Source organism: Gadus chalcogrammus, chromosome 17 (genome assembly GCF_026213295.1).
Source record: "Gadus chalcogrammus isolate NIFS_2021 chromosome 17, NIFS_Gcha_1.0, whole genome shotgun sequence".
NCBI classification, from domain to species: domain Eukaryota; kingdom Metazoa; phylum Chordata; class Actinopteri; order Gadiformes; family Gadidae; genus Gadus; species Gadus chalcogrammus.
The window spans coordinates 6,655,214-6,726,844 of NC_079428.1; the positions used below are offsets into that span (position 1 = coordinate 6,655,214).

Below are 71,631 nucleotides of genomic sequence, written 5' to 3' on the forward strand. Positions count from 1 at the left end.
AGCGAACGATCTCAACACTGCACTGAGGACGTATTTGAATCTGCGCTTATCTTAACGCGCCATAATATTTGGGTCATAAATAAATGGAAATGCAATCATCCAATTTGCGTTTGCATTTTCAAAATATGCCCCGCCTTAAAATGTTAAAAATTATAATGCATATGAGTGGGCGGGACAAATTCGACCCATAATAAACCAACTTATTATGACAGATAAAAAGTAGGCCTAATTGTGCTATTGCATTTAATTCGTCAACTTTAATTTGCAGAGGATTATTGTCGTAAAAAGCTTCCATACTCGACGGCAAGTTCCTGAAAATAAATAAATATATAAGCGCAAATGGCAATACCGCCACCTGCTGGGCGAACACTTGGACCACCTATTCCGGTGATCCGATGCCATGATGTGTGAACTGGCGCAAAAAGGAAATGTTGCTGAACGTAGCTGCAGGTGTGAATAGTGAAAATCACTAGCGGTGCATGCAATGTTATTGAAGTCATTTACCAGGAACTATGTTTGAAAGATGTGTGTCTCTCTCTCTCTCTCTCTCTCTCTCTCTCTCTCTCTCTCTCTCTCTCTCTCTCTCTCTCTCTCTCTCTCTCCAGGTTTGCGGCGGCCCTGCAGGAGGCCTCTCAGGTGGATAAGCTGATCGAGGAGGAGACCGGGGGGGAGGAGGTCCTGGCTGACCGCCTGCCCCTCCTGGGGATCCCCCTCTCCGTCAAGGAGTCCTTCGCCCTGCAGGGTACGGGGCTTTGAGTGCATCTGCGGCCAGCCACCACATGAGAGAAGCCAATGCTATTGTTTATTAGCCACTGGCTAAAGGGCTGATTATGGTTCCACTAAGACGCGACGCAACGACCACCCAGACGCTTCGACCCAGTCGTGAACCTATTTTGGTTCTGCGTCGGGTTTTAGTGAGCGGACCAATCACAGCCCAGAGCTGCGTCGCCTCAACAGAAGGTTAACATTTTGTGAGACGCACATCAGGCCCTTGCGGTGGCCGCAAGGAGGGTCCGCAATTAAGTATAGGGTCCGTAAACCCCCTTGCGTTGCGTCGACGTGGAGCCATAATGAGCCCTTAACAGAGTGGGTCCCCCCCCCCAGGCATGCCCCAGACCACGGGGCTGGTGTCCCGGCGCGGGGTGGTGGCGGTCGTGGACGCCCCCCCCGTGGCCCTGCTGAAGCGGGCGGGGGCCATCCCCCTGGGGGTGACCAACACCAGCGAGCTCTGCATGTGGTCTGAGTCGCACAACCACCTGTACGGCATCACCAGGAACCCCTACGACCTGGAGAGGGTCCCGGGGGGCAGCTCAGGTCTGTGCACACGCACGCTTCAACATGTTTGCACACACACACACACACACACACACACACACACACACACACACACACACACACACACACACACACACACACACACACACACACACACACACACACACACACACACACACACACAAAACCTTACTCTTCACACAAACACACACTTACCCACACACACACACACACACACACTAAAGCCTACTCTTGACACACTTACCCTCAAACATACATGCATGCTGAAATAAACACACCTAAACGAATCCTGCACATCCTTGATCCGGGGATCGAGACGGCGCAGGCACCACTCTACCGATGTTACATGCAACAGAGATGAGGTCTCCAATAAGAACCACCCCTCTCTTGCTGTGTGCGACCCGTCAGGAGGTGAGGGCAGTCTGCTGGCATCGGCCGGGGCCGTGATCGGGGTGGGCTCGGACATCGGAGGCAGTATTCGTATGCCCTGCTTCTTCAACGGCATATTCGGCCATAAAACCACTTCAGGTAACGGTGCACCACACACACTTGCATGCTGTGTGTGTTCATGTAGAAGCTGATTTCACACATTTCTACCCGCTAATGGGATGATAAAGTAGCCTTGATCTGACCCGGAAACTTGGGCCCGTCTTTAAATGTCTTGCACGCACACATTCATGAATACATGCAAAAACGTACATGCATGCACGCACACACAACCACACACATTTGTTGGATTATTTACAATGCAGTTACTCTTCCTAGGTTTTGAAAGGATTACATCGTCATAGCATAATCAATGCTGAATGTTTACAATGTCAGTGTGCCTCATGAGCTCAGCTACTACTTCAGAAAGCAGATCCTAATCCCCTTTTTAAATGTATATATATAAGGTATGGCATCAAACTAAAACATCTATCCACCTAACTTTTGACTTAACACCAAAATGTCCAACATCGTCGTCAATAGTCGACGATGGTGTATATATATATATATAATATATATATATATATATATATATATATATATGTAACATGCTTGGCTCTGGCATGAACATAAACTGGGGAGGCCACACGCAGGGTAAAGGAATAACAATTATTTATTAAATAAGATTGAACAGAAACTAAGGTAAAGTTAATGGGATGTGGTGTAAGTCAGTAATATGTGATGTAACCAAAAGTGTGGTGTGAGGTCAGTCATGAGAACAACCAAACAAAAGCCTAAAGCCAGCGGAGGAGAGGAGAGAGCCCCTGGGTGTTGGCACGGCAGGCCTTTTCTACCCTCGCCCATCAGCAGGTTCATTGCACACACCTGAGACCTGCACACAAGAAAGGGCGGGGACAGAACAGGCAAGCAGCACAAATGGGCGGAGCCTCGAGAGACCCGCCTGGGTCGTTACATATCCCCCCCCTTAAGACAGAAGCCCACCCATGTGGGATTCTGCTACTATTCCAGCTACAAAACACAGCATTAATAAACTGTATTTTTAACCCCACGTGCTTAAACTACAAATCCCGAAGTACTGGCCCACACATACAACCCTCCAGAGCCATGGGCAACCTTGAAAGAACCACATAGGCCTACAATACACACCGTTCACCCCTCCTTACACCCAGATTCCCGACCTCCAACAATTTCCGGCCCCTGGAAAAGTCTAAGAAGGACAGGCGCACGAGTCGTTGATTTGGATTTTGCAGTGAATGCAAAAACGTTAACGGATTATGATCTGAGAATATGACGACAGGGTGAACTCCCCCACCGACATATACATTGAAGTGTTGCAGAGCCCAAACAAGAGCCAAGGCTTCTTTCTCAATAGTGGAAGAATTGGCTTGGTACTCATTAACATTTTTCGAATAATAACAAACGGGTCTTGGGGAACTCTAACCTCCCCCCCTAGGGGGAACTATAACTATATATTATATATATAATATATATACAAGCACATAGAATCCCACAATTCAGGGCCTTCTCTCCGCGGACTCTACACCGGGGTCGTGACCTCTACCGGGGTCGTGACCTCTGCTCCTCTGCCCCCCTCCTCCTCGTCCAGGACTGGTGTCCAGCGACAACCAGCACCCGCCCGTCTCGGGCCGCTTCGAGGAGTACCTGAGCCTGGGGCCCATGTGCCGCTACGCCGAAGACCTTCTGCCCATGCTCCAGATCATGGCCGGACCCAACGCCCACAGGTAAGATCCGCCCGGCGACGACACCCCATTGGACGGCTCCGCTCAAACCTTTGGCCTCTAAAGGCAGAGCTTCGATTTTGATAATGGACGCCGCAAAGGTTGTGAGTAGTGCCAGAGTGGTTATAGCGCGACTTAATGGCGGCGCCGGTGTGAGTGCTTCGATTGGAAGCATGACCCGCTTTTTCGGGTTATGACGAACACCACAACAAAAAACGTTGTGGTGGTCTGTATTTTGTGCAAAGTTTCAATGGAAGTTCACCGCAGTGCTAGCACTACTCAACAGCATCATGTGACTGCGTGGCGAGAGTCGGTGGGGGGGAATTAGGTAGGGTCAAATAGTGATCATGCATAATCTGCGTCTTCTCTAGAGCCGTTTGTCCATCCTGGGCTACTGTAGAAACGTAGTGGTGGAAACCCTGCGGACTCTGCTGAAGCGGACATGCTACTTGCTACGTTATATGCATGCGACTTGCATTTATTTAAAGTGTTTTTGTGTGTGTGTGTGTGTGTGTGTGTGTGTGTGTGTGCCCCCCCCCCCCCCAATGCAGGCTGTCCCTCTCTGAAAAGGTGGACCTGAAGAAGTTGCGCTTCTTCACCGTCCCTCACGACGGCGGCTCGGTCATGACCTCGCCCGTGGACAGTCAGCTCCTCCAAGTCCAGAGACAGGTGTGTGTGTGTGTGTGTGTGTGTGTGTGTGTGTGTGTGTGTGTGTGTGTGTGTGTGTGTGGGGGCGTCAGGCGGCCCCTGCCTGGGAAACAACATTTAAGAGGCCATAGGATGTACTTTATTGATCCCAGAAGGAAAATGGAGGAAAAAGGGACGCATGCAATGACCGGGGAATCGTCAACTCACGGTGCAAGCTGATTTCCAGTATATTTTCGAGGTTGTGTTTGTGTAACGTCCTGGTCAAACAGCCGTGTGTGTGTGATGACGACCCTGTGTGTTTTGAGTTCAGGCCTTGTGTTGTGGCACGGATGGAGGATGGGGGGGGGGGGGGTTGAACCATTCTCTCGCTCTCGCTCTCTCTCTCTCGCTCTCGCTCTCTCTCTCTCGCTCTCTCTCGCTCTCTCTCGCTCTCTCTCTCTCGCTCTCGCTCTCGCTCTCTCTCTCTCTCGCTCTCCATTTTCCTTCCTTTTTTGCTTCCTCTCCATTGTTCATCACGCTTCCGACTATTTGTCGCTCCCTACCCCACGGTGGGAGATGGGACACAAACACAAACACACACACACACACACACACACACACACACACACACACACACACACACACACACACACACACAGGGTAATAAGTTGGGGTGGTGGTCTCCCCCATCAGGTGGTGGAGCAGCTGGAGGCGGACCTAGGGGTCAAGGTGGAGGAAGTGATGTTCCACGAGCTGCGCTACGCCTTCCAGATCTGGGACACCTACATGGGCCTGCCGGACGACGAGGGGGCGGTAGGTCTGTCAGAGTGAGGTCGATGTATAAAGAACTATGGGACTCCTGCTCAGGAGACATGCTTATGAACCATGTCATAAGCATGTCTTATGACATGCTTATGAACCATGTCGGAGCGCTGTTGCTTTTGGCTCAATTACGGTTGGCCATTTTATGACCTCATGACCTCTGGTAGTTTTTCTCGCTGCTGAACTCAACTGCCTCAGAACGATCCTAACTCTCGGCGTGGCCCATGACAATATTTAGAGCATCATCTCAGCTTGTTTCGACCTGGGGTCGGTTCATGAGAGATCCCCCCCCTCACACACAGGTCTAAGGTTTTCACAATAGCGGAGAAGTACCAGTTAACATTGCAGTGCATAATGTCGCAAATCTTGTTTACTAATGACATTGCAAGGAACGTTGAAAGTAGGAATCTGTGCTGGTGGGGTGGTTGTTTGGGCAGTTTGCAAGCATCTTCAGTAGCTCAGTAACCCCCCCCCCCGCCTCCCCCCCGCCTACAAATCAGATTAGTCTTATGAATGGAATACAAAGGGAGTCATTCACCCTAGCCTGGCCAGCATTCCACTTATCGGAGATTTTGTTTCACAACTTGTGTGCAGCAGTGTTAAACTAATGAAATGGCAAACTGTGTGTGTGTGTGTGTGTGTGTGTGTGTGTGTGTGTGTGTGTGTGTGTGTGTGTGTGTGTGTGTGTGTGTGTGTGTGTGTGTGTGTGTGTGTGTGTGTGTGTGTGTGTGTGTGTGTGTGTGTGTGCAGCCTCCTCAACGGTTCGGTGATTTGCTGGGCACTCCTGGGCATCCCGTGCGGCCGGTGTGGGAGCTGGTGAAATGGATGGTGGGAAAATCGGATCACACCATGGCCGCCATCGGTACGGGATGAGCACGTTGATTATTTAGGATTTTAAGGACTTATTTTGTTAATTGTTCTTAGTCTATAAACTTAAACATGTTATGTGCATGACAGAAACGCTCCAGGCAGAAACAGAAAATGACCTCATCATAAAACATGTATTGATTGAAGACTAACCAGAGACTTTACTGCTTCACACTTCGATTCTCTACTATATTTTTAATGCAGACTGTCGCCACCTTGACATCACTTGTATCTACGGAACCCGTAGTTAAGCACATACACAAGTCCCATTACCGGACATGCCGATAGCGGATCACATTGCTTTATGTGCAGACTTCCAAGGTCCTGAACAACCAGGCGTCTGTTTTTCCTGCCGCAGCGGCGTTTCATACCACATTAACGTGCCCTGGGAGGTCAAGTGAACGCCATGTATATATAATTGTATTACTACCAGACTGTTATTATCAGCAATCATAAGAGTTACACGTGGCTCTGACATTGTTTAAGGACAGTATTTTAACAAAGAGGGGAACATCCTGTCTTGTGTGTTGTTTTTGTCTTATTATTTTGCCATAGTGAATCATTATTGAATAATGTATTATATGTTGAGATTTTTGATGGAGAAACAAAAATAATGACTTTTTCGTGTGTGTGTGTGTGTGTGTGTGTGTGTGTGTGTGTGTGTGTGTGTGCATGTGTGCATGTGTGCATGCGCGCGTGTCACCCAAGGCCTGGCCATGATTGAGAAGGCCCAGCCGGCGGTCGCCCCCGCCTCCATCCTGCGCCACAAGGAGAAGCTGCAGCGGGAGGTGGAGGAGCTGCTGGGGACGGACGGGGTCCTGCTGTACCCCACCCACCCCAACGTGGCCCCCAAGCACCACCACCCGCTCTTCAGGCCCTTCGACTTCGCCTACACCGGCGAGTGCTTCTCAGACGTTGTTTACGCCCGATGAACACAACCGTGTCTGGACAGACAGTGTATAAACGTGCTCCTATTGTTTATACTTTTTAAAGATGTTTTATTTCATTTGAGAGTGAGATAGAGTGGAAGGTACGGGAGATAGAGAGGAGGACATGCAGCATAGGCCCCCGGGCAGGATTCAAACCCGGGTGGCTGAGTTCAGACTATATGGTGCCCGCTCTACAGTGGTACCGGTCCTCTTTGTGTTGCTTTTCGTTGCCCATAAATCAGTGTTGGACAGTGAAGACAATGGGTTGAAAAAGAGCCCGGGAATCCAGTGTAGGTTGGCATGGATCGGGGGGGGGGGGGCACTATGTAATTCTTGAATGGATCAACATGCACTCCTACGGAAACCGCGGTTCCTCGCACATAACGAGTTCTAAAACTCTTTATTTTATTTGGATGATTCGTTTGTTCTGCGTAAAAGAAGTCCACTGATTGTAGTTTTTGCGTCTGGGTTCTGCTCCGCAGGCATCATCAACATCCTGGGGCTGCCAGTGACCCAGGTCCCCCTGGGGCTGAGCCGGGAGGGCCTCCCCATGGGGGTACAGCTGATCGCGGGGAAGCTGCAGGACCGCCTCCCCCTGGCCCTGGCTCTCCACCTGGAGAAGGCTTTCGGTGGTTGGAGGGACCCGGGGGCCAAATGAAGACCGCACCGCTACCAGCAACACACAAATGTCTGGACGCACACAGTTGGAACTAGGTGTGTGTGTGTGTGTGTGTGTGTGTGTGTGTGTGTGTGTGTGTGTGTGTGTGTGTGTGTGTGTGTGTGTGTGTGTGTGTGTGTGTGTGTGTGTGTGTGTGTGTGTGTGTGTGTGTGTGTGTGTGTGTGGTTCCCTGCGATGCTCTCTCAGGGTCGCACAGTTGGATTTTAGATGGGAATGTAACTCACACGCCGTAGTGTAAACGTTGTACACTGAATAAATCAATCAGCACTATGAATGTCAACACGGATATAAGTCTGATTTGCACTCAGATGCAAGCACGTGTTGGGTGAGAAAAGAGAGCAACCCAAATTAGAAAAAGAAATCCAATGCTCTCAGAAATGAAGGGTTGAATAAATGCATTCTTTGGAAGTGTCTCCGGGATCACATATTGTGGTAATGTAGACTTTGTGACTGAGTAGAAGTGATTTTAGAAGTGATTTTTATTGTGTTCATCAATGTGGTTTAATTTACTTTGTATTTTTCCTACTTTGATTCATGTTTATTTTAGAATTGGTCTGGTTAAGTTATGTTGGAGTTTGAAGTTGGTGTTTTTTAGGCAGACGTCGTTTCAAAAAGTTAATTCTAATGACGTGCTGATATACAAAATCATTTAACGTGGAAAATGTATTAATAATGAAAGACTTTTTATAAAGTTGTGCGTCTTCGGGGCTGGCCTGTCAATCAGTCTCTACAAGCCATCGATTGGCCCGAACAGCAATTAAATATGCAAAACGGAGCAGTCCATTCAGTCCTTCCGTCTATTTCCTCTGAGCGCTGGGCTTCATTCCAAACCTACATCCTATTCCTATTGGAAATCATGCCATGCGTGGTGTTGATATTAAATTGTTATCAACTATAACTTTGGCTTTTGCGGTGGTTGATTGGTCCGATTCAACATGGATCTTCTACACTGCCGGTCACCCTGGGCTAGCCCAAGGTAGGCTTCTCTTCCTTGACTGAATAGGAGAGGTGTGATGGAGTCTGATTGGCAAAGGAAGAAACCGCATATATACGTCCTCTGATCTTCTGAAACTCTGATGTTCTGAACCTCTGAACATCTGAACTCACTGTCTGGTGCCACAGGGAGAGCTTGTGATTGAAAATCACAAGCTCTCCCTGTGGCACCAGACAGTGAGTTCAGATGTTCAGAGGTTGTGATTGTCAATGGCATTGTGTTCAATTAAGTCTATTATTTCTAAGTCTGCTGAATTGTCGAGTTGACAATTGTCATTGTCAATTGAAGTAGATCTTCCGAGAAAATTGTAGTCGGCGTCTGGGTGGTGCAGCGGTAAGAGTTTTGGCAAACACTCTGTACACTCAGGTTTGAGGGATTAAGAATTTGCTCATCCTTTCTTGCTGAGCCTAGGTTCTGTTCACCGCTTAGACCCAGGGTTTAAGTCCCCTGATGGAGTAAGTACCTTAATTGATACCTCTTATTTCTGGACTGTGTAAATGGTAAAGTCAAGTATAACCTCCAAGCATGCTCTTATTAGTGTCTTGGTGGTGCAGCGGTCAGGGCTGTTGGTTAACGCTCTGTAGACCAAGGTTCGAGTCCCAGCTCACACGCACAGGTAATAAGAATGATGAGTCCCCGCTCACACGGCCACCAGAGGTACGTTAATGGATGCATCTTATTTCTCTATCATGTGAATGGTAAAGTCAAGTATAACCTCCAAACATGATCTGGTAAGTGTCTTGGTGGTGCAGCGGTCAGGGCTGTCGGTTAAAGCTCTGTAGACTCTGGTTTGAGTCCCCGCATGCACGCATGGCTAATAAGAATGTTGAGCATTCAGACACTATGAGACACGGCCACCAGAGGTACGTTAATGGATACATCTTATTTCTCAATCATGTGAATGGTAAAGTCAAGTATAACCTCCAAACATGTTCTGGTAAGCGTCTTGGTGGTGCAGCGGTCAGGGCTGGTGGTTAACGGTTAGTTAATGCTCTGTAGACTAAGGTTCGAGTCCCCGCTCACACAGCCACCAGGGTGACCTTGGTGGCTGTAAAGTCAAGTATGACCTTTGGAAAAGGTAAGCCACCAAGGTACCTTGGTGGCTGTAAAGTCAACTATGACCACCACCAAGGCATCTCGGTGGTGAAGCGGTCAGGGCTGTCGGTTAACGCTCTGTAGACTCAGGTTTGAGTCCCCGCATGCACGCATGGCTATTAAGAATGTTGAGCATTCAGACACTATGAGACACACACACGGCCACCAGAGGTACGTTAATGGATACATCTTATTTCTCTATCTTGTGAATGGTAAAGTCAAGTATAACCTCCAAACACGTACTAGTAAGCGTCTTGGTGGTGCAGCGGTCAGGGCTGATGGTTAACGGTTAGTTAACGCTCTGTAGACTCCGGTTTGAGTCCCCGCTCACCCGGCCACCAAGAAGGGAGTACCCCCAAACGGTCCCCAACGTGGCAGAACCCCACCCCCTCCTCTGGGGGGGTGGGGTTCTGCCATGGGTAAGGACTAAAGGGGGTCTTGCTACTTGCGGGAAGGAGGGGGTCTTGCTACTGGTCTTAAGGGGTCCTTCAGAGGGGCTGGGGGGTTAGGACTAAAAGGGTCTTGCTACTTTTTTGAACATCCCTTGGCCCCAATCACCTTTCTTGAAAAAAAAACACAAACAATACATAAAAACACAAAAAACACATTTTTTAAAAAAATAAAACTTTTTTAAAAAAAACACCTTTTTTAAAAAACAACTTTCTTTCAAAAAAAAAACACAAAAAAAAGCATTTCCAAAAAAAACACTGTAAAAAAAACTTTTTTCTTCAAAAAAAACACTTTTTTTTCAAAAAAACACCCTTGTTGTAAAAAAAAACCACCCTTGTTGTAAAAAAAAAACTAATTTTTTAAAAAAAAACACCCTTGTAAAAAAAAAACATTTTACTTAAAAAAAAAACACCTTTTTTTAAAAAAAAACATTTTTCCAAAAAAAAAACATTTTTCCAAAAAAAAAACACTTTTTTTTTAAAAAAGTGTTTTAAAAAAAAATAACACAAAAAAAAGATTTTTTCCAAAAAAAAACACATTTTTTTAAAAAAATTGTTTTAAAAAAAAATAACACAAAAAAAAGATTTTTTCCAAAAAAAAACACATTTTTTTCCCAAAAAAAGATAAACGGGTTTCAAAAAAACCACAAAACAACACAAAAAAAAAACATTTAAAAAAAGAAAAAAATAATATATAACTTTTTAAAAGTTTCATCAAAAAAGGGAAACTTTTAAAAAGTTTCATCAAAAAAGGGAAACTTTTAAAAACACCTTTTTTAAAAAATCACAAAAAAAACAACATTTTTTAAAGAAAAACCACAAAACACCAAAAAAAAAAATAAAAAAAAAAAACACCAAAAAAAAAAAAAATATATATATAACTTTTAAAAAGTTTCATCAAAAAAGGGAAACTTTTAAAAACACCTTTTTTAAAAAATCACAAAAAAAAAAACATTTTTTAAAGAAAAACCACATAACAACACAAAAAAAATAATTAAAAAAAAATATATATATAACTTTTTAAAAGTTTCATCAAAAAAGGGTAACTTTTAAAAAAAACACTTTTTTTTAAAAAGTGTTTTTTTTCAAAAAAAAATTCAAATAAAAAAACCAACAAAAAAAAGATTTTTTCCAAAAAAACCACAAAACAACACAAAAAAAACAACATTTAAAAAAAAAAAATAAACAAAAAGAAAAAATATATAACTTTTAAAAAGTATCATCAAAAAAGGGAAACTTTTAAAAACCTTTTTTAAAAAATAAACAGAAAACACCAAAAAAAACATTTAAAAAAAAATAATAAAAAAAAGCACACAAAAACAACCTTTTAAAAAAAAAAAAACCTTATTTAAAAAAAGAACATAAAACACCAAAAAAATATATATATATAATTTTTAAAAAGTTTCATCAAAAATGATGAAACTTTTTAAAAGTCTCCCTTTGAAAAAAGGGGCTTATAATGGGAAAAGTAAAATAGTAGTCCTTCCCACAAGTAGCAAGACCCCTTTAGTCCTTACCACAAGTAGCAAGACCCCTTTAGTCCTTACCCCCCCCCCCACCCCCCCCGGAGAAGGGGAGGTGGGGTTCTGGGATACGCGCCAACGTGGAGGAGCCGACCTTGGTGTATTCTCATCTCGGTGGCCGTGTGAGCGGGGACTCGAACCTTAGTCTACAGGGCGTTAACTAACCGTTAACCATCAGCCCTGACCGCTGCACCACCAAGACTCTGCCTCCAATACATGTTTGGAGGATATACTTGACTTTACAATTCACATGATAGAGAAATAAGATGCATCCATTATGGTACCACCGGTGGCCGTTTGAGCAGGGACTCGAACCTGAGTCTACCGAGCTTTACCCAAGAGCCCTGACCGCTTCACCACCAAGACACTTTCCAGGTTGTGTTCGGAGGTTATACTTGACTTTACCATTCACATGATTGAGAAATAAGATGCATCCAATATGGTACCACCGGTGGCCGTTTGAGCAGGGACTCGAACCTGAGTCTACCGAGCTTTACCCGAGAGCCCTGACCGCTTCACCACCAAGACGCTTTCCAGATTGTGTTCGGAGGTTATACTTGACTTTACCATTCACATGATTGAGAAATAAGCTGTATCAATATACGTACCTCTGGTGGCCGTGTGAGCGTAGACTCGAACCTTCGTCTACAGAGCTTTAAACCACTGCCTCTGACCGCTTCACCACCAAGACGCTATCCAGACCGTGCTTGGAGGTTATACTTGACTTTACCATTCACATGATAGAGAAATAAGACATATCCATTAAGGTACCTCTGGTTGCCGTGTGAGCAGGGACTCGAACCAGAGTCTCCAGAGCATTAACCAACAGCCCTGACCGCTGCACCACCAAGACACTTACCAGATCATTTTTGGAGGTCATACTTGACTTTACCATTCACATGATAGAGAAATAAGATGTATCCATTACTGTACCTCCTGAACCCCGGTTCAGAGCAGGGAACCTGAACCATAGTGTCTGAATGCTCATCATTCTTATTAGCCGTGCGTGCGGGGACTCAAACCTCAGTCTACAGAGCGTTAACCGACGGCCCTGACCACTTCACCACCAAGACGCCATGGTGGTGGTCATAGTTGACTATACAGCCACCAAGGTACCTTGGTGGCTTGGTGGCTTACCTTTTCCAAAGGTCATACTTGACATCACAGCCACCAAGGTAACTCTGGTGGCTGCGTGAGCGGGGACTCGAACCTTAGTCTACAGAGCTTTAACTAACCGTTAACCATCAGCCCTGACCGCTGCACCACCAAGACGCTTACCAGAGAATGTTTGGAGGTTATACTTGACTTTACCATTCACATGATAGAGAAATAAGATGTATCCATTAAGGTACCTCGGGTGGCTGTGTGAGCGGGGACTCGAACCTTAGTCTAGAGCGTTAACCGACAGCCCTGACTGCTGCACCACCAAGACACTTACCTGATCATTTTTGGAGGTTATACTTGACTTTACCATTCACATGATAGAGAAATAAGATGTAACCATTAAGGTACCTCCAGTAGCCGTATCAGCAGGGACTCAAACCTGAGTCTACAGAGCTTTAACCAACAGCCCTGACCGCTGCACCACCGAGACACTTACCAGATCATTTTTGGAGGTTATACTTGACTTTACCATTCACATGATAGAGAGATAAGATGTGTCCATTAAGGTACCTCTGGAACCCTGGTTCGAAGCAGGGCACCTGAACATACATAGTGTCTGAAAACTCATCATTCTTAATAGCCGTGCGTGCGGGTACTCGAACCTGCACCTGCAGAGTGTTAACCCACAGCCTTACCACCATACCACCAAGACACAGATCTTGATGTTTTGGAGGTTATACTTGACTTTACAATTCACACAGTCCAGAAATAAGTGCTACTTTGCAAAGTAGCAGTTGAAACTCTCGTGCACACCGGCTTGTGGACTACCCATTCCACTTTGTTTCTTCCGGTGAATACAATATGGGATAAATAAAAGAAATCAATTATCATACAATCATGCAAACTCAAATAGACCCCCCTCCTGATTCTCAATTCATACCGTTCTTCAGGGGATTGAGTCAGCACACACAAGCAGACAGGCGGTTCCGCCTGTTGTGACTGCTGGATGTGGAAGCGGAGGTTGTTGTTCACCTAGAGGGGGTGGTGGAGACCAGTGTTGCCAGATTGGGCAACACTATTTCCCCACCATTTCGTCACACAGTAGAATCCACGCCAGGCTGGTTCTCGGTGCTTCGTTCTTGAAAGATCTGTGTTGTTTTTTTACACACTCCCCAGATCTCCTAGCCTGGCTCCGCCCGCCAAAGTACTTCGACTCAATTTCAATTTCCCTCGAGTAGCCTACGTCTGGTTACATATAACATTAAATACTTGTGGTAGTAAGCTTAATCTTCAGACTTCACTCTGTCACTCACTCAATCTTGGTCTGAATGATGTTTGTCACTCAGACCACATGACATCGCTCAGGCCGAATGATCTAGTGTGCCAGGACTCGAACCCCGGTCTCGAGCGCTACCAATCCAACAGCACTCACCGCTGCACCGTCGAGACACTACCAAGTGGCCGGCGGTTATAGTTGACTTATAGTTGACTTATAGTTGACTTTTCCACTGCAGGGTGCGGAACGAATCGGATCGCAAAGGTGCGGGTCGGGTCGCGTTTCCACCGCCAAAAGTGGGCGTGACCCGGACTTTGCCGTACCCGTTCCGGCCCCTTTCTCGGGACTTCTCAGTTGGGGTACCGAAAACGAGACCGGACGCCTGAAAGGGTCCCGGGAAATTCTAGCTACACACCCCCTCCGTTGATTGGTCGACAGAATCATCACTTCCGGGTGGTGCGGGGATAAAAACAAACAAACAGTAGCCTCGGGGTATTATTCTTTACAATTAACATGTCGCGTAAAACGCTTGCTTGGGCGAACAAGGAGGTGGAGACGTTCGTCTGCATTCTTGGGGAGGAAGACGTTGTTTATGATGTTTACCTAGCTGCCGCGGCGATCCACATCCGGCCTACCACAAAGGGTACTGTCGGCGGTGGAAACGCGACCTCGGAACTGAGCTGGGCTATACCGCCCCCTCCCTACCGCACCTTTGCGATCCGATCCGTTCCGCACCCTGCAGTGGAAACGCGGCATTAAAACTCACATGACATTGTTCGGCTTCCAACTCTACAGCCGTTTCTCAATTCGCGTACTTTTGCGTGCTCGTGTGCTCGTGGACTCGTGAAACGTCATCAGTTGTTGCCCGAGCACTGTTCCAATTCGAAGCACGCATCAAGCGAGTACTGTCGTAAAACCCGGAAGTGTTCTGGATGCGTGCTCGATATCGCCGTTTCACCGAGCATGCATCGGAGGTGGCTCGTGTGTGCTTGCTCCCGCTATAAATCCCAGGATGCATTTCGCACTCGCAGCAGTACGAGGGCGGACAATATGGAGAAGACGCACAAGTTACAACTGTAGCTTAAGTTACTCTTAACTTATATATATATTTATATAATATATAGGCCTAATATAATAATAATAATAATATATAAATATATATATGTAAGGTCGTGTGTGTATAGCTTATACACATGACAGGACACTCATATCTTTTCAATTGTTATTCATTCAGAATATTTAAATACTATTTGAAAATGAAAGAGGCTGAGATTTTGTTTTATATAATTTGTTTAGATTGTTCAGTAGTATATGCCTAAATGAGGCCGTAGCACAGTTAACGGACGAGCAGAGGTGGTGACGTCATCGAGTCCGCTGCTGTTCCAATTGCAGGTACGTACTCGCGTGCTCGCAAGTATGTGCTTGAAGTACAGACTTGCCAAGTACGTGCTAGCAAGTCATCGAGTCCGTAGTACGCGTGCTACGAATTGAGAAACGGCCTACGTCAAGCTCCAGTGAAGACCTATCGTGACAGGACTCCAGGGGTCGCTATAAACAGCTCTATCAGCTGCACCCTTGTGACGTCATGATTTGAAATAACATCATGTTGTTAGATTTACAAAAAACGTTCGACTTTTTTTCTAAAAACAAACAAAAATACAAAGCATTTTCAAAGCTGCGCCCGAGCTTAACAGGGCTAAAAGTTTTAGTAAGGCCCAAAACGAACCATAGCCCAGGGGCCTATGAGCCCTTCATAATGGGTTCTGATTAGGTATAGGGTTAGGGTTATACATAGTTATCGGTAGAACTGTTAAACAAGAGATAGACTGTGTTCTCTTCGTCAACTTAATATGAGAGCTGGGATGGAGTCTGATGGGCACAGGAATAAACAGCAACACTCAAGTCACTACCCATATAGTCGATCAAAATATAGCTTTTTATTTGAATTTACTGAATGACGATAACAGGGAATGGAACTGACAAAGATTGAAAATACATGCTTTTTTTTATGGATTCAGTGCAGTCATATGCTGTTATTGTTGGTCGGGATAATGCCCACGTATGAACAATTGCATGATAATTAGATGTTTGACGAGTAAAAAAAATGTAACGTTTAAAATCCTAACAAAAAAAAAGTATGCATCAACTTTAAAGGCACCCAGTGCAACTTTATGTAAACATTCAATGAAAAATAAACATTCAATTTCTAGTCTTTTTTACACGTAGTAAGTTTCAATAACTCCATACCATTACATATCGACATTCAAGGAGCAAAGATGAGACGTCGTTGTGTGGTGAGAACTGATAGAAAATCGTAAACAACAACAATCGCCGGTGGGGAGAAGCCATTTTTCCATTGACTGGAAGCCTGCTTTATTTATTGTAGGTTACAAAAAAATAAAGAAAATGGCGGCATTGTTGTTGTTATCGATTTTCTATCAGTTCTCACCACACAACGACGTCTCATCTTTGCTGCTTGAATGTCGGTATGTAATGGTATGGAGTTATTGAAACTTACTACGTGTAAAAAAGACTAGAACTTGAATGTTTATTTTTAAGCCTCGAAAGTTGCACTGGGTGCCTTTAAAACAAGTTGCTCGACTTCCACTTGCCATGTGCATCATTTATATAGGCCTACTTGAAAACCAAAAAAATCGAGCTAAACGCCTGTTTTTACTCTTAAACACGGAAGAAATCCATCTTTCACTTTCAACAACCAATGATTACAAACCAAGTGTTTCATTGATGTTTTTGGGGTACCATTTTGGACCTTTGGATGACAGCAAAATCAGTGGACGACATGGAGCTAAGAGAAGGATGGAGCAGTGCTTAGCTGTCCGCCCCTAGCGGCTCCGGTCTACTAGCGCGGCGGTGGCTGGCAGCAGTCGGCGCGAGGTCCACCAAGACCTGCACCTTGTGGGCCAGCCGAGCCAAGCCCTCGTCCTCGGTGATCAACTGGCACAGATGGATTCCAGGGGGAGGAAAGGAAAAGGGTGAGGGACAGTCTGCATATCGGTGTCTTTTAATTTGTCACTTTTCGTTAAAGCCGTGCAACATGCAGTCATGGGGACACAAGACGTAGGCCTACGCTACTAACAAATGGAAAGATGTGCAAGGAAAGTGCGCAACTTACATCGGAAAGCAAAATAACATTCTAAGTAAGGTAGAGGAAGCATGGATGAGCTTGCAACAAAATGCTCCGTTTTGTTTTCCCTCTAGATACGTTAGCCCTTATCAAGCAGTTCTAGATGGTTAGTGTCAAGTCAGTGTGCCGAAGCGAACCATAGCAGCCTCAGACCCAGCCAGATGGATATAGATAAGTGGAATCTAATAGAGGGGTGTTAACCTGCATTATGTAGGCTGATTATTATCAGCAGCCTCTCTAGCTGTGGCGGGCCGTGACTTTTACCATAAGGCCTTCAATGCAATCATCCTGAAGTAAACCGCTTTTCAAATGACTTAATAATGACGTCAGGGTTATTGCCATGTTGATGTAACCACCCAATATAACCCTGACAACTGAACGGGCTTTAAGAATAATGTTTTGTTTTTTTTAAGCCAAAACAACCACAACAAAACGCACAAGTCATAAGCTGAAAAGTCCGTAATATGTCAGATTCTATAATTTCCGACTGTCCATGAATGCAGCCAAAAATCTTCCGTCATTTAGTAAAAACGCTGTAAAGTAGGCCTACGTGCTTCTTTCCAAATCAACCAAAGTGCGATTTCGTTGTGGAGCTCTGTTTCCCTTCTTACTTGCTCATTGAGTTGAAATCCACTCGGGTGTCTCCGAACGTCTTCGACAAGACTGTTGCATGCAAGTGGCCCGCCGTACTTTGGTGTCTCAATGCCGACTTTGTAATTAGACAACTCAGGTTAGAAAAACCAAGTGGCTCCAAAAATGGCTGTTTTTGCAACAAACAAATTTCTCCTACGGGGGATTAATAAAGTTGTATCTTATCTTATCTTAAACACCACATCGATCCGTTGCAAATAGCAAGCATTCCCAGCAATACAGATTACAATGACCACTTGACGCTGTCAGCCAACTATACCTCTCGTAGTTGCTGGATTGAAAGTGCCGCACAAACCCTTTGCCCGGCTGGGACAGAGCAGCTAGCTGCGGTGTTGGTGGTCACTGTTGCACAATTTCTAGTTTTTCTGAGACAATCCTTCTCGGAAAAAGACTTTTTCAACAAGTCGGCCGCCATATCCAGTCCTTCTCCTCCGTCATCCATTGTAATTAAACTAGATCAGATATTACACCACTCATTTATCTCACCAATAGCTGACGGGTCCAACAGCCTTTGTAAGAAATTACACTCAAATAATAGCTCTTTAGAGTGTTAATCACCAGCCTTTACCACTGGACCATCAAGTCACTGTTTAAAATCATCTCAAAGGTTATATTTGACTTTATAATTCACATGATGTAGAACTAAGTCTTCCATCAGAGTAGGCTACATCAACAGGACTTGAACCTTGGTCTCCAGGGGTTTAGCTCACAGCTGTCTCCACCTCCCCATCGAGATTGCTAAATTATTAGTGTCAGGTTATATATGACAGGACAATAGACATGATAGCATTACTTTTAAAACTACCATGGTTATTATCAGCAGGAATTGAACCCTTGTCTCCAGTGGGTTATGCAGAGCGCACTCCACTGCACCGCTGAGACCGTGACCGTGACCATGATCAATCAACAATCAAGGTACCCCTTCGGATGTCGCTGGTGTTATACCCTGGTGCAACTTAACCTTTGAAATAACTTTTGGCCGGGCGAAAGCGACCTGAGCCAGCAGAGCTGACCGCTTTTTGTTGATCCTGGTTACCCATGACGACAGCTGTGGGTGAGGTGGATGTCACACACATCCAGAACACACATCATTTGTGTGGACATTTTTGCATGTTTGATAACTTTCACTTTTTATTGTTTTGTTAAGTAAATGAACTTCAATAAAGTTCCTAAGTTAACGTTAAAAGTTGACATTAGTTTTTTTTTTACATTTTCCACATTCAATTATCTTGTGTATCGGCACTTAAATATGGGTCATCTGAACTGGCTAAAAATAAAACATTTTTAACTTGGGCGAACGGGAACCAGTTAAAGCCTCTGCAGGATTAACACAGATATAATTACAATGCATTAAATCTACATCCCCCTCCCCCCTAAATCTGCCACCATGTTGGTATAAACCCCCCACCGAACCCTACAAAAACACAAGGTAAGGTGGCTATCGGCAATTGTCAGAGTGAAACATAACCAACATTACCCTCAAATAAAGACGTAGAACAGCGCCCCCTGGAGTCGGTTTTGTTTTATTTCCATCCTTTCTTTGAAAAAATAGGATGAAACCCAAAGGACTTTGAGAAAGTTCCCAAACGGATCTCCACGGCATCAGTCTCTTCTGGGGCTGTCAACGCTTGCTTCGGCCATCTTTGTATATATATTTCATTCATCTGATTCGTCGTTTGTGTGAACAGGAAGAGAACGAAGGTCTCCGGTTGATACAGAAACTGCAGCTCGTGTCATACAGTTATGGGGAAGGGACACAAGCAGATATTAAAGAGTAACTTCCTTTAGAGGAGAACTCACCTTTAACTCACCCCCGACCCACAAATGACCCTCCAAATACACTCTCCGTCTCTCGCCCCACCACCCAACCCACCCCCTGCATTCATTCTCTCCCATGAGAACATTCAGGAATCTTCAGAGACTTTAAACATAAAAACCCAACAATAAAAACAGGGACGGGGGACGGGACGGGGGGAGAGAAAGAAATCAAAACATAAACCCCCCCACAAACAGAAGAACAACAAACAGAGGGGATTCCTCCGTCGTCTGCGTCTTTGGCTCTGCAGGGACTTCCGGGAGCTTGGATTTTGGCCCAAAGAAAAGTGTAGGCATGTCACCACGCTGCGTCTCCTGTACAGTTTGTGTATTTATACAGCCACGCGTGTGTATGTGTGTTTGGATGCGTGTGTGTGTGTGTGTGTGTGTGTGTGTGTGTGTGTGAGAAGGTCCTCTGGGCGGCCGGGCCGGGCCTCAGGAGGTGGTGGCGATGGGCTTGTACTTCTTGAGGCGCGTCCACTGGCCGGTGGAATAGTTCATTTCGAAGACGGTGTCCACCAACATGGTGGTGCTGCCCGTCCCGTCCGCCTTGGGCAGCACCTCTGTGTGCTCGCTCAGCTTGATCTGGATGATGTCGCCCTGCTCCGGGCACGGGTTCTCTGGGGGGGGGGGGGGAGAGAGGGGTCAGTACAGCCTCGTCGCCCCCTCAGCACTTTGTATGAGGAGCTTGTTTCACGGCGCATGCCGTGTAAATGGAGGACTTTGGGAATTTCAACTCGAGTCCTTTGAGTGAAAGGGACGAGCAGTTGTGAAATTGGTTCAGTGTGGGGCGAGCATGCTGCAGCCGTAATCTGCAAAGACGGGCTGTAATGTAATCCTTTGGGGGCAATCGCACCCCGTCAATGTGTTTCCTCTAGAAGCGAACGGTTTCTGCCTTCGACGGGCTCAGAATATATTCTAACATTATGTAGAAGATCCCTACAGAGAGAAATAAAAGGAGAAGCCTCGCTCTGAAGTCTGGTCGTTGCAGGAATTCTTCCTATTGTCAACCCAATCTCCTTCACCCAAATATTTTAGATAACACCGAGCTGCGCTTTCTGTGGTTCAACAGAACAAACTCTCTTCTCTCCAGCGATCCCTCACGTTCCCACCGTTCTCTTCCTGCAACAACTCAACTCATAAATGTCATGGATACCCAATTCATGTTGGAAGGATTCCATTAGTTTGGCTCCAGCCTTAAGGGATGTCTGCAGTCTAGCCTGTAGTCGTCCTTGAGCTGTAGATGCCCGAGGTACCCCCCCAACCCCTAACGGCTCATCAAAATAAACAACATTTATAAATGCAACGATCAGCAAGGGGCTTTCCCCGGGTGGTGTTTTCACACGGGCAGCTCGGTGGACGGCCGTGCGAGGGCCCTACCTCTGGAGCCGGCCATGAAGCCCAGGATCAGAGCCTTCTCTGGCCGGGTGACCTTGTTGGCCGTCTTGAACATCTCCTGGGCGGCGTACATCTGGTCTCTCTGAGGGCGGAGGAGACACAACGGCACAGAGGTTAGCCCGCTACAGGGAGAGCTACTCCTACGTGCAAGGATGCAGCTGTGCTGTCATATTATTATCCATGTGGATATTATATTTGATTTGTTTATGTTGCGTGTGTATGTTGTGTGTGACGTCTTCAAGCTACTGTGACTTTGATATCAATAAAATATACATCTATCTCTATAATTATCTAGCGCTAAAATGAAACGTATGGAACAACGCTGAGGATTAATCAAATGAATTATGTTACGTTAAAGAAGTAGTAATTTCTCCCAAAGTACAAAGAACCAAGGCAGCCTGTCTTGTGAGGGGGGGGGCGTCTCACCGTGAGCGAGAGGTTCTTCTTGGGCGGGGGCGGGGCCGGCGTGGGCGCGGGCGTGGGGGTCTGTAGCGGCGTGCTGGGCGGCTGGCTCGGGGCCTCCGGCTGGCCGTTACCCGCGGCGGCGGCGGGCGTGGCGGCGGCGGGGGGGCCGTTGCTGGCGGGCGTGGCGGCGGCGGGCGTGCTGGGGGAGGCGGGCGTGGCGGGGCTGGGCGTGGCCGTGGCGGCGGCCGTGGTGGCGGCGTTGTACATGGCCGTGCGCTGCTTGTACTGGCCCGGCAGGCTGGCCCCGCCCACACCGCCCGGGGTGCCCGGCTCCTCCCCCGGTTGCCGCGACGTCTGCAAGGTGTCGCGGCCTGAACCACCGGCATTGGCTAACAGAAATAAACAAACCATGTTTTGGTCCAAACTGCTGAGATTCTTAAGCGTTCCAATAAAGAAACTTTATGGGATAAAGTTATACGACTGCAAAATGCCAAGATTATAATATAATTGGCTGCTGGGTTTTATAATAGAAGTTTATCGTAAAATAGATAAATAGTAAACGCTACACTGATCTAGAACATAAGTTCCAGCTATGACACAGATGGTGTGCATGTCTATTCTGCGCGTGTGTTGCGTGTGTGTTGCGTGTGTGCGTGCGTGCGTGCGTGCGTGCGTGCGTGCGTGCGTGCGTGCGTGCGTGCGTGCGTGCGTGCGTGCGTCTGACCTGGCTGTGCCTCTGAGCTGGGAATGTAGGAGGAGGAAGGCACCATGCTGGGAGTGGCTGGCAGGTAGCTGGTGGAGGGGAGGGCGCTCTCGCTGTTCAGCGCCCCCAGTTTCTGAAACAACACACACACACACACACACACACACACAGGGAGGCGGTCCGTCAGCACAGCATAGTGGGGGAGGGAGGAAAGGGATTTAGAACCAGATAAAGGGGAACGACAAGCTAATTCCGAAGAGGGCCTTGCAGGTGAGAAAAGTTAAGGAACAACAGAAGGGAAAAATCACAACGAGAAAACTGAATAAAGAAAGCAAGTTTCAGGAATAGGGGGCTCGATAAAATGTGGCCGAGAGTAGGGAGTAATTGTGACTAAGGGCTATAAAAAAATTACATTAACTTGATTAGAGAGATTAAAAACAGAAATGAAAAAGAAAAGACGGACAGCCGAAACTAATGAAAAGTTAAGAAGTGCTCAGATTAACACTGAACCAGAGCAGCAGTACAGTATTCATTCCCACAACAGAGGAGAGGAGGAGAGGAGGGTCACCTGGGCGGAGACCAGACCAGCTGCGTAGTCTGGGGTGGCGTTCTCCACCACCGCGTCTTCCTTGGCCGCCTTCTCGCCCGCCTCCAATTCTGACACACAAAATTCACAAGAGAGGCTCAATACACAAACCAGGAACTCACGGGCCAGGTACTGACCCAAACACAAACGTTTGGTCGCCCTGGAAGACAATACCTGCAGATTCACATGTAAACACGTTTAATAAAAGGTGCTATAAGTGAAAGATTTATACGACATGAAATGTATTATTATTACTAGGGGGACATTTGGTGGATAATTTACCCAGTGTCTTCCTTCTCCTCTTGGCCTCCCTGCCGGCACCCACCATGTCCAGCTCTGAGATGTCCAGCAACTGGGAAATAAAACAACGACATTACTTAAAGATGAGACCAGACGAGATCCAGAACAACCTTGTACACACCAAATACTCTCTCCCCCCTAGTCCCTCCACCTATGCACTCCACTGCGTTCACAGCACAGGTATACAGGTGCAGGCTGAAGGCCGTATTTAAACACTCTGTGGAGCGAGCGTATAAAACATTGAATCATGTAATTAGGTTTTGCGCAGGCCCTTGTGCATCAGACTCTATGAAACAAACACCAAATAACCCGTTATTTTAAAAGGATACTTTTTAGAGAAATGTACAACTATAAGCTCAGTAATGTGATGAAAGAATACAAAAAGGTATGAATAAACATGGTAAATTATGAGTTATAACATACAGATAAAATATGATATGCATGTATTGTTATATGTAATGCAGAGTCGAATTTGAAATGCAATGCACAATTGGTACTCGCAATGTGTAACGTACATTACTGATACACTATTATTTGGTAATGTAATAATAATTTGCTAATGTGTAATTCAATGTGTCGTTCTTGTTATTTTAGGAAATCCCTTGAGATTACAATCTCTTATCCGAGGCAGACCTGGCAAAGATAACACACCAGCACAAGTACACGATTACACAATTATAGAACCGAGCATGTCAAAACCGACAAGGAACAATTAAGGAAAACAGAGCACCATAAAAGACATTCAAGGAACCACCGAGAACAACAGAGAGCAATAAAAACAGACAAGGAACCACTGGGGAAAAGCAAGCACCACAAAAACAGACCAGGAACAATTAAGGAAAACCAAGGACCATAAAAAACAGACAATGTACGATTACCACAAGAACAAGGGACAAAGATACATGCTGCAGCGTCGATCATATGAAGAGCCCCTGCCCTTTTGGTGTTGCGTGTGTAGGCTGACCTTGACTCCTCTCTCCTTGCGCAGCGGCGTGCGGGGCGGGGCGATGGGGGTCCGGTTGCTGGGCGGGCTGAACATACTGGGGGTGGTGGGGTTGCGGAACGGAGCCTTGGGTATCCCCTTGAGAGGAGCTGGGGGAACAAACCACCGGGGTTACAACCCTGCTGTTGAGGTGCGTCACCTTTCATCAACCAATGCAGTAGAAGGTCTGTCATCCAGAACGCCTGGCCACCCTCGATGGGCTTTGATCCTGCGGTATTAAAGGAGAGACACGGATATGAAGCCCATAGGACCGTTTCCAACACCAGGTTGCTGGCGTGAGATATTATGGACGCAGATAGTTCATTTATGATCAATTACATTTATTATTTTATTATTTCCGCAGACTTCGTACTAAAGACTTCGGAGTAGGTTTTGGAATAAATCTAATTTACGTTTGGGAACCAAAGCTTCATTTCCGGTTGGTTTCGGACGGAGTAGGTTTGACTGCGTTAACATTGTTCAAAGGGGGAAAACTTAAATCAAAAGCAACCAACAAAAGATCTCTCGACAGACGGTAGGATTTCGGTTGCCTTTTCTGCTCTGCAATGCAGGAGGGAACCTTAACATCACAGTATGAGGGAAAAAAACGTTCAGTACACACGCATGAGGACAGCGGATCTTACTTGTGGTGTCGATCTTCTTGACCAGCCCTCTGCCTTTGGCGTGGAAGGGCACTCCGGCTGTCTTCTTCAGCTGCTGTGCAGTCTCTGTGGCTGGAACACAAGAGGGGGGGACGGCGGTATGTTAGCATCCTCTTTACATGCATCACCAGCGATCCCAATTGACCATCTTAGCAAAACAATAGGGAAACAAAGAAGCAGATCTGAGCTATCTGGAGGCAAAGACCAAAGAAGCCAGTCTGGGACCAAGCTTTAAACCTATGGCTGTGCATCGGCATTCAGTACAAGATTATAACACACATTCATCTCCTGACAAAAGACGTGTGAGAGAGGGTGTGAGGGTAGGCAAGTGTGTGTTCATTGAGAAGGGACGACCGTACATTTCTGTAGCAGCTCGGCCCTGAGGGTGGCGCTCTTGGGCTTTCGTTTGAGCTGGAAGTGTTTGACTGGCGGCGTGAGGGGTCCCACCAGGGTGGTCAGCGCACTCTTGTTCAGGTACTGGCACTCCAGGGGCAGCATGGCCGACGCTTCACACTCGCCAACTGGTTGAACAGGAAGTCAACATCGGACACAGGAAGTGGAAGTGGGGTACAAAGGAAGTGAAAGCGGGGAACAAAGTTAGTGGAAGTGGGGAATAAAGTTAGTGGAAGTGGAGGAAGTGGACATGGGGGACATAGAAAGCAAATGTGGGATGCAGGAAATAGTATATAATTTAAACACAGTACAACCTTCTATAAAACAATACGATTTTAAGTAGAAATATGTAATTGTATAAGTCATTTTTTCTGTAGTATTGACTAGTATTAAACATTATTCATGTTGAATTGTAATAATATTAGCTTCCCTGTTAACAACATTATACGTTCCCCATCATTCAACCTCGCCAAAAATGTGATTATAAACAGAATATATAAATGTCAGTTAGTGAGCCAATCAAAAAAATTCTCCAGGGAGTATATTGAAACTTTGCAAAACAACAGGTGTTCTTGTTTATTGGAGCGATAACACAGCACTGGGTTTCCGGTTTATAGGCGCTTGCCAATGTTTTCTATGTGGGAGCATTACTGCTGAATAATCATTATTTTTCAACTTTTTTTGTTGAAATCTTGTTCACCTAAAGTCGATATTAATCATAACAATTTGTAATGCTCAAAACATTTGTAAGCACAATCTCGAACATATTTGATTAAACAAAGCCCCCCCTACTGTACTTTTGTCAACTTCCTGTTTTCTGAAAATACATTAATTTCTATTCACAATGCAAAACAGAGTACACGAGTTTGTTCAAAACACATCAGTTTCAATTGTTGTTTTTGTGTGAATCAAAAATAAGCGTACCTTTCTCGCGAAGCTCCCCCAAGATGTCCTGTACGTTGGGGTTCTGCTCTTCCAGGTCCAGATTGAGAGAGCCCGTCTCTGGGAATGACTTGAGAATATCAGCCACCATCAACACCCAGGGCTCTGAATCCACCGTGGCTAGCTGGATGATCTCCGAGAGGGCTTCTTTCATCTGCCAGCACGGAGAATACATTAGGGGACTGATGCACTGTTTTGATTATGGTCTGTTTTGATTATAACATCTCTGCAAATGCTCTCTGCTCTCATGTAAGGGAGAGCAAAACCATGCATTTCTTTTTACGTGCATTTGTGATTGTGAGAAGATAACTCAATAAAAGTTCACACGGTTCAGTTATCGCGGGTTATCCTGGCGGTCGAGTTGCTACGTTACGGCGGCTGTTGTCCGTACATGCTGTCCGCGCAAAGCGAAACCAAAACATGAAACGTTTTGAAATGAAACCTCTCGAAAACGACAACGTCTGTGGAATCGGATCGTAACATTAACACGAATTTACTTTTCCTCCCGATTCGCCTGTTGCTCAGATAAGTTGCCCAAAGACGTTAACTACAGCCACTACCAAATGCAAAATACCACAGCTAACGTAGCCCTTTTAACTAGCTTGTTTATTATAACCGTCTAATAATTGGGATATGCAAGCAAATAACGGCGTGATTAATTCACCAGGAACAGAGCAACTTTGCAGCGATGCGTTATTTTCATGTTCTGCTTCACAGTGGCGCAACGCAGCACTGTGTGACGAGACGTTAGCGGACAGCTTCCTGCCAGTGTGTGTGTGTGAGCGGGCAGCATAGCACCATTACCTTAGCTAGCGCTCGCCCTCCACCCCAAGCCATAGCAACACGACCCTAGCTAGGGCCCGCGCTGCACCAACGGTCATAGTAGCACTACCTAAACTCGCACTCGCTTTTTACAGCCAGTCATAGCAACACCGGGTTAGCAAAGCGCTCGCTCTGCACCGCCAGTCATAGCAACCCACCTCATCAACTGTCCTCCTGGGAAGATGCAGCATACCAAGCAGGAGTTTCAGCTTCACCGGAGGCGACAAACTGGAAAAACACAGCCTTATGTTGTCGATAACTGAAACGGTTAGGAGAGAAGCAATGCTAGAAGGTGCCCAAAGTTCGTCTGTTGAGCCTAATTTATTATGAAGCCACAGGCCAGTGTCGCTATCCTTCATCGACGCCATCTTGGAAAAAGAAGCGCTTTGAGGTCGGGCATTTTAACAGGCCACCTAAGAAAACATTAGTTAGGACCCCACCCACACGAGCGTACAGCCACCAGCCACACGCGCTCTCTGCTCCCATTTAGGATATTAATTTTAAATAAACAGGACTTTTCAGAAGAAGCTTTTAGATGATTATCTATTTGTGTGTCTCCGATTCAATAAAAAAATATACAAATATTTTGATTTTTTGTTTAACACAACCAAGAAAGTATCAAACAAGTATCATTGCAATGACCAAAAATATGTATGATATGTATTGTAATTCTGTGACACGGACTTTTGTTTGAAGGCAGTACATATTGCTGATGCTTGCCGTCAAAGGGATGCTTGCCGTTTTAATAAAAGATGACTCCAATGCTTTCAATAAAATAAGGTGCGACGAATGTTATCTTTCGTATACGCATGCGCGCTTTTCGACCTGTACAATACAATTCGACGTTGCCATTTAGTACAGGCCCCGTTTTCCATAAAATCCCAATCGTGAGTAGAATTTCGAATATATATTTCTCAATATATTTCATCCTTTATTCGTGGCACACGTTAAACAGTAGTAGGCCTACCTTGTTATTTTGTACTAAAGCATGATAGGCCTGCTCGCTATTGAGATACGAGCGCGTTATTTCAATTGCCGTTCATTCTTCTTTCTTTTTTAATAGGCTACATATATGGGCAATACTAATCATCTTGAGTCTGCATATTTAAGGTTATTCTCGCTATGGCATCAACCGGGTATTATCAGACGGTGGTGATTCTACTGGCGGCCCAGCTGCTTCTCTGTTATGGGGCAACTGATGCTGACCAGGATACGGGGACCGTTATCCCGGCCGAAAGTACGTGGATGTATAGCTTGCAACGTATACACATTACGAGTGTTTAACATTTCTATAAATAGTAATTCTATTCCTTCCATTTTTATATTGTCTAAATAAAATTGTGATATGGGATAGGGCTAGGTTGCTCATTAGGTGATATTGTTCGATGCCTATCCCTATTTAGCAGGTGTACGACTATAAGGGGGTGCTCACTAATAAGCAATTTTATAGCAGGCCCACTATGTTCTTCGTTCAGCGCGTCTATTTGATTATTCTTTTAAGGTCGCCCATGCGTGGATTGCCATGCATTTGAGTTTATGCAGAGAGCACTGCAAGACCTAAAAAAGACTGCTTTCAACCTCGATGCAAGGGTAAGAATTATGCATCAACAGTATAATCCTATTCCACTATTACATTAGTATGTGTAAAACAGTTTTCTCATTTGTTCGTGCTATTGTGAATATTTATCTAAAAAGCCAGGCCATCCGATAGACATGATACATGTATCTCTCTGGATTGTTCTTTCAAACACTGGTCAATGACCCTGTTGTCATTTGATTTATTATTAATTTGTTATTCATATTTTCTCCCCCCTCCCAGACGGAGACGTTGGTTCTGAGGGCAGAGAGGAGGGCACTGTGTGACTGCATGCCCACCAACTCTCTCCGCTGAACCCCATTATTCACCTGTTTTTATTTGTTTATTCATGAATTTATTGGTTCGGCCTTATTCTTTGTGTGTGTGTGTGTGTGTGTGTGCATGTGTGTGCCTGAGCATTACATTCCAAGGCTGCTACTTTACCCCACCAGCCATTTTTTTCGTTTCAACGTTTACATTTATGTTGAGTTATCCGACTTCTGATGATTGAGGGTATTCTTATTTTTTTACTCCACCGTTGCCATTGTTGCGAGCCTTGATATGATAGGAGCTTTTGATTTCTGTATCGTCCTTCACTCGTTTATCTGTTGTCCTACCAGAGATCTCGCTTTGAGAATCCATTCTGGACTTTTGGTCGTGCATAGTTTGTCCATAAAGGTTTATGACATTTGTACACTTAAAAAAAAAGTAGCACCAACTGTCAAAAAGTCTGTGTCATTTCTTAACCCACTTTAGCTTTGTTGATTAAATTATAAATTATAGTTACATGATTATTGAATAAGATGGATTGAAATAAAAGGTTTTTTTTCAATACTCACCAAGTTATTCTTTAGTCGCTCAGGGTCTTCTTGAGGACAATGTTATTGTTAAGGTGAATAGAAATAGTAGCTTTTTAGCTTTCACTTGGAGCCATAGTATTTCTTTACCAAGGCTTCTTGGCTGACCCAGCGAGTCCCCCCCCCCCCCTCAGACTACTTTTAACGCAACGCTAAATGAATGTGTTCACTTTACAAAGAATGTAGATCTTTGCATTAAGAAAAAAACATCCCCAAGTATAGGCTTTGTTCACAAAACGTTGTTTATCTACAAAGAAAGAAACCTGTTGATCTCTGTTCAGCATGAAACTGTAGCATGTATTTTAGAGCACTTTTCTTCCTCATCTACTGAATGTAAATATAGACTTTATGCATATAAACGTTGTTACTATTTGGAAAATGAACTTAAATAAAATGTTTTATGTCATGTCTTTTTATGTATTCAGGAGTAACTATCAATATTTTAATCATTAAGCCAGCGGTTTTACCAAAGGTGATTTACAGGGAATTCAAACAGTTAAGAGACAAACTACCACAGAATATAGGGTGAGTATTATGGGATCATAGTTATTCTCTGTACATAAATCCTGCCACGTAAACTGTCCTTAACAGGTAGTGTTGTAGGCTTTTGTTCTATATAATCTATATAATGTATAGAACATAGCACCACTATCTCCTTTTTTAGATTATCAGATTTCTGTGCTGTATGTTTTTTGATAAAGTAATATACATTGAACTGTGTATTGTGCACTATGTTGTTCATATGTATACAGCATGTTCACATCATAGTTACTAGTCTATTAATCTATTAATCAACAGGTTTTCTGATTTCTCCTGTTTTGCCCTATTTGAAGGCGGTTCAGTAGCCTGTTTGTGCCAACAGGGGGCGCTGTTAGCCTCTAGAAAAGACTTAAAATAAAATAACAAATATATCGAATATCGGAAGTCCCTCGGTCTTGATATAGAAAATAGGGAAGGGGGGTGGAGAAAGTTGATGATCAATGTATAAAGGTAGGCTGTAAAGGTCAGAGGATAAAAGCCAATTCCCCGTATCCAATTCAATTGCCAGCAAAAAGGGCCATTAACATTTCCAAATAACATCGACCTTGAACGAATGAATGTGTCCATTGCACGAGGCTTATGGATTACATTTTACTCAATAGAAGGCTAGTCCTCTTCTTTTCTCCGCGGACCGAATAGCAAATAAATATGTGAGTTTACTGAGCAGTGGATAGATTAATACAAAATGGTAGCAGTGGAAAAAGTTACAAATAAGTTTGAGTAAGGTTGGGCTGAAACGGTGGATTTTATGCTGTAGTACTCATCTTCACCGACAGGTGGCGACCCTGACCAAAACTTTCTGCTGGCCATGTCGCAATAATGCAGTATCCTCCTCCATCCCATTCCCATACGGGCTGTAAAAGTAGGTTCAATGCAGAGCAAGCAGATATAATCAAACACATAGACGCAGCCATTAAAGATAACACGCTTGCTGCTTCAGATAGTTACTGGCCACTGATCTTACCTGCAGTGGCCTCAAAAACAAAAACGAAAACCGAAAGGCTATAGATAGCATTATCTGCCCCCATCCCACCCAAATCCGCACTGCAATACATAAACAAGAGCCAGTCCTTCCACAGACAGTCACACAAAGGGACTGATCGTGATGGGTGAATTCAACTAGAATTTCTGTGCCCTTACTCATCTCTGGAAAAACTATATTTACATAATAATTACCCGCACACACACAGAACAATAACATCAATCCCTCTCCCGAACATTCCTTCCCTCAACTTCAATCTATGCACACACAAACACACACGCACGCGCACACACACACACACACACACACACACACACACACACACACACACACACACACACACACACACACACACACACACACACACACACACACACACACACACAAGCAGACACCCACAGTGGGGGGAAAGAGAGATGACGGGGAGGAGAGTAGGAAAAAGAGAATGAGATAGAGGCAGTGAGGGAGACGAGAGAGACACAGACGTTAAGGGAACCATGAGATAGCTAGGGAACGAGAGCGAGAGAGTGAGGTAGAATGGGGTAAAGGGAGGGAGACAGAGAGAAAGGGAGAGAATAAGGAGGGAGTGGGTAAGAGAGAGAAAGATACAAGGTGCGGGTTATTTAAATGTCACCTTGGGGAAAGGAGGGGGGGGGGGGGGGGGATAAAGGTGTGTCCACTGCACTGAAAGCCTGGAGAAACCACGCCATGTGTGACATCATCAGCCTCCACATCAATACTGGATGGGGCTCCTCCTCCATGTTATGGGAAAATAAAGATGCAAAGCTTGAAACAAGATCAGGACATGTCCGACAAATGAAGACACATTATATAGTACATAATGCAAAGTATAGATATAGGCTATATTCTACACATTAATAGAGACACACAATGTAGCTGTTTGATGCAGTGTTTGCGTGGGGGGGGGGGGAGACAACTCTCAATGAGTGTGTGAGAACCGACATGCCTACTGTGCATTTATAGGGGGCGGAATCTCTCAGCCAATAGTCAAAGAGCATGGTTGAATGTGGGCTATTTTTTTCCCAGTCTTATTCTGAGTAGCTTTGACTTTATAGTTGTATAGCAAGTCAAATACAAACCTAAAATCAACTCTGAGCTGACACTGGCATGAGGGCTGTTTTGAACTGTGGTGTGACGTTTACAGTAATCTCGCAGGAAGTCCTCTGCAACCTATGATAGTCAATTTAGTTTATTTTATTTTTTTCCTCACTGCAGCAGAGAAAGTGGAGAGAAAAAACAACAAGGCTATAAACTGAGCGTCTAATCGATTGTTGTATCAGTCAATCTAAGTGACTGCACCAGGATCTAGCGTCCTAACTGTTGAAGTGTTAGAAGGGAAGTGAAGAAATCTTCAGGAATCTACAGATACCAGTGGCAGCATGACATCATGAATAAGTGATATGCATAATAATGGGGCATTAAATATGCATATGTATTTCCTCTCGGGCCCTCTACTTATTGTTCAGAGTAGAGGTATGTCCGTTCTTTGTTGAATCGTAAATATTAGTTCGAAATGCCAAGAACCTGAATTTACATGCAATTACGTGCCAAGTAAACATAAATATAGAGCCGCAGCAGACTAAGACCACTAGTCTAAAGCCACCCTCACAGCGACTTCCACACCACATGACATGAGGGTGTGTTATTTTAATAGTCACATACATACACATACACACCCACACACACACTAGGATCCCCATTGCCGTAGCTATAGTTACGACGCTAATATCAATACGTCATATCACGTATGGCTGACTTCATCGACCATAAGAGGGAGACAGAGAGCACGACTCATACATTTGAAAAATAAATAAATAAATATAAATATATAAATAATATATATATACAAAACTGTGTTCCAAACAACATTAACATTTCAACTAGCTTGTAGCTCAAAATAACCCAGACATATCTGTAGTCGTGTAGCGTATTTTTTTTTAAAATAAAAATAAATCACATCCTACAATTGACATATTGTACAAATAAAAATGCTGTCAGCATTCTGACAGTTTGAAAAAGCCAGATCGAGTGGGCAGAAGACTGTCTGAGTTTTTCAAATTCTGAAAGTCTCCTGCCTACTATCTGGGTCCTTATTGTACGCATTTGGACTTTAATTCTTATTCAAGCATCATGGATCTTTAATTTTGTTTTTATGTGTCATTTACTGTTTACCATTTAGCGTACGTACACTTCTGCCACTTCTGAGTGACAGGGTGTACATTTTCCTATGCAGGCATTTAGCCATTATTTAGTCTTAAGATACATAAAATATATTTAGAACAGAATTATTTGGTGTCACGAATTCTTGAGTCTCATGATCAATTTTATGGTAAAAAAGCTAAATCCCTGTGTCACAAATTCTTGAGTCACAAGTTCAAGGTTACGTTACGGTTGATTCATTTCAGACTCTGCGTTTCAACATGAGTGGTAGAGAGAAGGCCTGACTCATCCTGACTGGAAGAACTAATGTTCTGATGGCAAGACGAGGAGACTTGTTGGGGCTCAACGTTTTGGATTCAGATTGAGGGAGGGGTTTGTCAACGTAATGGGGAAATTCTTTGGAAACTACCCATATTTCGGAAACATAACTGTGATAGTGAAAGTGGTCCTTCCCTCTTCAGCAAAGTAAAAGGGAAACAGCTGTTTAAACAAAACTCCCACTTCAGAGCTGCTGGAGAGGAAAGCAAGGCAAAGGCTAATCAGAGCGTTGCCCTCTACCCTTTATACCCCCCACCCTGACCCTGACCCCCTGTGGAGGGACATTTGCCCCAAGGGAAAAAACCAAGGATAAGTGCAGTCAAATAAGAAGTATACACCCTCATTGCAATTTCAACAAAGATAATGAAAAATATCAGTCTTAATGAAATATAAACGTAACAGACAAGGCACATTTTTTATTTTCTGCTCCAGACCAACATCACGGAGCACCTGGATGGGACGACTTAGACGAAGGACAAGGATGGGGGGCACACACCTATTGTCTTGTAGAAGATAGGAGCCAAATAATATCTAAATGATACACAATATAGGTAATTATAATATTTAGGTAATAATAATAAAAAAATAAAAAAACAGTACGAGTGAATAATATAGAATTGAACTTAAAGGAAATGTTTGACTACAGATAGAACAAAAAAGTGTGTTTTAAGTAGGCCTATTTCGAAAAATATCCCAAGCTGCGTTGACTCAGTTAGATATCGCACATGCGCAAGCGAAGCTGCAGACTGCTGGCGGGGAAGAGCTGTTCACGCGCATCAAAGCAGGTGACGATGCGGCGGAGTGACAACCCTGCCGCATTATGAAATGCACACGCCCGGACCGGGCTTCCGAAAAACACCGTATGGACTTTATGTATCGAACATAGGCTACTTATAGGCCTAAGTAATAGCCGACCAAGAAATACATTTTTTTTTCTCAGGAGGACGCCATTCGGCAGCCAGTGTGTAATTCAGTATTAAAAGGGGGGATGTTGGCTTGCTTATGGATCCGAGAAGTAACCTCAATTTATCCAGTTTCAACCTTTGACTCAAATATATGATGCGTTTTCCCGCTGTTTTTGATTATTTAATTGGCTATCTGCGGTTTGCTGTACAAAAGATAGAACTAGGCTACATAATTCGATTAAATCTCTTGATGAAGATACAGCCCTTTTTAGACAAAATTGGACAAAAGCGAACGGAGCTGCAAAAAAAACCCAGAAATGGTCGTAGGGAACGGAACAACTCTGTAAAATCAAACCAGCAAGCTAACCTCCGCATGGCACGTAAACCGAGTTGATGCGGTTTATGATAACAGCCGGTAGGCTATGAAAGGGAGTGCCAGTACACAACAATAGATAGACGAGGTGTGATGGCGATGGTGGCAAACCTTTGGGCTGAGAAATGTGGGCTACTCGGCCGCGCGAGACGGTGTCCTGTATAGATAGGCCTACACAACTTTATTTTCTTCCTGAAATGTGTGCAAAAAGGGAAGGAGAAGGGCGACGATCCGAAGGAGGAGAAGGAGGAGAGGAATCACTGCACTGCAGCAGAGCTGTCAGTCAATGCTGGGGGATTGGGTGAAACGACCAGTGGGGCAATGAAAAAAGAGAACGTAAATTCGGCATGGTTTCCCTTTCTGCATACATGCATTAAATATGTCTCCACTGTATAGGCTCACATCGCCGTTATCACCAACAGACCGGCTCGAATTTGACGCAGAGCCCTAAAAGTATGCGTTTCAGCTCGGCGATGGGTGTCCCATCCATTGCCTTGCGCTCCCAGTCCTACGCAGAAGGGGGAGGGGGGGATTCCTAATTGCGAAGCATAACGACGAAGTCAAACCAGAAATATATCGGTACAGGCTACTACGCAATCTTGCAACTGCTGCTGCTGCCCCCAAACCCCCGCTATTGGAGAACACATGTGTAGAATTGTGCCGGTATAAACAACCATGCATTTAGAGAATCCGAGTGGGCGACTCTCGCCGGTCCCGCTGCGTGTATCAGGGTCACGTGGCACCAGGTTTCCTCCAATCAGAGCTAAGCGAAGTAGATGCCCACCCCTGAAACTGAATCTGCCAGCGACGCGCTATTATAAATACAGGTTCAACTACGCCGGCAAGTCTTGGTCGACTGATACGCTCGGGGTTGCAGCATAACATCCCTCGCCTTTTTTCATTCATTCTTTATCTGATTTTTAAAACAAGAAACATACAACCCCATCCATCTTCGAGTCCCCCCCCTCTTTTTCTTCTTCTTCCCAGTTACAATTGTTTTTTGCGGCCAGTTGCATGCATTGTTCGTCTCCCAAAATGGTTTGCGAGACTAAAATTGTTGCGGACGAACACGATGCTATACCTGGGACCAAAAAAGATTCTATGATCGTGTCCTCCTCACATATGTGGGGCCCCTCCTCGGCCAGCACGGCCCTGAATCCCGTCGAAGACCGGGACATGAAGAAAGACGCGGTGTTCATCCGCGAGTTTGAGCGCGGGGATCATGTCGAGGTGCGGCGCATCTTTAACGAGGGTATCACGGAAAGAATACCCAACACAGTGTTCAGGGGGTTGAGGCAACAGCCTAAAACCCAGTTTTTATATGCTCTTCTGACATGTAAGTAACCTCGCCACCAGCAGCGGCACATCACTTCAGAAATACACACACACCAGTCAGTTCTGGAGCTCATTAACTGTATGCTTTCTCTCTTAATGTGAATGCATGACCCTTTAAATTATGTCTCTTTAATATAATAGGCTATCTTGCAGTTTCATTCTGTCTGAAATGAAAAACCATGAAATCTTTCTAGTATTTTTTATTTTTTACTGCAACGTCAAAAAAGGTACACAGATTTCTGGTTATTTTGTAATAACGGACCAATATGTCGACGTCGCCCCGGTCGACTCGAATAACCGGCATGTAGCTCATGCAACAATAGGCATGGCCACGCGCACGCGAGTGTTGTTGCATGTTATCAGCAATATAGCCGGCTCCTCTTATGTTATGTTGCGACGCGCCAGCGTATAAATTAATTAATTAATACATTTGGGGATGTGTGGGCTACGGTGTGCGCGCCTGGCCAAATGCAGTCCTGGATCTCCATCGCAACGCACACATATATTACCCCCTACTGTGTGGGCTCACAGCGCGCACATCAGAGCACTCCCTGCCCCTGCACAGATAAGCGGCGTGCTCCTGTCGCGCACTGAGGGGTTTGCTGCTGGGTCTTTGTTTATGTTTCCAACGGAGAATCATGAAGGAAGTGCACGGGAGAGCTTCTTATTCAACACGAGGACACATCAATTCTTTTTTCTTAATATAAATCCTAAAACAATGTTTCGGTAACTAAATGAAATTATCGCACAAAAAAACTTAAATTCTACAAAAAACATGTTTTTTTTTCATTTTATTATTTTACAGCCTCAATTTATGTTTAGTTATGTGCTTAAATGCATCGGCCGCTTCGTTTCATTCACTCTCGGTACGGCGAGAAGATTCCTCGGATGCACGATGGAGATGCACTGGAGTATCACTAAGGACTAGTGCATGGCAGTCATACAACATGCTATGCAGCACCGATCCGACTTAGCGGCGCTGTAATGCGCCCCCCAGTGCCTCGGTCAAAGAATTACTGTCATGTGAACTGAGGTCGATAAAAAAAAACATGACAAAAACAAATGGTTGTTTTGCTGGACGGCTCCAACAAAAAAATCAAACCCATTTGCATCACGATGACAAATTCGACGAATGTCCCCTAAATCACATGAATGTAATGTATTCCATGCCTATTGACGTGTCTTAACGCTGGGACACACAGCGACCGTGCACCTGTGATCTGCTTCTGCCGTGCTTTCTAACTTGCCCTGTTGTGGGACCGTGGGTTTCTTTCCCGCCAAATCAAACATGTGATTCTCTTTTCTGACAGGTGTCGTTTATCTTTCTTCCATTTCTCCATAGTAATGTGCTTTGTCGTGACCAAATCCTTCGCCCTGACCTGCTGTGCACCGTTTATTCTAATGGGCGCGCGCTACTACTACAGCAGGAAAGTTATCCTCGGTTACCTGGACTGTGCCCTGCACACGGACATGGCCGACATAGAAGCGTATTACATGAAACCTACAGGTAAGAGGACCAGCAGAACCCCCAAACTAAAGGGACTAATGAACAACAAGACAAACAACACAACGAAATAACACAACGATTCGAGTAAAAACACACAGCTCTGCAAACTAACTATGTGTGTGTGCGTTAGTTAGCACAGCTTTGTGTGTGTTTTTTTTTGTGTCTGTTTTGAATGACTGTGGGTTGGGTTGGGGTGGTGGTGGGTGGGGGGGCTTGAGGAACCCTACAAAGTTAACATGATTAGCGGTGATTGGTGTCACAGGCAAGATTTCGGTGAAACTGAATCAAGTAGCTGTCACTTTGTTTGCATGAATGAGGTAAGAGGGACACACATTCCGTCAGAAAGACAATCACACACACACTCAGTTTTCTCCACCAATGCAGCGGCACGGAACTCATTAAATATGCAAAGCATATTTTTCTTCTTCCCTTTCCATGTTACCCCTTTCCTCTCCCCTCTCTCTCCTGTCCTCTCCCCTCTCCTTTCGTCTGTTTCTCTTTCCCTATTGTCTCTTTTCCTTCCCCTCCCCACTCTCCCCCCTCTTCTTTCCTTTCCCTTCCCTCTCTTCTCTCTCCCCCCTCCCCCCTCTCATCTTTTTCCTCCCCTACCCTCTCTCTCCCTCCTCTCATCTCTATTTCCCTGACTCCCCTCTCTTTCGATTCCTCCTTTCTCTTCCCTCACCTCTCCCCTCCTCACTCACCTCTCCTCTCTCGATCCCTCACACCTCTCCTTCTCTCCTCACTTCCTTCCCTACCCTCTGTGCTCACCCCTCCTCTGCCCTCCCCTGGGTCATGGCATGAAACATCCACTCATCTTCCACTGCTCTCCTCTCTCATTTCCTCCCTTCCTCTCACCTCTCCTTCCCCCTCCTCTCTGTGCTCCTCTCCTAGCCTCTCCCCCCCCTTGTGCTGGATTACAGTAAGGCTGGGAGGGGGGGGGAGGTGTCCATCGATCGCCCGAGCCAAAGCGCTGATACAGTTGCTGCAGTACACAGCGCTCCTTTCCTTCAGCACGCCGTGTAATCAGGGCGCAGGAAATCCATCGGTTGCACGCGTTACCGTCCAAAGATTCCCATGACACCCTTCCTGTCGGGTAAAGCGAACGTCAAAGTGTGTGTATGTGTGTGTGTGTGTGGCGAGTACTCCCCCGGCACTCTTCTTCAGGATAACGAGCGTGTGAAAACGCGGCGGCGGGCCGAACGCCAACGCATCAGCCCCCTACACCACCAGGGTCACCCCTCCACCTCCACACCTCTCTTGCTCAAAATAACCGGCACACAGACGATCACTGGTGTATCCATACAGTAAGGAGAGAAGCTGGGAAGCATGGGAGACAGTTTTACGTACAACTGTGTGAGTGTGTGTTTTGTGTGTGTGTGTGTGTGTATGTATGTGTATATATGTATGTGTGTGTGTGTGTGTATATGTATGTGTGTATATGTATGTGTGTGTGTGTGTGTGTGTATATGTATGTGTGTATACGTATGTGTGTGTGCGTGTATATGTATGTGTGTATATGTATGTGTGTATATGTATGTGTGTGTGTGTGTGTGTATATGTATGTGTGTATATGTATGTGTGTGTGTGTGTGTGTGTGTGTGTGTGTGTGTTTGTGTGTGTATATGTATGTGTGTATATGTATGTGTGTGTGTGTGTGTGTGTATATGTATGTGTGTATATGTATGTGTGTGTGTGTGTGTGTGTGTGTGTGGTGTGTTTGTGTGTGTATATATGTATGTGTGTGTGTGTGTGTGTGTGTGTGTGTGTGCGTTGTGTTTTGGGAGTGTACGTATGGGGAAGCAGAGAAGCGAGGGGAAGCATGACAGGTCATGCTGGGAGGACAGCTCTGTAGCGACCCGACACAGGTCTGGATGTTAGCTCCGCGGCGGCGCGCTAGTAGGCCCATTATCTGCGCGTCAGTGCGCGTGCGGTCGGGCGAGACGGCGGCCGCGGCTCGGTCAGGTGTTTCACGGACGCAATCGAGCAACCCCAATCATCTGCGGCCCCTATCAATCACACAGGGCGATCAATACGGGGTCCTCGGAAGACTTGATAATGATCAGGCTGTGAGGAGGAGGAGGGCTGGGGGGAGGGGAAATGGACAGGGGACAGGCTATTCATGAAGCTAGCGGGAATGAGACGAGATGGCTAGCTTGTGTTGTCAGCAGATTGTCAACACACTTTCTATCTGCCTGCAGGTTTTCCTCATTGCCAAAAAGAACCCTGTGAATATTTAACGACCACACCGGAATTAATTAAGAGACTGTTTTGCGGTGCGAAACTAGAAAACTGCCCTCTCTCTGTCTCTTTGCAAACGAAGGTATCCTCTATAGTGTAACCTGTCCTCTGACCCACTTCCATGGGATTTACACAGGCAGCTCCCAGACTACCAGCCATTCAGGTCAGCCACTTGGGCATCCACGAGGGCCTCAGAAGGGAGCAAGGTTTACTGCAGCACCCCCACCTCTCCCCCGCCCCCTCACCGCCACCGCCCTACACTAGGGAACACCTAGCAAACAGATGAGCCGTGAACCTCAGTTAGCACATAAGCTATTATCAGAGCTAACACATGAGTGAATACGTACGTGAATACGTTCCCTTATGCAAAAGCTCGATCATACATTAATACATGGGCTCCTGGAACAGGATAGAGAGAGAGAGTCAGGAGCTGCCAATGGGGTCTCTTCATCTCTTTCATCTCAGGCTCCCTGCAGTGTGTGTGTGTGTGTGTGAGCAGGGAACAACCCCTTCCTACACCGCTGCGTACTGTGCCTTATTTAGGTCCATAAGATGGATGGGGAGAGAGAGAGAGAGAGAGAGAGAGAGAGAGAGAGAGAGAGAGAGAGAGAGAGAGAGAGAGAGAGAGAGAGATGGTGGGGGGTGGAGGCAGGCGGATGCTTGTTAGTAAAGCGGGGCGTTGCATGGGGGAGGGGTCACTCCTATATCTTATTGTGTGTGTGTGCGTGTGAGATCAAATGTATGGTGTGTGTGTGTGTGTGTGTCGGAAGCTGCTGTGTTCAGGGTGTGCACTGCTCAGAGAATAAGGCGACCTTAGAGGATGGAACCAACTGTCATTTTCAGGAGAACATCAATAACTCTTCTCCGTCCCGCTCCCTCCTCCCCCCCCCCTCTCCTCTTTCTCCCTGTTCTCTCCTTAGAACGAAAAACGTACTTCTTTACCCTTCTGGCTTTCGCATAGCCCTGTTATTTTCAAATCCCTTGCGACCAATCAGCAGGCTTTTCATTGTCGCAAATGAACAATTGGGAGGCCTATTACCATGTGAGGAAGTTACCGGAAGCCCTTGATGTGCTTTGAACCCACATCAACCCTTTAACCACGAGCATCTTTGTTTCTATATCTCTCTCTCCCCCCCCCGCACACACACACACACACACACACAAACAGACACACTGTCTACATCAAATCTAGGTTAAGGAAATGTGTGTGTGTGTGTGTGTGTGACTGGGGTATATATGATCCATTATCTGAGCATAGACGAAGTGGTGTTCTCTCCCAGAACAGTACTTCTGGCCCTAGCCCCACCCCCTCTGTAATTCACTTTTCATATACATTACCTCGCCTGCCAGAGATTCACCCTCGTGGCGCCATCAGTTCAGTCTCACCTCTATCTTTGCATCAATAGAAAAAAATGAAAATGACACCTTTAGAATGACATCCTGTGCGACCAGGTAACCAATGGCAACGCACCACCTCGGCGCACGGCGAACCAGAAGACACGGTTCGCCGTGCAACCTCTCTCTCTCTCTCTCTCTCTCTCTCTCTCTCTCTCTCTCTCTCTCTCTCTCTCTCTCTCTCTCTCTCTCTCTCTCTCTCTCTCTCTCTCTCTCTCTCTCTCTCATATCCCCATTGTGGGGTCCCTGAGATCCCTACTGACCAATCAAAGGTCTTCATCGCAAGCAGATCACCGGAGTTGTGGGGGGATGTTCGGACACAAGCAGTTAATGGTGGGTTGGAAAAACAGGGGGGGGGGGGGGGGGGTGGGCCCGTCGGGAATTCTATTAAGCAACGAGTGTGGGAACACGTGCGCATCTTGACGTGCACATACATGCTGTGGGATGGATGAAAAATGATGGCTTTTAAATAATAAATCAGCAAGGGTAGCGAGAGAGAACAAGCCAGTGTCCTTGCAGTGCATTTTTTCCATGTATGTATGCAGCAAGCATGGGTGAGACTTCCTTATTGAAGAGTAAATAGGTCATGGGGGATACTGAATACATACCCGTCACGCCATGCTGTTGGTAGCCTTCGGTAGATAGCGTCAACGTCTTGTGTTTAATGCGGTATGCTACTCCCTACTTTCCCCTCCCCCCGTTGTGAACTTTGACCTCATAGGGTTGAAGGGGGAGGTTTTAAGTATTGATGGTATGTGTGGGTTTATGAGGATGTTAGTGCGTGTGTTGATGTGGGTGTGGCTCGGGGGGTTAAATGAACTCACTATGACACAGCGTTGTCCTCATACCACCCCGGTAGACGATGCTGTTGCCCCGGGCAACGTGTGTATACTCCATCATTATCGCCGTGGGGAATGGGAGGGTTACACTGTCAAATTTGTGACACTGACGAACGTGACATCAAGTCAGGGGCACTCCTGCCGTAGACAGAGTACATACTTATTGTGGATCGATGTTTGCCTTGGAGGCTAGCTAAGTAGACTAGACTAGACATATTATTCATTTTTTCTGAAACTTAAATTGTACACAAAGGGTTTCTTTAAAAAAAAAAGCTTTAACATAAATAAAATTGAATTGCAAACCAAGGAATGACCGAAACGACCAAGTTTCTCCTCTAGGCTCCGCCCCGATAACCCAACCCAGCCAGTCACAGCGGCCCCGTCCAGAGCAATAGGGCCGCCGTTCATCCGCGGAGACTGAGCGCTTCTATGCTACTGTCGCGCAGCTGTGGTGCCGCCGCAGTGTCCTTTCCTATGGGGATGAAGGGTCACTAGTCTCTTGTGTGGGGGGCAAGCAGCACATTATAAACACTGGCTATCTGTCTTTATGGAGGAGCCCCTAGTTGGACCCGGACAGAGATAGCTTTCTCGTCGGAGCTTCTGAGTTAAAAAAACAACAACAACGCAATGCTGTTTTCAACACTGATACGCGTCATTTGTGTACATCTTTTTTCTTGGGGTGGGGGTGGGGGGTGGGGTGGGATCAGTACTTTGGTCCGCTGTGCTGAGCTAGAGTAAAAGGGTTGTTCAATTCAGTCATCTCTGGAAGGGATCCATAGCTCACGCATGCATAACTTAAGTTCCGTTTACTGCTCCCTCAAGTGCAAACAAAGAGCACTTCTATGCCACATAAAGTCATTACATAGTCTTCCAACAGTCCGTCTATCTGGGCTTTGCCACATACATCGCCTCCTTAAATGTCCCAACTTTAAGATCCTTTCTATTCCACCTGAAAAAGGTTCACATTTAAAATAGGGCAGAGAGGAGTTCAATAGAAGGCATAGAAACTAATTTAAGAAGAATCTAGATTGTTTGCGGTCTACTATAGGGTACAGTTGGAGCTATTGGTTTGGGGAAAAAAAAGAGAATCGCTAGAGATTGTGCTAATAGGATCCGTCACCCAGACACATTTCCTCGTCCCATAGGCCACGATTCAGCTGACATGAGCTTGTTTCTGTGAGTGTACGTGTGTGTGGATGAGGATGTGTAACCAAAAGAAAGATGCAGCACAAAAACAAAAAAGAACACGACACGACACAGTTCAATTCCCGGTGCATTGCGCAACCTTTGTCCGATATTGAGATTAAAATGGCCACAGTTGTAGTTTGTCAGCAGGATTGTGGCACAGGGCTTCCTATTGCAGAGAGGTGTCTGGTGAGACATACAGACGTACAGTGTCTGGTGAGACATACAGACGTACAGTGTCTGGACAGGCGTACAGACGTACAGCGGTATCCTCAGAAATGCTTAAGCTTAGCTGAGTCACCAGCAGGGGCATTGTTGTGCTGAGTCACACAACCCTTGGAGCTCCTCCCCCCCTTCCTCACTAAGAGGGGGAGGAGCTATTAGGGTGCGGGCGTGAGCTGTGCTGAACAACGGGCCGCATTCAGTCAGCCTTTCAATGTAGACTCATACACACACACACACACACACATTTTCACCAGCATTTACGCGCATATGCAGGAAAAATAGAAAAAAATGTGTGTCAAGTTCAACGCCACAAACGTGCGTTCACAAAGTCCTGCCGTAATGTAAAAAAGGGGTTAAAAATCCCATCGCTGCACATCGGAGCTGAAGCCGATCAATACCTGTGAATACAGCAGTCGTTCGTCCTGGGAATGAACGCTGATTGTAACCTTTCTGACCCAAGGCAAGGGACAAATGTTAGTGGGTGTGAGTAGGTGTTTGGTCCAGTGGGGACGGGGCTCTAGCTCTATAAATGCATACCTAGCAGCACAACTGTGATCGAGGAAAGAAAACACATGTTGTACTGGTTTAACACAGAAAATGTTAATACAATTAAATAAAAAGGACCAACCCGCCACTGAAATACACACCCTTACCTTAACTATCCCTTAAGGCTTCATCTAAGTACAACCAGATCACACACCAAACACACACACACACACACTCGCACTATTCGCGCGTTGCATAAAGAAATTCAACCCGCCTGCTCCCCCTGCTAACTTATATCTTGCCTTGAGACTCGTGCCCCCCCCCCCCCCCCAGGCCTATCGCCTCACTCCCACCCCTCAGAACACGGAGGACTCCACTCATTATTGATGTTTCACTCAAACCAGACCCCAACCCCCCATCCCTTTTCAGCCCATCCCCACCCCTCTCTCTCCCTCTCCGGCGGGTATAATGGATCCTTTCACATCCTCCACCGATGGTCCCCTTCACAGTGGCGCCTCGCTCTCTCTGCCTTTCTTCTGGCTCTCTCTCCCTCTTCTTCCTCACTCTTCCTCTCCGTGTCTCCGGGGCAGAATGAGTCGTCTCTTCGAGGCGTTTCCCTCTCTTCCTCCCTCCCCAAAGCTCCTTCCCTTCCGTCCTCCTTCTTTTAAAAAGCTGCGTTTGTCGCTATCTCGTTAGCATAGCCGACCTAGCTGGGCCTAACTAGCGCTTCTCGTCTCGTCGCCATAACGACGACGCAAAGCCCATCGGTATCACCAGCGCACACGCGGCGGCTGCTGCTGCTGCTCCCGGCTCCGCCCCCCATGGGCCTGACCGCGGCGGCAGCCCAGAGATAGCACCGCGGCTTTGCCCAAAGGCATCGCGACGGCCTGCCTCCGCTCACTGACACGCGGAACCGGCACGCCTTCCCTGTTAGCCACGGGCAGCGGCACACGCACACACGGTTTACTCTCGTGTTTCACGACGGGCCATTTCTTCTCCTTCGGTGGTGGATCTTAAGAGCGTTGGCCAAGGCGGCGGTACGACTCCACCGGTACTCATTTATACGTTAGGAGATTAACACCGCTTCCACTAGAGCTACCAGCCGCCATCTCTCCTCGTTTTCTCCTTCTCTCTCCTTTCGCCATCTCCTTCTCTCTGTGTACTCCCTGGAGCTCCCCCCCCCCTCCACACACACACACACACACACCGCCACACCCCCTTATCAGCAGAGACAATGACAAGCGGAGAGCCTGTCAGAGTCCTGTGTTCTCTTTAACGGTGCTCAGGCGCTTCCAACGCCATGACAGCTGTGACAGATGTGGAGGTCGCGCCTGACGTGAGCCGGCTCAGAGGTCAACGTGAACCCTGTGGCAGGGAGAGGGTCACTGGTGTCGCGATACAACGCGACACACGACACACACACACACAAATGCGAGTGCTCAAGTCACGACACACAGATGAGGTGGGATGAGAGTTGACGGGTGAGAAAAATAGCAGTGTTTCGTTTTGAGCAGAGCTGCCCTTGGTATCAGGCTGGGAGCACTGGAAGACAGACAGACAGACAGACAGACAGACAGACAGACAGACAGACATACGGCGGATGCGGCCGGGCATGCAAACAAACGCCAGAAACACATAGACACACAGACACACACACACACACACACACACACACACACACACACACACACACACACACACAAGGCGGGGGAAGTTGGCAGGGTATCTTCCCTGTGCTCACAGGCTCAGTTGAAACAGATGGTCAAGAGGGCTTTATGTAAATGACCCCCCCCACCACACACACAAACAAACAGCTACTGCACCACAATAACACATAATAAATAATAACAATATTAACACACACACACACACACACACACACACACACACACACACACACACACACACACACACACACACACACACACACACACACACACACACACACACACACACACACACACACACACAGGTCTCTGGCCCAACAATGTGACATTTAACAAAGGCTAAGTGTCTAGGGGATAACCTTGGACAGAGCCTCTTTTCATTTCAAAAGCAATTCAACTCTTTGGAATATTTTTGATATTTTTAAATATTATTCTCTTTGAATACCACCCTTGGCTTAGCACAAATTCCTAAATGTACACCTCTACGAAAAAATATTGAATAATCTCCTGATTCCACATGGCTGCACGATGACGTCATCAACATTAGACAGTGGCATACACGTTGCCTTGGCGACCTTCATGTGATGAGACGGGGTTTGATGCAGTGCATGCAGACGTATTCCCCGGGGTACCGTATGGCCGTTAAACGCAGACCTGGAATAGGGCAGGTTTAATAGGACTGGAATGCACACACTCCACTAAACCCTCTCTGTAAAATTGTTATGCTTTTGATACTTTTTTTTATATCGTGAAAGTGTAGAAAAGTCGGGTAATCAGAGTCAGATGTGATTTGAGTCAGGATATATTTAGCTAGGGGAATACTGCTAATCCTCATGCTAACACCAGCCCAGAAAGGCCACTGGACAGTTAGTGGAGGCAGGTCCTCGAAAGATTTAAGAGTGCAAATGAAGCAGTATGGCTATCTTATTTTTCAAAGGAACAAAACCTGTGGTGTTAAAAGTGAACTACGTTCCTGTGGTTTATTTGGTGGTCCATTTAAAGGCTCAAGAGTATGTTCGCTAGATGAATGGATCATGATGATAGAACAACGGAGCACAATGATAATTAGAGTCTAAATTCAAAAGATGACGTATTTGGTAAATTACACAACGCTACTGCCTCGGTAAATTTGTGTTTTCGATCATTTGTTCGTTTCAACAACACAAATCTCATCATCGTCGTCGCTGGAAACAAGTCAAACTCCTAACTCATAAGATGATTTAGCTGATCTGGATGGTTCCAATGACCACGTTGCATTTTTAAAATTGCTCGCATGCATTTTCTTTAATGATATGCAAAGGTTAATGCAACCTTAGTAAATAGTTTTAGAAAAAAGCCAGAAAAGGGCCTCCAACACTGCAAGGTTTTCTTACCAGACAGCCGACCTGTACTGTGTAAGATCTCACTCTGTGACACTATGGGGGTCTCTCCCTCGCTCTCTCTCACCCTGACTCTCTCTCTTCTTTCGGGGCCTCTCTGCTTGTCCCTGACTGACAGCTCAGTCATAACTGTGCTTTTAATTATCAAAATATCACTGCTTAATGCCATTAAGCCCTAGTCACTGGAGAACACCCCTCCTCCATCCCTCACTCTGGTCCCCTTTCTCATCTCTCTCTCACCCCCCCCCCCCCAAACAACAAGGAAGCCTGAATTAGCCTGAAATGCATGTCTGCCACTTGAACTGCTATCTGAGCCCTGTGTGTGTGTTTGTCATTTTATCTTAACTGGGTTTTTGCGTGCGTTTCTATCCTTACTGCATGTCTTCAACCTAAACGTGTATGTGTGTGTGTGTTAATCCCAACCCTGTCTTGTGTTTATCCTAAGTATGTGTGTATCTGGTTTCGACCTAACCGTGTGTGTGTGTGTGCTTATCCTCACCCTGTGTGCGTGTGTGTGTGTCTCTCCCCCCCGCCCCTCCTCCAGGATCCTGCTTCTGGGTGGCCATGCTGGAGGGCCGCGTGGTGGGCATCGTGGCGGCGCAGGGACGCGAGGAAGACAACACGGTTGAGCTGCGGCGCATGTCCGTCGACGCCCGCTACCGCGGCAAGGGCATCGCCAAGTCGCTTGGCCGGCGCGTGCTGGAGTTCGCCGTGCGCAACAACTACGCCGCCGTCGTGCTGGGCACCACCGCCGTGAAGATGGCGGCGCACAAGCTGTACGAGTCGCTGGGCTTCCGTCGGACGGCCCGCAGCGACGACTACCGGCTGCCCGGCATGAGCCGCACGCCACTGGAGAGGCTGTTCTTCCAGATCCGCCACAGCCGCTACCGCCTGCAGCTCCGCGAGGAGTGAGGGGGCGGGGAGGGAGGGAGGGAGGGAGGGAGGGAGGGATGGAGAGAGGGAAGAGGGAGGGCAAGGGAGAGAGAGAACCACAACCTGCTGCGCGAGACCAGAGTCGATCTCCTCTGACAGCTTTAATTTATTCGGTTTTACGTTGTTGTTTTTTTGCGATGGGCGTCGACGGGGGAAAGTTCACTTTCTGCGTTCTCTGTTTCCACGCGTCGGCGGCCGCTGTGCCATAAGGTCACTGACTCTTAGGTTGTTTCCGTTTGTTTTTATATCACGTCTTTTCGATTTTTTTTTAAATTCTTTTTTTAATATACCATTTTCGAGTTGTTTTCCCGACCCCCTTTTTAATTTGTTTAATATTCTGTATGATTTGAATAATTACGATTAGGATCCTCTCCTTTCTCCATGGTGTCGAGTATAGAACCACCGGACCTTCGCAGACGATGACCTCCTGTCCCCGCGCCTAACCGGAACATTCCCAGCCAATCACTGACCGCGCCTGAAACCCCCCCCCCCCCCCCCACTCAGATCGATACGCCCTTTCCATGACTGTGCCCGCAAGACCTCCCGTACTTTCCATCTTTCCTACACCCTCTCCATCCAAGCCCCACCCACCCAGCCAGAATGGCACCCAGGGGAGCAGGAGAAAGGAGCAGTGTCTGCTTTCTCACCGTTCCCCCACGGAGGGCCGGATTGGAATGGACGGATGACTGGACATTTGGACGGAGAGACGGAAGGAAGGATGGATGGGATGAAGGGGTTTAAGGGGGTTGTTTTTGGCCTGTTTTGAGCGTACTGTGTCTCCAGTGGACAGAGTGTTGGTCACACAGCAACCGAGACAGCGCATTGAGGTCCGCCCCCGGAGTCAGCCCCAGAACATCCCAACACATCGGGCGTTCGAGACAGGAATTACAACCCCCCCCCCCCCCCCATGAATACCCCGTCTTCACCGCCCCCCGCCGCTCTCTCAAATCCCACCCCCATCCCCCTCTTATTTGGTGAAGGTTTGATCCGTCATCACCCCGTTATTTCCTCCTTTTTCTCAGTTTAACTGTCAGGGGATGTTTTTGATTGGTTGCCACAATAGGATGGGCGGAGCTTTCTCCTTTTATGAAGCCACAGCAGACAGATCACATATAGATGCATGTTACAATGTGTGTGTGTGTATGTGTGTGTGTGTGTGTGTGTGTGTGTGTGTGTGTGTGTGTGTGTGTGTGTGTGTGTGTGTGTGTGTGTGTGTGTGTGTGTGTGTGTGTGTGTGTCTTTGTGTGAGGTTGTATGCATAAATGTGTGTGTGTGTGTGTGTGTGTGATTGCATGTGTGTGTGTGTGTGTGTGTTTGACGGGGCATTGGTCTAACCCAGCCCCAGTGAGTGAGCGTATGGATGGGTACATCAAGTGGTTTCTAATTGTATTCACATGTGGGACGCATGAGACCACATGCATCTCTCTCTTGCTACGAGTCAAGTATTATCTCACCAACAATACTGGTTTCTATGTGTACTCGTCGATTTGTTTACCAATTGAAGTTTAGATGAAATTCGAACATTTTCAACATGTTCAGTATTTGACTAATTCGTAACTTTTTTTCTAACAGCACAATACTACCACTACTGTAGTATGTGAAACTCTTCTCTCGTCCGATAAAAGTAGCTAAAGACTGTGTACTCCCAGTCATCCAGGTTATTGGTTGACAACTTGAGTAAGACATGACTGCTAGCAATATTTGCAACACCTACAGTAACGTAACTGAGCACAACGAGCCATGAGATAATGAACACAAGCTTACAACGATGCATCGGCATTAGTGTCCCCTCGCCCCCCAAACACCGCCCACCCCATGTATATCTATCGCGAATATATATACAGCTTAACACATGTAGCAACCCCCTGCCCTCCTACGATCTCTCGCCTCTCTCCACCTGTGTTCGTCAGACGTCTAGTAGAAGTTAGACACCCCCCATACCCCAACCAACCTGTCTGAGCCTCAGATCAGAGCCCCCCCTACAAGTACTAAAAAGACAAAAAAAATGCACAAAAGATAGAAAAAAAACTCTACCCCCACACCCCCCACCCAAAAAAAGAATACCAACATTGACATCATGGACCTCACAACATCCTCCACCCTCCCGCACCCTTTTCAACCCTCCATCACTTATCTTGACTGCAACCCTGGGCTGGACCCCGGCCCCGCCCTCTCCCTCAGCCCCGACATCTTTTCTTTAGAAGCATTCCCACTCACCAGTTTGACCTTTGACCCTTCTGCCACCGGCCATCCCCCTCCCCCCCCCTACCCCCACTCCCAGTCCATCTGTCTGCATGCATCACAGAGCCTTGCCCGTGCTGCTTTTATTATTCCATTAGAAGCTTGTTGGACACCCCCCCCCCCCCCCCAACCCCCAAACCCCGATCCTCAATGTCATCGAGGCAGTTTCCCTTCTGCAAGGATGGCTAGCGCGCAGACTGGAGGACAGTGCATGGATTTGTGTGTGTGTGTGTGACTAGTGGATGTCTATCTACATACGTGTGGTCTTTGTATGTGTGTCGGTGTAAGGTAGAAACATAGACATGCTACAGGAAGGGAATTTGTGTGTGAGGTTGTGTGTGTGGTTGTGTGTGTGGTTGTGTGTGTGTGTGTGTGTGTGTGTGTGTGTGTGTGTGTGTGTGTGTGTGTGTGTGTGTGTGTGTGTGTGTGTGTGTGTGTGTGTGTCTCTCATCCTGCTGCACTGCCCGGATGACATCATGCCTGCCAGCCAACCAACTGTAGAATGCAAACCAATGCAAGTGTGGCATGCCTCTGTACCCTGTGTGTGTACGGTGCCTGCCCTGGGAAAAAAAAAGTTTAGATTTAAAAGAACAAAAAAAATCTACCTGATATAAATATAGATATATAGATATATATAACTGGAAAAAGAAAAAATACCATTCTTTTTAGATGAACATGTAAAAGAAATGTGTGTATTTCTTTCTTTGATAAAGAAAAAAAAGAAGATACCTTCTGCATGAAATGTGTCTTTGAATGCAAATATAACTTTTAGTGACACTCTTAGGAGCACACGGCATACGTTGGAAACCGCGGACTGATCAAAGGACCGTCCTTTGAATTACATTGGGTTCATGTTCATAGGTCAGTGTTCCTCTTGAATGAAGAGACCAGGGTGCCAAATGTACACCTGCCACTTGGTAAGGCATGGCTGAGGAAGTGTAGGCGACGACAAACTCTGACAAACGCTGACAACAACGTAAGGGTCACATGGGTATGAAGTCCAAACTGCATGGTTTAGATCTACTTGAACTTGACTGGCATGGAAAAACCTTTTCGCTGAGGAGATTGGGATGAGAAGTAGGGTACTTACACACTAGTCCTTTTTGGTGGGTCTCTTTTAACATGGATGAATTGGCCCTTAACTCCCTTCCCCATCTGATTGCATGAGTTAATTTATGTTGTTCGTTGAGATATCTCTCGAATAACAAAGACACAATCCGGAAATGTCCAATTTGTTTTTAAGAATCAAAATTTGTGCCCGAAAGTTTATTCACTACAATCGCAGGAGATGCACCAAACATTTGAGACGAACAATCCTAATTCACTCCACGAGGTCTGATTCATAAAGTCTTTGTGCTTTCCTGTCAAAACGCAAGTGACCTGAGGAATGCCTGAACCAAAGTACTTTAAAGTGTTATCTGGTCAAAACGATCCAAACTTCAGATTCAACTTGAGATTCAATCATTTCCGAAACAGAAAGGAAAATGTCAATTCTAACAGTTTGCTACACATGTCCACCAATCTGATAAAAGGTGTTCATAATTTGACTGGGTGCACATATACAGAAAAAGGCAATGTTTAACTTCCTAACAACTAAGTAATCAAAAAGAGTCTTGTGGATTCATTACCTCACCCTTTATGATACTCCTCCATAGTAGTGAACCGTACTTGGGAGTGCCCGAAGCGAGACACAAGCACCCTTTAAGATACGCACTACAGGTTCAAGACCTTTTACTGCTGGCACTGGGAGAGGGGTCAGACCTCTAAGATAAAACAACGTACATAGATCTAGGGAGATCTAATAAATCAGTCTGTTCAATCTGAGCCATTCCCCCCAACACCCCCATCACGTTTGTTTTGTTTTCGCTCACTTTTAGCCCCAGGATGATGCAAATGGTACTTTTTGTGTGTGTGTGTGTGTGTGTGTGTGTGTGTGTGTGTGTGTGTGTGTGTGTGTGTGTGTGTGTGTGTGTGTGTGTGTGTGTGTGTGTGTGTGTGTGTGTGTGTGTGTGTGTGTGTGTGAGTGTGTTAAGAGTGCTGTGTACGAATGTGCATCGTTTCAAATGACGTCATAGACATCCATGACGAGCCATGTAGGATTATTCTTTGCCAAGCAAGATCTTAGATGTTGTCCCGTAGGCATCTTTTGAAAGGGTGTATCGAAGGTAAACGGCGGGGTGGAGGTTGGTTTGGACACTATGACACAGGGACATGGAGCTGAAGGTGTGTTGTCATGGCAATGTTTTGTGTTGCTGTGGCCCCCTGCAGTCTCTCCAGTAATATATTACGAGAATGCACGGATGTCATTTTTAGTGAGTGAATTCAGAGAGTTACCATTCCTTTTTTATCTTTCATTTCTGCTAACGTACAATCCCGAAACAATATCACTGCTTTTTACTTGTATGTATTTTTTTTTTTTCTTCTGTGAATTTAATTTCCGAACTTTGGTTGGTTTGAACGAGGTATAAAGACTTAAGAAGTCAATTGGAAATTGGTGTCTTTGTCTTACGAAAACGCAGAATTAGAAACAGCCAAATGATGTTGCCTTGTCCTTCATGTATTTTCAGAATATACCATGTTGCTCAATCTCATTTTCCATAGATGAAACATAAAGGTTGAAAATGTGCAAGTTTGCTTCAGTATTTGAACGTTTCTTTTGCTATTGAGCAAAACGATGATGATGATGATGATGATGATGATGATGATGATGACGATGTCTAGTATTTAAAGTCGCAATGTGCAAGATTGAGTCCCTTCCAGTAAGTAGGTGGAAGACTTTCAGAATTAAAAAAAAACAGTGTTCTGACCACTCTAACTGACAGTGAACTGCGTGACGCAAAAGTAGTTTTGGGCGTATTGAAAGTACAATTATTGTTAACAAAGAGAGAGGCAGGGGCTGGTCAGCCTTTTTTATATGTAAAATGTATCTTATTATGGGATGTGATTTTATCACTATTGAAATCAATATTCATCAGCATTGACTACAGATTTGTCCAGGAAAGCTACGAGCTAGCTAGAAATGTTACACATTGCGACTTTAAAGTCCTTAGCCAGCATTTGGTCTCGGCAACCAACCAGGAACACAGAACATATCCTTGTATATTATCAAGAGGTAGGGCAGTGTGGGTCGACGAAAAAGACAGAAATGTTGTATTGTTCTTATGGGTGTGATGGATGCACCTAGGGTTAGAGTTGTGTGTCTAATCACGACAGCCATGGACTATGCACTCATGGGCATGAATGTATACTGCCAACGTTAAGGGTCTTAGCAAGATGACATGTTGAATCTTTCCCGCGTATCTCTCCAGTGTCCAGCCTTTTATTGTTTTCATGACAAATAAGTCTGCGTCTTGGTTTCATCAGTGTGTGACAAACATAGAACAAGGTGAATTGTTCAGGTTGTCTTCTACGGTTGTAAATATCTCCCTCCTGTTCATGTATGATTTACCGCCAGCTATGATCTCTGTGGGGTATTCCAACTCTTCCGCTGTGGACATTCCCCTCCTTTTACATGGAAAGATGAAAGATGTCTCTCGTCACCGGAATGTTCCATCTTACAAGGAACGTATGGGGGTGGAGAGGGCGGAAAGAACATGCCACTTACGAGAGAGTAGAGAGAGACTTAGAGACAGAGAGAGAGAAAAGGGGAGTGGCTGGGTTGAAACTGAGGGGATCCTGAACTTGATAGTGTGGACCCCCTCTCTCTCTATCTCTTCCTCTCTCCATGCGTCTTGTCACTTCACTGTGGACCATACTGATGGACTGGACTGATACCAGAGGTCCCGGGAGCAGACTCAGACACAAAGCACTTCTAGCACAACTGTGTCTTATTTAGCTATCAAAGAAAGCATTTTCCTTTTCTATTTTTTTTTCAGATTTTCATTTCTAATAATATATTTTTCAAAAATTGTTCTCTCACCCATCCCCACCCCTTAATGTATATCAAGTTATATGCATTGTAACGCATCTATATCTACAACGTATCACCACCAGGAAGGCGGATTGTTCATGGGTCGTTTTTGGAGGTCACATTTGCCAAATAACGCAGAGTTGTTGCTAAGTTTCTATTGCTCTTAACATGGCTGCATTGTTTCATATGAACTGATCCTGAAACTCACAACAACGGTATTCTTAAGGGGGGGGGATACGATAACCCATGCCCTCCACGTGCCATCTGATCAAGCAATAAATACAAACGAAGACGAAGAACGAGAAAAACTATCAAAAACACCGAAAGATAACAAGATGAGGCTAAACATTCATTATAGGGTTCACGGGAAAAAAAAACGGAAAAATCGAAAATGCTGCATTTAACTTTCTATCCCTTACACTGTACTGAGGTACTTATGGTCCGTGGGCCAGACATGTCGGCATGGCAGCACCACTCGCAAAGCAAAAGTCAGACTAGGTGATTGAATGTACTATGATTCTGTATTTAGTTTTTTGGGGGTACTATTGGTTTGTTGGTGATTTTTTTACTTAAGAATTTACTTTTACTTTAAAATATACAGAGGATCCTCTGCCTATTTGTACAGGTGATACAATTGGGACATTATGAGAGAAAAGAGTTGGGATGGTGGATTGTTCTAGAGATGCATATTCAAGCAGACATGAAAGAGTACAGAAGATTTCTTGAATAGCTGCAGATGGCCTTTTGGTCTTTGTTAGAAAGGCGTCTGGGTTTGGCGTCGATGTGACTGGGCACTGGCCCCGTACCAGCGCAACTGCTTGTACAATGTAAAATCTGAGTAAAACACAGAAATCACAGCTTGGCCTTGTCTTGTAGCTTAATATTCTTGGAAAGAATCTGAACTTCAGTAAATGTAAAGTTGTACAGTGTATTTTACTGTAAATACAATCTGGGGGATATTTTTGGGATCCTTTTGTAACAGAAGTGAGGGATTTTCAAATATCGTACATATTTCAGGCAGGTTGCGCAGTGATAATGTTTCTCAACAAAACACAACCCGTAGCTGACTACCAGGCAGTCCTATTTATTGACCAAGTTGATAGCTGATCTCTGGTTAGCCCAACTCTGTTTCGGAGGGTCACGCAGTAATCTTTCGCCGTCTTTCATGTCTGCCTGAACACACAGTCGCTGGACAACAGGCCACCCCGGCTTGGTAGCATCTGAGGGTGCAGCTGTGGCTATGCTAGCACCGTCTCTACGGCAATCCCAACCAAGCCGACTAGTTATAGAACTAGCTAGCCAAATGCTAGCCAAATGCTAACTGGGTGGGGTTCGGGGGTTGGGTGGATCGGGAACATAGAAAGTAGGCCACTGAGCAAACAGTGCCTAGGGCCCCCTCTGGGATACTCAAGACATGGTGGTCTGTACAGAGAGAGAGCCGGGGGGGGGGGGAGGGCACAGTGTCAGAGGGCTCATTCACCCTACAGGTCTGAGGGCTCGGACGTTCATGGTAACTCGCCAAATAGAGGGAGCTGGTCGAGTCATCCATTAAGGGGCCCCCTCCCCCAGCCTGCGAGCAGGGCCGTCAGCGCAGAGAGCCGTGTGCAGTCAAGAGGACCCTGATCACCAGTATGTCGTGCAGGGGCCGGCCGTCTAGGGCGGTTGTGCTAGTGGGCTTTTGTGAAGGTTTCACTTCTCGTTTCCTTTTACCAATTTAATTTTAGGAGACTGCGGAGTCACGGTGACGGGGATGAGACGGTACTTTTGCTGGTATGGGTGTTGTTATTATTCTGACTATTATGATTATTATGATTTTTAACCTTTTCTTTTGTACTGACAACAATGGGAATACTGTATAGTTGTAAAGGTGAGATTTCCTGCATTATGATAATGGTGACATTGACTACAAACTGGATGTACATATTGTATCCATTAAAAACGATGCAATTAAGCTTTTCTACGCTCCAATGATGAATGGTTTCTTTTCATTCATTAGCTTAGATATCAACCAAAAAGTATGTGTGTGCGTTTGAAGGTCTGTGTGTTTGCACGTGTGAGCCGATTTGCTTGTCAGGTTATCCTCACTCAATCATCCTCCTGTGTCGCCATGGGGACGGTGGTGCGAGGAGAGTTAATGGCGTCGCCCTTAGCAACGGATCCATTCCTTTTTTTCTCTTTATTGAGAGAGAGACCTTTTAAACCCTGATTCGCTGTAAATTGCATGAGGTCATTGCAATAGTGGCATCTCTCATGGACATACATTAGGTCCTCTCGTCTGGGGAGCAGCTAATTCTTAAGAGCCCCCCCCCCCCCCCTCCAACCCCCCGCCCACTGAAGAGACATTAGTCACAGTAGAACAAAAGCCCAGACATATCTCGAACCTCCAACGAACAAACAAAACCAAAATACAATGATACAGTCGTGTCACGGCCTACAAGGTTATAAAGATACTCGCCATTTGCCGAAGGCAGACTCCAACCTGCAATAGTGCATCTCTTTGAGGGAGTTAGTAAGAGTTGAGGGATTAGTGGTAAAAAGCATCACCCCCCCCCCCCCCCCCCCCCCCCTCCCCCCCAAGGCATGCAAGAGCCAGGAAGAGACCACTACCCTTTACACACATACTGATCCCTTGCTCCCCCACACACACCAAAGAAACAGAATGGAGGTTGAAATGGTGGGGTTGGTAAGGCCATGCAACTAGGGGGACAATGAGGAGGGCAGGAGGGCAGATCTCCATAACACTGTCAGATTGGTCAGGCTTTCCAAACCCTTTTTCAGCCTTCTGACCAAGAGGAGAGACACACACACACACACACACACACACACACACACACACACACACACACACACACACACACACACACAGGGTTGCATTCCTGTCGTCCGTTGGTTCTAATGAGGGGAATGGGGGGACAAAAGCAAAGAGCCATTGGACTGAGAAACAAATAAGAGGGACAGGAAAACCCAAATAAGTATACAAAGGGGACTGGTGACTCCAGGACTGGGGAGGGACAGGGTGGGAAATCTTTTATTAATATCTGTATGTCGCAGAGAAAAATGCCCCCGGATGCAATTTTACTGTCTGAAACAGTGATAAGGGGAGAAAAGATATAGAGAGGGAGACAGACAGAGGGAAAGAAGCAGTGAGATATGGAGAGCCAGAGAGAGAGAGAGAGAGAGAGAGAGAGAGAGAGAGAGAGAGAGAGAGAGAGAGAGAGAGAGAGAGAGAGAGAGAGAGAGAGAGAGAGAGAGAGAGAGAGAGACAGAGACAGAGGGAGAGACAGAGGGAGAACGGAGAGAGACACAGTGGAGGCAAACCAAGTAGATTGGGTGGTGCACACGCGAAGAGAGAGACGTAGCAGAGGCAAACCAAGTAGATCAGTTGGTGCATCTACAGAGCCCATCTACAGGGATGACTCACCAGCATGAAAGCAACCAATGCAGCGGAGAGGCATTTACAGCGGAGAAGCTTTAAGAAGAGCTGCTGCTCTTCTTAAAGCTTCCACGGTCCCAGGGATGGGTGTGGAGGAGGAGGTGTTGTTGTTTACCTTCTGTCTGTCGTCTGAGTGACGTAGCTCTCTTGTACTTTTCCCTTGCGTTGCCGTCCTCCTGTTCCCACACGGGATAGGGGGCGCTGTCATAGAGTTTGGGCCGTTGACAGGGTCGGCATCGGTAATCAGTAAGGCCACAGATAAATCAGTTCAGGTTCTTTATTGAAAACCAAAAGAAGACAAGGAATAAATAGTCATATTGCTTAATACATAACTGTGATGTGTGAACTTGTTATATCAATATATATATGTATATTTATCTATATAAATATATTATTTTGTATTTATAAATCTAAGTGTATGAATATATTTAAATGTGTTTATCGAACAAACTATGAAAGGCCAAAGATCTCTTAAGGGAGATCTTTGGCTTTTAGTAAAACTGAGGAGGAGGATGAAGAGAGAGGAGGAGCAGGAAGAGGGAAGGAGGATACAATTCTTCTACAGAGCAAAAAAAAAAAAAAGGAACTGGCTTGAACCAGTTTGTGGCTCCTCCGGTTGCCCCCGGATACGGATGGAGTGAAAGCGTGAATTGGGAGCTCCGAGGAGCTGCAGCTGCCTGGTTTCCATAGCGATGGTGATGCAGGGTGAGTGGCAAGATAGAGAGAGAGAGAGAGAGAGAGAGAGAGAGAGAGAGAGAGAGAGAGAGAGAGAGAGAGAGAGAGAGAGAGAGAGAGGGAGAGAGAGAGAGAGAGAGAGAGAGAGAGAGAGAGAGAGGGAGAGAAAGAGAGAGAGAGAGAGAGAGAGGACAGCCAAACGAAGAAATAGGGGATGGAGAACGAAGGGAACAGAAAGAAAGACAGAAAGAAAGAAAGAGGAGCGAGAGGACAGACGGACACTACGGAGGAGGGGTGGACGCTGGGGGCGTGGGAGGAGGTGCAGCACAGAGGCTGAGCTCCGACATGGATCCCCATGACTTGCCACTGGAGAGCGCCACCTTTAGAGGAACCTGTGAAACACACACACACACACACACACACACACACACACACACACACACACACACACACACACACACACACACACACACACACACACACACACACACACACACACACACACACACACACAGACAGACACACACACAGTGAGAAAAGCCTGAAAGTCCACAGGTCAGTCCCTAGGGTGCGATTCGTCTTCAACTACCGGATCTCAGAGCTCACCTTGAGATGAACTCTTAAAGAGTCAATGTGCTGCAGGGCCTCCATGGTACCTTTCACAAGGCCTGGAGGACACACGCACACGCACACGCACACACACACACACACACACACACACACACACACACACACACGCGCGGTACATGCATGCATGAAAGCAAACATGCAGCAATCCAAATCCAAATAACACCACTGTAAGTGGCCACATACCATCACCACTGCTTTTGAATCTACTCATTTGTTAAACGTGATTCCTCACCTCAGTGCAACCACTGTATTGGAACGGCGTATTGGCCCTGCTTAGTATAGCGTTGACGTTTACCTGCAAACTGCTCCACCTGGGAGTCCTCCACCTCGTACAGCAGCTCATCGTGGAGCTGGGCTATCAGCCTGCAGGAACCCAAACCAAGCACACGTTGCTAGTACCAGCACTGGTACCGGTCAGCAGGAAGTAACACAAAATGAGTGAAAATGTCCCATCGCTTAATGCTTGGCCATGATTGGTTAAAAAGGGGCAAACGTATATTGATGCGTTAATGTAGTTGGTTAATGACCTGTAGTGATTTATCCATGTGCAATGAATAAATCAAGATTAATGCATTGATTAATCCCCCCCCGTCTCATGACTGCAGTAGCCAGGAGACCACTACATTACGTGGTGGTGATGGTTGGCATGGTGGGCTTGACCCCCCCGCCCCACCCCTCGCCCCCAACTGGTAGAACAAAGGGAGGGGGGCAGATTTCCATAACACTGTCACATTGGTCAGGGTTTCCAAAGCCCCTTTCACCACTCTGACCAAGTGGAGGTAACGAGGGACAGTGAGGGGCGCATGGACACACACACAAGCACACACACACACACACACACACACACACACACACACACACCACACACACACACACACACACACACACACACACACACACACACACACACACACACACACACACACACACACACACACAGGGTTGCATTCCTGTTGTCGGTTGTGTCTAAGGAGGGGCTGGGGGGGGGGGACAAAGTAAAGAGCCATCGGACTAAACGACAAATAAGAGGGATAGAAAACCAAGGGTTGGGTTATGGTTAGGGGTAGGGTAAGGGTTAGGGTTAGTGCACAGCAGTGAGGGGACTGGCTGGGGACGGTCGCTCATATATTCATCATCATAACATATATTTATGATGCTGTGCAGACACATGCTGATGGCATGTGTCTGCACCAGATGTAGTTTCAATAGTGTCATGATTCAGAGAGATAAGGAGACAGGGAGAGGGAGGGAGGGAGGGAGGGAGACAGATTGAGATACAGAAACTGAGAGAAAGAGAAAGGGAGGGAGATACGGAGGGAGAGGGAGAGAGAGAGGGATGGAGGCAGACTAACAGAGAGGGAAGCAGAAACAGAAGGCGAGAGGTAGACAGACAGAGGGAAGGAGAGAGACAGAGGAAGTGAGAGAGACAAAGGGAAGAAGAGAGGGAGACATGGAGAGTGACAGACAGAGGGAGATACAGAGAAAGAGAGAGAGGAGGGAGAGAGATATAGAGGGAGAGAGAGAAACAGAGGGGGATATGGTGACACAGTCAGGAAGAGACAGATAAGGAGAGAGAGAGAGAGAGAGAGAGAGATATGGAGAGGGAGAAATTAAAGAGAGAGAGGGAGATATGGAGAGAGACAGCGGGGGGAGATTGGTTGATTGTGTTTCAAGGGAGGATACCTGGCAGAGAGCGAGCTAGAGGAGCAGACTTGAGAGGAGATCCGGATCATGGCCATTTTACAAAGGTCAGCCGCAGAACCTCAACAGAGAAAATAAATAGACACACACAGTTCAAAAAAAATACACACACACACAGACTGTGTGGCGACCCGGCTCTGTGTGTGAGCCGCCTCTCCACTATCAGCAGACGTTCCGGTCCGTTTATTCAACATAAAGACGTTACTATTTAACTGAACAAAAAGAGTCTTGGCTGCGTGAGCCTTGGAGGAATCTCCGGACGCGGGTATTCCCGTGCACAGGACCAGTCTCTCCACACGAGAACCCCGAGAGCCCCATTAAGGGTCTTGAAGCCGGCTATTTAATGCCGCGTTCCAGACGCATTGTACCCCTCCCACCCAAGTTGCTCTTGTGACGTAATTTCGAGCAGCAATGTGGGTAAAAGCATTTAAAATCGACATTAAAACGACTAACGTGGTATAAATACAAAGAAAATCCAACACACACACACACACACACACACACACACACACACACACACACACACACACACACACACACACACACACACACACACACACACACACACACACACACACACACACACACACACACACAAGCTCCCAGATGACATACAGTGAATCCTACCTTGGACCACAAAGTTCACAGCCTGTCTCTCCGCCTGCATGCGGACCCCCCAGTCGGCGGAGTGGATGAGAGGGAGAGCACGCCGACGCCCCATAATGGACACCACGTAACCTAGGCAACAGTGGGAAACAGAACACTTGAATGTTTTTGTAATCAAGCAGATTTTTATTCCGAAGCGACTATTGATTGAGGAGCAGGTGGGGGCAGTGAGGGCATCTTTGGGTAGGGTTGCCTATGTGTTTGGCTACCGACATTGGGGTTCCAAGCCACAAACGATCAGGTGGGAGGGAGCGTTATGGTCGTTAGGGTCCGTCCAGGCCACGTCTGAGTAGCCACATCCAACACCTACTGAGCGGGGGGAAAGCGTTCGCGGCGCCCTCCAAGTTATACGAGGAGAGTCGGAGTAGGGTCACAGCTTTGGGGACTTTAGGACGGATCGCGAATGTACGACGTCGTGTGTTCGGATGAAGACGGAAACAAAAACACATTTCTCAGAGGTGGCAAGCCTTTTGTTTTACTTCTCTTGGTTTTTATCTGGTTTATTGTCCCTTTGATAGATAGTTCATAGTACTAGCAATCAAGACACACCATCGCAGCGACCATATTACATCCTCAGCCCTCACAACAAACTTTTTGTGCCGGATAGGATATTTTCAACAGGGCCAATCATCTCTCAGAAGTCAAGCCCTATCAAGCCAGAGCAACCCCCCCCCCTCCACCCACACACACACACACACACACACACACACACACACACTCTTAACAAACAACATTCAACGATGACAGTGGAACAAACGTAGGTTTACTGGGCAGGAAGTACTGTGTGCGTCGGCCAGACAGGTGTTGACAGACAGCCAACGCGTGGTGGGGAGGTAATGGCCGGGGCTGGGGGAGTGTTAGGGGTGTGGGAGGAGCAGCGCTGGGATGGAGCATCTTGTTACAGCTGTTGATGGAGAGCTGATGACAGTTAGACCCTGTGGGGACACCATCATATCACTCTTCTGACAATGTGGTTTTCTCGTGCAGGAGTGATGGCGTCTCAAGTCTTTTTTTCACAAAAACACTCAGGGATTGATTTCAGAATCAGAAGGGCTGAACATTGGATTCGTGTCAATGTAATCACTCGTGATTCGTCATTTCACTTTTCCGCTCTGTCGTTTGTTGTTTCCTCTGTGAATTTTCCAGAAAGTGGGATATCGACTTAAAATGCACAGCGTGGCTCTGAAGGACTGTCTACGGCGGGCGGCACTCGTTTCATCTCGACCTAGGTAAGAGCCACGCTTAGGGTCAGGGGGATCCTCTGTCGTTCATCGACCCTTCGGTGGAGAGCTCCGGCTCCAGAAAGATAAAACCCAGCAGCGTGCAAACAGAGGTGATGTTGAAACAGCAATATGAGGTGATTATGGTAAAGTCGGGCTTACACTGACACGGGGACCAACACACACACACCCACTGGCATGCAGTCAACAAACGTGTGATGCAGGCATGGTACACACGGCCGCACAAGCGGGCATTCATCAAACACTCACTCACACACTGCATCCCCCGCGTTCCAACGGCAGGACAAAGGAACAGGCTTTGGAGCCAAATCCTTTTTTTAGTTCCCCTGACTCTTAGCAAAGCCATTGGTACACATGCACACACACATGCATACACGCACAGACAAACACACGCACAAACACACATACACACACACACACACACACACACACACGATGATGTTCTTCCGAATGCGGACACCACATCACAATTACACACCAAGCACGCAGCCGGGCAACACTTTGAAAGTACACAGAAACATGCACACAGCTCCTCGCTACACACACAATGCGGTCTGTGTGTAGTGCAGCCAGGTATTTGACCCCTCTGACTGGGAATGTGACCCTGCGTCAGGGGGGGTTCATTGACAGGGATGTGTCATGGACATTGTGACCGGAGACCCAACACATCACGTAACCCGTGCCTTTCCCTTCCAGAGGGGAAAGGTAAGGGGGCCATGGACTGGGCCCCTGGAATGCATGTATGCGTTTTGTTTTTAACTGCCGGGGTCTTTTTGTGTGGTGAAAGCTCGTGGAATGTCCGCACCGTTTAATTGAGGGAAACACACCAGGTGGTTGTCTTGTTTTGTGGTGTTGTGGTTTTCGTTTTTTTCGGTGGAGGTTATGGTGATGCTAGGGACTAAAAAGGTAAGGCGTACTTACAACGTAGTTCTGCAAATTTCCCCTTTTCCCCTGTTTCTACGTAGTTTTCGTGACGTAGAAACAGTGTGTTCCCCAAATGTGTGTAATGGCCATCTATCCGTGCAGACATTGCATTGTGTGTTCACCATGTCCTTGGGATGACATAGGCCAACTGCATCAAAGTGCCTTTCAGTCAAATGGGATTCTAACCATCATCCAAGACCGAAAGGGCAAATCAGTGTGTTTGTATCTGTGTGCAAATGTGAATGAATAGTGTTACATCACAAGGTGTGTGTGTGGTTGTGTGTGTGTTTGTGTGTGTGTCCCCGCCAGGATGACAGCAGGAAGGTGAGTCGCTGTGATAGAGGGAAACCAAGACTCCGCCCTACGACTCGTCCCATTCCTCAGCCTGTCACAAAGTCAATGTCTCCTAAGAGAGCAGGGTTGAAGTGCAGAGCCTACAGTATTTATTGGTGTGTGTGTGTGTGTGTCTGTGAGTGTGTATGTGTGTGTGTGTGTGTGTGTGTGTGTGTGTGTGTGTGTGTGTGTGTGTGCATGTGCGTGTGTGTGTTCTGGTCTCAGTTGTGCTGCGTTGGCGTTTTGGTCGGAATACAAATGGGGCTTGCGACGTCTCGGCCACCCCAGACGGTAAAAACCCCTATCACAACCCTGCTAACGTTTGCACATCTTGTCCTAACACAAACACACACACACACACACACACACACACACACACACACACACACACACACACACACACACACACACACACTCACTCACTCACCACTCACACCAAGATGCAGCTCATCCTGCACCCCCCCCCCCCCCCCCCCCCCCCCCCCCCATTCCCATTCCCTTGTATGTGTGTGTGTGTGTGTGTGTGTGTGTGTGTGTGTGTGTGTGTGTTTTTCCAAGAGGGGTCGATGGCGCTACAACACTAACGAACAGCTCTGAGGTGGCTGTTAGCCCTCAGCTCATGCACAGTTAGTTCTGCTCACCAATGCTTTCCAAGCCTCTGAGACATTTCCCTGTTTGTTCCTCCAAGTACCGCTCCCATGGGAATCTGGGACAGGGTCAGCGCAGTGTTGGCCGCCTCCATCTTTCCGATCAAACGATGTGCTTGTAAGTCCATCATGTGTTTTTAAAATATGGAGCTTCAGAGTTGAGTGGAAGTTCAGCATTGCAGGGTTATGTGTGTGTTGTGTGTGTGTGTGTGTGTGTGTGTGTGTGTGTGTGTGTGTGTGTGTGTGTGTGTGTGTGTGTGTGTGTGTGTGTGTGTGTGTGTGTGTGTGTGTGTGAATTACATTATAAAATACGGGGACGATGACATTTCCTTTTTTCTCTTGTAACACAACAGCAGCAGAGATTCTGAACCTTTTGGGTTAGTTTTGAATCTATCCACCTCTCTGTCATAATTTAGTATTAACCACCAATTTATCCCTTTTTCACGGGCAGTTTACACAGTTTTCAACCCCAAATCCCAACATGATCCAATACAAGGTAGTGGGTGTGTGATGAGACAAAGCGGTGTTTGAATGAAGCCAAGAGATGGTCACTCACCCTGTTGGTGGCACTGCTGGACGGTGGTCTGGATGAAGGTCTGGACCTCTCGGTAGGTCTGGAGGAAGCTGTCCTGGAACCTGCTGGCCTGCTCCGAGCTCACACCCAGGATCCCAGAGAGACGTTCCCGGCCTCACCAGGAAAAAATGACCCGACACGTTACATCTCACACTTCGTCCAAGACTAGATACACTGACTTCATCACCAAGACTAGATACATTGACTTCATCATCAAGACTAGATACATTGACTTCATCACCAAGACTAGATACATTGACTTCAACATCAAGACTAGATACATTGACTTCAACATCAAGACTAGATACATTGACTTCAACATCAAGACGAGATACATTGACTTAAACATCAAGACTAGATAGATTGACTTCAACATCAAGACTAGATACATTGACTTCATCACCAGGACTACAGTAGATACATTGACTTCATCACCAAGACTAGATACATTGACTTCACCACCAAGACTAGATACATTGACTTCATCACCAGGACTACAGTAGATACATTGACTTCATCACCAAGCCTAGATACATTGACTTCATCATCAAGACTGGATACATTGACTTCATCACCAAGACTTATATTGAATTAATCTGCAGAACATTGACTTTCTCAGCAAGACTGGAGACATTGAATAAGAAGATGCATGCTTAGGCCACGTTCAAGCACATGGAATTGTTAAAATAAGTCATATCTACATTTACTGTGGCATTCTTTTATTCATCCTGTGTGTGTGTGTGTGTGTGTGTGTGTGTGTGTGTGTGTGTGTGTGTGTGTGTGTGTGTGTGTGTGTGTGTGTGTGTGTGTGTGTGTGTGTGGTGTGGTGTGTGTGTGTGTGAGGCCACGACTCCTCGCCCATCTCCCCTCATCTTCATGATTGTCACGTGGAATAAAGCTTCCATTTAGTATTCTGTATCCATGGTAACCCCTCTCACTTTCATTGTGTTGATTAGGAGTCCTCCCTCACCTCACAATCTCTCTCTCCCTGTCAGTCAGCAGCTCTCTCTCTCTCTCTCTCTGTCTCTGTCTCTCTCTCTCTCTCACTGTCATTGCCTAATAGACCATTTTTCTGCCATTGTCTTTAAAGACATGCGTTTCCTTGGGAGATGTGATAGTGGAACATCTCAAGGAAGAGACAAGAGACAAGTCCGTTCCGGCGGCTCCTAATAATCCGCGCCAGGCTTTCGCGCACAGCTTCTATCTAATTAACACACTGTCAGAGACAGCTTTGGTCTGATTAAATATAAACAAAATAGCCCCCCACGCATCATAAAATCAATAATAAATGCTTTTTTTTTTTCTTTTTCCAGCCATGAAAATGACGGAACTGTTTGGCATTGGTTTTCGTGGTTTTTGGATGACGCAGGGGGTCTCTGAAGACATTAATGTTGTGGCGGTGGGGGTCATAAAAACGTAATGGTCCCCCACATCATCTTTCAAGCAGGCGCACAGAAGGCAGAAGGCGGCAACAGCACATACACACAGTGCTACGAAACGGAGCGTGCTCAACACAGCAGACACCAGACTACGGCAAGCACCAAGGGCTTTCTGTCCAGTCATCTGTGAATCCATCCCCTAATTTAGCTAATGGTGCTTGACCAAACTGGCCCAGTTGGAGAAAAAATGGGCCATGGGTGAATCCATACAACAGATTCAGGACTTCCCAGGTATCCATGTGGGTCAAGGGAACTTCAAACTGCACTGTATATCACCACGGAGAGGCCTTGTGTTGCCACAGAATCCCCCTGCTCTGAAACAATAGGGTACAGGGATAGCTTTTCTCCCTTGTTGTGTTCCTATCGCGGGAATATCATTGAGGCTAACCCTGGTAGCCTCGTCACAGGCTAAAGCGATTAGCTGTGCTCCAGTAGCATAATGCCATTAAGACCTCGTGAACTGTTCAGTTATCTGCGTCCATAAGCCCATTATCTCGCCTCCTGGTGTGATCAACCCGCAGGAATTAAATGCGGAAGTGGCATTTGACCAAAGTCCGTGACTGCACACTACAGATTTGGCCGGCGTGACCCAACTCTCACAGCAGGTTACAGTCCTAATTATTTAGACTAAAACCGAAGGTAGCAGTCTGGTAGGAAGGGGGGCTTGATCCAATCAGCTTCTTTCTTTCTTTCTTTCTTTCTTTCAACTATTTCTTGCATTCCAGCCCAATTATTTTGGTAGGCATGGGCTATATACCGTTGTACCTTGTCCGACAAAATCCTACAGGATCTGTTGAGATGAACTTGTTGTTATTTGTTTTATTAACATTACATGAGCATTTCAATTTTGTTTATTTACGATTAAGAAACATGTTTGGTTATAGCCTAGGTTTACACCTATTGTTGTAATATGTCAGCAGTTTACCTAAATAAAATAAAGCAAAAAAGTCAAATATTTAATACATTTTTGCTCAATTCATCCAAACGTATTAGCCTACCAATAAAGGGCTGCAAGGCCTGTTGAAAAGGTTGGCAACCAGTTAGGCAAATTAAAAAAAAGCAAGTAATGATTATAGAAAAAGCCTTTCTTAAGACTATGGTTAATAACTTTGTTTTAGCCTTAGAAAAATTACAAATTGGGACACAGTGTAATTTTCTTCTGTTTAAAAATGGCGGTTTGAGTAGTGGTCCGGAGCAGTACAGAAATATGCAGATTCAGGTGAGCATATACCTGAACCGCGCATTGGTAGTGCCCACATGTGTGTACGTGCATGTTTGTGTGTGTGCATGCATGCGTTGGTGAATGTACAGATGCGTCCTAACCTGCCCCGTACACGACAGAGTAGACTATGCGCTTGGCGTGTTCCCTCTCTTCAGACGAAACCTCACTTTCCCTCACCCCCTTCCTGAGAGAGAGAGAGAGAGAGAGAGAGAGAGGGAGAGAGAGCAGAGAGAAAGTTGATTCACCGATACATAACGATATCCGGTTCTGAGTGAGAGTGCAGAAAAGCACCAGAGAGAGAGAGAGAGAGAGAGAGAGAGAGAGAGAGAGAGAGAGAAGAGAGATGGATGAGGGCGAAGGATGACCAAGAGTAAATGAGAAAGAGAGAGTGAGGCACATGTGGTCAATTAGTAGTGGCATGTGATGAAATATGCACCGTAAAGGGAGACAAATAGACAGGCAGACATTAAGGGCTAGATGAGAGCACGGACATCCTCTGTCTCACACACAGTCTCACATAGCAAGTGACAGTCTCACATAGCAACACTTAAAATTTAGTATACCATATTAAGATCCAGAGAGACAAGGTCCATGCCACTAACATTGCAACAGTCTTATGAATGAATAAAGGTTTTCTTATAGAAAAAATACCCAGATTCTCTCATTGACAAGTATATCTTTGTGCAGTTGGGGGTGGGGATTAACTGTTATGAGTCATTTTGAGAAATCCACATCTTTTGTTACATTTATAATTATACCACGGTAATCCTGTTGAAGGTTGGCGGGTTTTTGTACATCGAAGGGGATAAATCTCTATAAGCCCAAACTCTGGGAGAAGGCGTGTGTCTTGGTGAGAGCGCTTGGCGCCCCCTATTGGACAGAACATGTTTTGTTGTCCTGCTTTGTTTTGGTTTGTTTTGGTGTTGAAGAGTAGAGCTGGTTGGAGAGTAGATGAGAAAAGGAGAGCTTGAAGAGTGAAAGGGTTGGATAACACATGGGTGAATAGAAGAAATGGCAGAGAGAAGAACTGAGAGAGATCTGACACTGGAATAATTGAAGAAAGAGACAAAAGGAGGTAATTGACCTTGAAAGTAGTAAGCATAGTAATAGAGCATGGAATGAACAAGAGAGCGAATAAAACACACACACACACACACATTACATGGTCACTTATCAGACACCTGGCCTCACTTTCATTCAAAGTTAATTGCAGCTTTATTTGAAAGAGAGAGCGAGAGCAAGAGAGAGAGAGAGAGAGAGAGAGAGAGAGAGAGAGAGAGAGAGAGAGAGAGAGAGAGAGAGAGAGAGAGAGAGAAATACAGGATAGACAGTGGCAGACAGTAATGTTATCTTCAAGATGAATAGCCGGGCTGTCCTGTAATGGTAGTCATGGCAACAGGATTGCTAGGATTTTGAAGCATTTGAGGTGGCAGTCCAGCAATTTAGTAATGCAGAATGAGGGACAGCGAGATAGAGAAAGAAAGAGAGAGACTGAAAGAGAATGGAGGTCAAAGCACATCAAAATAAGAAGCTGTGTGGACGTGTCCCCGACAGTGCATCACTATTCTCTACTCTGCTGGCTCCATGTGCCCCTGTGTGACCGACCGTACATCTACATTAGTCAAACGTCTATCGGTATGTACGAGAATGTGCTAATATAAGTGTGTTTGTTTATGTGTGTATTTATGTGTGTGTGTATGTTATTGTGTGAATGCCATGTTTTCTGTGGGCGTCCATGTTTACTGTGCGTGTGCGTGCTTGAGTGCGTGCGTACGTGTGTGTGGGGAGGTCAATGAATTCTGTGTAAGGTATGAGAGTCAATGTCTTCTGTGTGTGTGTATGTGTGTGTTTGTGAGTGTGCGTGTGTGTGTGTGTGTGTATGTGTGTGTGAATGCGTGTGTGTGCACGTGTGTCCCACCCACCAGCGCGAGGCCAGCATGGTGAAGACGTCAGAGTGGGCGTGGCTGAAGACTCTCAGGAGCTCGGGGTCACCGGAGAGATGGGCAAGCAGTCGCAGCTCGACCTGGCAGAAGTCTAACACATACACATACACCCACACACACACACACACACACACACACACACACACACACACACACACACACACAGACACACACACAAACACACACACACACACATAGAAACAGACACACACACGCACACACACACACTCACAGACACAGACACACACACACACACACACACAAAGACACAAACACACATATACACGACACTCGCTTATAAATATTATTGATCAAGGACTTAGCAGACTAAATGGCCTCTGACGATGTTAAACGAAGGCGATCAGAGCACAGGATGAACTGGATAACCAGATTTAAGAGCTGCCTCAAGGTGAGGCCAGAGGTACGACAACGTCTAGGACAGACTATCCTCTGTCGGACTACATCGATTAACGTCTTTATCTCTTAACAAGAGAGCCGTCCTAGTGCTGAGGAATCTACTCAGAGACGATCATTCTTAGCTGCTCAGAGTGTATGACAGAATGGCTTAAGCTATGCTCTGTACATGAAGGCGGTTGGGAGTCAGCTGTATGTGAGCTACTGTTGTAAGAATGTGAGCAACTATAGTAAGAATTCTTGTACAACAAGAAATGCCCGCAGGGAAACTGCAGTCATCAGAATCAAAGCCATGAGGCAATGTTATGCACACACACACACACACACTGAAACACAAACACACACACACACACACACACAAACACAGACACACACACAGACACACACACAAACACAGACACACACACAATGGCGCTCCACCTGGCAGCGCTTACACATCAAACTTCGGCGCCGGCAGGGTTTAAACATGCGGTTAAACACAGGAGGAGACACCTGGAGGAGTTTAACCTGGGCCACGACAACCAGACAGCTGCAGAAAACTTCAAAGTCACGGGACAAGAGGGAGGGAGAGAGAAACATTCTTGCACACATGTAATGTATGTGTGCAAGAATGCATTGAATTGTGCTCTGAAGCACTATGTCTGCATGGATGTGTTCTGCCATGGCATGGATGTGTGTGTGTGTGTGTGTGTGTGTGTGTGTGTGTGTGTGTGTGTGTGTGTGTGTGTGTGTGTGTGTGTGTGTGTGTGTGTGTGTGTGTGTGTGTGTGTGTGTGTGTGTGTGTGTGTGTGTGTGTGATCCCATGCACGTCTATTCTCAACGGGGCCTCAGAGATTGTGTTCGTTTTAAAAACAACACCAAGAATCCTGTTATTGATCCATGCAGGAATAACCTGTGCCGGTCTAAAGATAGACCCATGGTCAATAATATTAGCACAGAAGTGATGTTATCGTCACTGCTGATATGCTTTACCCATCAGCAATATCATGACCAAGTTTCACCCGGGTAGCAGCCAGGAGTGGTGCAGTACTGTTACACCACAGATGGCTGAGAGGTATATACGGTGAGATCTGAACACATCAATCTGTCAGTGAAAGTGAAAGTGAAACTAAACACTGATGAAAATAATAGAGGTGAAGTAACCCAATCTTAACTGCTGTATGTTCTACTTTGCTGATCAAAGTCGATACAGATTGGGTGAAATCAGGGATCATGCACAAGAGCATGCAGAGGGAGGGGGGGCACGGATTGGCAGTCTGTGTGTAAAACCTGAGACCCTACAAAAGGCCACGGTGACAAAGTGAATAGGTCAGTGTGTGAAAGGGGTAAATGTGGGATATGCACATGAAAACTGTTGTGTTTTGAAGCTATATTCGTACCTCACTCTCAAGCAATCGTCCTAACCATTTTTTACTTCCAAAAGCTGTTTATGTTGGGCCCTTCACCTAATGAATCAAAACCAATCCAATATCTTTAGTCATCTAGAAGTCTTGAGCCGCCACACCTTAGCATTTATTTTCATACCCGTATGGTTTCGGCGTAATTTTAGATCAAGGTCATTTGCATTGCTTGCATGGTCATTCATTTGTGTGTGCGTGGGCAATAATGACCTATGGAAATAGTCCTCTATTAGTGTTCAGCAAAGTTTATCTTCAGTAGCAATGTCACATATACCATATATGTACACTGACTACATTTTTTTCATACTAAACGATGGGCGTGGAAAAGGAAACAAACTAAACAATGCACACTCATTAAGGCATACGAAGAAAATGTTACAAATAATAAACACATAATGAATGGTATACAAACAAAAGAAAGGACAATCTCGTAAAATGAATTCATGATATTAACATCAGTATCGTTTGGACTATGTGCATGTGCACCACAATATCACGACCACTCCTTCATACATATGATACATGACGTCAGACCTTTATACCTAACACACAAATCCAGTTAAAACGCACACAGCCAGTTCAGACGAGGTAAGGGATTAAGGTATGGCCACTGAAACACTGAATTGTCTTCGGTTGGTCCAGGAGGTGCTTCCAGGAAATGGTAAA

General features: G+C 46.0%; 4 protein-coding genes across 4 annotated transcripts in view; 2 read left to right on the top strand and 2 right to left on the bottom strand.

Moving 5' to 3' along the window:
* Window positions 1–8,296, top strand: part of faah2b (fatty acid amide hydrolase 2b) — a 9,311-nt gene extending 1,015 nt beyond the window's left edge. Inside the window, exons 3-11 of the mRNA XM_056575437.1 lie at window positions 606–742; window positions 1,105–1,314; window positions 1,705–1,824; window positions 3,350–3,485; window positions 4,034–4,151; window positions 4,803–4,922; window positions 5,682–5,793; window positions 6,507–6,695; window positions 7,210–8,296. Of these exons, the coding sequence (XP_056431412.1) occupies window positions 606–742; window positions 1,105–1,314; window positions 1,705–1,824; window positions 3,350–3,485; window positions 4,034–4,151; window positions 4,803–4,922; window positions 5,682–5,793; window positions 6,507–6,695; window positions 7,210–7,385 (1,318 nt within the window). The 3' untranslated portion in view covers window positions 7,386–8,296. The remainder of the gene's footprint in view (window positions 1–605; window positions 743–1,104; window positions 1,315–1,704; window positions 1,825–3,349; window positions 3,486–4,033; window positions 4,152–4,802; window positions 4,923–5,681; window positions 5,794–6,506; window positions 6,696–7,209) is intronic.
* Window positions 8,297–17,565: 9,269 nt separating this feature from the next.
* nelfa (negative elongation factor complex member A) lies at window positions 17,566–27,046 on the bottom strand. The gene is made up of 11 exons (XM_056575435.1): window positions 26,810–27,046; window positions 25,812–25,983; window positions 24,854–25,015; window positions 24,477–24,566; window positions 23,815–23,942; window positions 22,833–22,902; window positions 22,533–22,621; window positions 21,986–22,097; window positions 21,283–21,650; window positions 20,839–20,938; window positions 17,566–20,078 (listed from the first exon to the last, which is right to left on the bottom strand). Exons 1-11 carry the CDS (start codon window positions 27,017–27,019, stop codon window positions 19,894–19,896), a joined length of 1,686 nt encoding a protein of 561 aa, XP_056431410.1. The 5' UTR covers window positions 27,020–27,046; the 3' UTR covers window positions 17,566–19,893.
* An 8,185-nt stretch (window positions 27,047–35,231) lies between these two features.
* nat8l (N-acetyltransferase 8-like) lies at window positions 35,232–47,551 on the top strand. Its single transcript, XM_056575453.1, has 3 exons — window positions 35,232–35,719; window positions 37,061–37,225; window positions 47,184–47,551. Exons 1-3 carry the CDS (start codon window positions 35,398–35,400, stop codon window positions 47,549–47,551), a joined length of 855 nt encoding a protein of 284 aa, XP_056431428.1. The 5' UTR covers window positions 35,232–35,397.
* Window positions 47,552–58,112: 10,561 nt separating this feature from the next.
* poln (polymerase (DNA directed) nu) overlaps window positions 58,113–71,631 on the bottom strand; it is a 36,548-nt gene continuing 23,029 nt past the window's right edge. The window contains exons 16-23 of the mRNA XM_056576199.1: window positions 69,131–69,242; window positions 67,310–67,392; window positions 64,530–64,661; window positions 60,790–60,900; window positions 60,145–60,223; window positions 58,757–58,824; window positions 58,438–58,499; window positions 58,113–58,223 (exon numbers count right to left, since the gene is read on the bottom strand). Of these exons, the coding sequence (XP_056432174.1) occupies window positions 58,113–58,223; window positions 58,438–58,499; window positions 58,757–58,824; window positions 60,145–60,223; window positions 60,790–60,900; window positions 64,530–64,661; window positions 67,310–67,392; window positions 69,131–69,242 (758 nt within the window). The remainder of the gene's footprint in view (window positions 58,224–58,437; window positions 58,500–58,756; window positions 58,825–60,144; window positions 60,224–60,789; window positions 60,901–64,529; window positions 64,662–67,309; window positions 67,393–69,130; window positions 69,243–71,631) is intronic.

Bases quoted from the DNA above. Each gene is read 5' to 3' on its own strand.
- nelfa (XM_056575435.1), bottom strand. From the start codon at position 27,019: ATGGCGTCGATGAAGGATAGCGACACTGGCCTGTGGCTTCATAATAAA. The intron at 25,984-26,809 runs GTGGGTTGCTAT...CCGTGCTGGCAG, and splicing joins CCAGGAGGACAGTTGATGAG to ATGAAAGAAGCCCTCTCGGA. The intron at 22,098-22,532 runs GTGACCCTCCTC...GTGTTGTTTCAG, and splicing joins CTGGTCTGGTCTCCGCCCAG to AAACTGGGGGCGCTGAACAG.
- nat8l (XM_056575453.1), top strand. From the start codon at position 35,398: ATGCATTGTTCGTCTCCCAAAATGGTTTGCGAGACTAAAATTGTTGCG. The intron at 35,720-37,060 runs GTAAGTAACCTC...ATTTCTCCATAG, and splicing joins TTTATATGCTCTTCTGACAT to TAATGTGCTTTGTCGTGACC. The intron at 37,226-47,183 runs GTAAGAGGACCA...CCCCTCCTCCAG, and splicing joins GTATTACATGAAACCTACAG to GATCCTGCTTCTGGGTGGCC.